General features: G+C 47.6%; 1 protein-coding gene and 1 non-coding gene across 2 annotated transcripts; one reads left to right on the top strand and one right to left on the bottom strand.

Moving 5' to 3' along the window:
• The first annotated feature begins 16694 nt into the window (after window positions 1–16694).
• On the top strand, window positions 16695–64107 carry LOC134015771 (fas-binding factor 1 homolog). Its single transcript, XM_062455312.1, has 28 exons — window positions 16695–16776; window positions 17349–17862; window positions 18467–18494; window positions 18606–18647; window positions 18834–18891; window positions 19020–19080; window positions 22491–22541; window positions 22869–22992; window positions 23659–23733; window positions 26387–26524; window positions 26674–26818; window positions 26979–27118; window positions 27198–27291; window positions 27553–28031; window positions 28834–28880; window positions 29863–29982; window positions 31410–31510; window positions 38441–38647; window positions 39473–39580; window positions 48151–48281; window positions 48554–48660; window positions 54861–54983; window positions 55179–55364; window positions 60515–60691; window positions 60999–61136; window positions 61635–61716; window positions 62004–62128; window positions 62725–64107. Exons 2-28 carry the CDS (start codon window positions 17860–17862, stop codon window positions 62809–62811), a joined length of 3177 nt encoding a protein of 1058 aa, XP_062311296.1. The 5' UTR covers window positions 16695–16776; window positions 17349–17859; the 3' UTR covers window positions 62812–64107.
• On the bottom strand, window positions 63059–63128 carry LOC134015826 (small nucleolar RNA R38). The gene has a single exon (XR_009929266.1). It is a non-coding gene; the product is annotated as a small nucleolar RNA R38 (small nucleolar RNA).
• Window positions 64108–71589: the final 7482 nt, after the last annotated feature.

The following is a 71589-nucleotide window of genomic DNA, read 5'->3' as shown; positions in this document are numbered from 1 at the left end:
AGGAATCTACATTCATCTTATCTTTCTAGCTGAGGTTTCCTACAGAGAATAGATAGTCCTACATTTTTGAGGGATGTTTTGTAAATCATGAATAACTTTGTAGGTATTAGTATTATAGCAATGACACCTCATTTCTTGAATTGTAAATGTTTGGTAAAATATTCATTATGCTTCATATGTCTTTTTATATATAATGCTGTATCAACCATATTAAACAAAACAAACGATCACTCAATCAGTGTTGCTTGATCTCATTTTACCCACCACCCTGCACCCACCATCCTAAATCCACTTTACATTTCTACAAAATACAATCCAGCATTAGTGCTGTGGCTTACTGGTCATTAGTGCTGTGGTCTACTGGTCATTAGTGCTGTGGTCTACTGGTCATTAGTGCTGTGGTCTACTGGTCATTAGTGCTGTGGTCTATTGGGCATTAGTGCTGTGGCCTACTGGGCATTAGTGCTGTGGTCTACTGGTCATTAGTGCTGTGGTCTACTGGTCATTAGTGATGTGGTCTACTGGTCATTAGTGCTGTGGTCTATTGGTCATTAGTGCTGTGGTCTACTGGTCATTAGTGATGTGGTCTACTGGTCATTAGTGCTGTGGTCTATTGGTCATTAGTGCTGTGGTCTACTGGTCATTAGTGCTGTGGTCTACTGGTCATTAGTGCTGTGGTCTACTGGTCATTAGTGCTGTGGTCTACTGGTCATTAGTGATGTGGTCTACTGGTCATTAGTGCTGTGGTCTTCTGGTCATTAGTGCTGTGGTCTACTGGTCATTAGTGCTGTGGTCTACTGGTCATTAGTGCTGTGGTCTACTGGTCATTAGTGCTGTGGTCTTCTGGTCATTAGTGCTGTGGTCTACTGGTCATTAGTGCTGTGGTCTTCTGGTCATTAGTGCTGTGGTCTTCTGGTCATTAGTGCTGTGGTCTACTGGTCATTAGTGCTGTGGTCTACTGGTCTCAGCATGGCACAGCAGGACTCAGCAGTCCCAGGGAAGCACGAGTGTCTCTGTCAACTGGTCACGAGAGAGACGCATGCCACAAGAGCAGCCACACAGGAGACGCATGCCACAAGAGCAGCCACACAGGAGACGCATGCCACAAGAGCAGCCACACAGGAGACGCATGCCACAAGAGCAGCCACACAGGGGAGCAGCCACACAGGGGAGCAGCCACACAGGGGAGCAGCCACACAGGGGAGCAGCCACACAGGGGAGCAGCCACACAGGGGAGCAGCCACACAGGGGAGCAGCCACACAGGGCTCCGTGTTGGACTGCATGGGCTTGTTGTGGGAAGGTTTCTGCAGCATAATGATCAAAGTGAGCTTAGTGTCCGAACCTCACCTGCACTGGCTGATGAAGTGTGCTTGAATTAGCCTGCACACGGCCTCTGCTGCAGCCCCTCCTTCGCCTCAGTCCTAAATCTAGATTGCATCATCGGCCCAAACCCAGAGATGAAGAAGCATATTGACGTGATACACGTCCCAATATAAACCCTTACCTCACACCTCCAGAAACAATAAACCTAATCACTGTATGCCAATTAATCAAATTTAAATAAGGGAGAACCATAACTCTAGCCTTCACTCAGCAAGCCTTTCCTAAAGATGCCTTGGTTAGTTGGACTCCCCTCCTCAGGTATCTGGGCTGAAGTGCACTATTAAGAAAATGTTTGGCTTGTGAGCACCAGCATGGAACCAGAACTTGTTATATAAATCACTGAGCCATATCTCTATCGCAGCAAAAGTAAATAACCTGTTGCACAACTTCAAGGGGTACAATGTAGGGGAGGGCTGGACTTACATACACAAGCACACTCTGACAAACACACATCCTGAGGCTGCCTCAGAGAGAGGAGGTCCTCATCCTGAGGCTCAGAGAGAGGAGGTCCTCATCCTGAGGCTGAGATAGAGGAGGTCCTCATCCTGAGGCTGAGATAGAGGAGGTCCTCATCCTGAGGCTCAGAGAGAAGAGGTCCTCATCCAGAGGCTGAGAGAGAGGAGGTCCTCATCCTGAGGCTCAGAGAGAGGAGGTCCTCATCCTGAGGCTCAGAGAGAGGAGGTCCTCATCCTGAGGCTCAGAGAGACGAGGTCCTCATCTTGAAGCAGCCTCAGAGAGAGGAGGTCCTCATCCTGAGACTGCCTCAGAGAGAGGAGGTCCTCATCCTGAAGGCCGAATTATACTTCTCCGACTCCGTTACAGACAGATGGATGGACGGAGTCGGACGGATTGGTTGAATTTATAGTACTCCGAAGGCTGTGGGTGCTGAAAACAATTCACCGCCAGAAGAGTAGGTGGCGCAACGTTTTTTTGTAAGTCGTCGTCGAGTGTTTATTTACCTAGGTTATCGAGAAGTCGGAGCAAATGTACAAATTAGCCGTTTCATCAATAAAATACGCACATTTTCAGCAACTACACTGCCCATTTCTCGTCACATTTTAATTCAGATGCTGATTTACATGTACTGTTTAGCTGAAATATGAATTGTAAAAACTTACAGCAATGGCGGTCAAAGGATTCTGTTCGTCCTGTTTATCACGGCAACCCCTGACGCAAGCGGTTCTTAATACGGACCAATCACAGCCAAGGGGTATCCGTAAAATGACGGACGGACAGACGGATAGTCAGGAAAATCAGGAGGTCCACGTAGGGGCTCTGAGAGGGCACGGAGAGGGAATTCCTCGTCGGAGAGGGCGTTCCCTGTGTCCGTCTCCGTAAAAACGGAGAAGTATAAATCGGCCTTGAGACTGCCTCAGAGAGAGGAGGTCCTCATCCTGAGGCTCAGAGAGAGGAGGTCCTCATCTTGAAGTAGCCTCAGAGAGAGGAGGTTCTCCCAGCACCAGGGACAGCATCCTAGGCTGTCTCACGCCCAGGCTGTGAGCCTCAGGCCCAGGCTGTGCAACCACCCTTTAAGCCGGTGGAGTCAGACAGGGCCATCACAAGAGGGTCACAAGCACAAGTATCCCTGGCTCACATAATTATCAGTTGACCTGGGTGGGTCAGCTAGGAAGATTTACATTTTTGTTTGAAAATGTTTATTTTGTTAATCAAATACATGAATGCATATTTACCATCCTTTGTCTCCAGTCTCCTGAGTTGTATGTGTGTCAGCCCTATGTGACACAGTGACTTGCCACAACACACACACATTTACATTTGCATTTAGTCATTTAGCAGACGCTCTATCCAGAGCGACAGGTACAGGGACATTCCCCCCGAGGCAAGTAGGGTGAAGTGCCTTGCCCAAGGACACAACGTCATTTTGCACACCGGGAATCGAACCGGCAACCTTCTGATTAACAGCTCAATTCCCTAACCGCTCAGCCATCTGACCCCCCTCACACACTCACACAAACACACACGCATGCACACAGTGTGCTGTGTTTACCTCCTGGCCCTGCCAGTAAAGTCTGGTCCACCAATCCTCCTCCTGATCTCAGCTAATCCTCACAGCTAAGCTCCTACAGAAGTGAGAGAGAGAGCAGGGCAGGAATTGTTCCATTCTGGCAACACACCTCTCCCTGACTGGAACCTGCTCAATGTGAGAGAAGGCTTAGGCTTAGGCGTGCTTGCGTTCCAGGGGCAACAGGGAGGAGGACGGAGGACCATGTGTACCACAATGATGGTTCTCACCACCATCGCTCTGCTGCTGAGGAGGAGGTTCTCCAACAGGGTCAAACCGTGAGTACACTCTTCTCTCTCCCTTTATATTTCTCTCTTTCCCTCTCTCACTCACTCTCTCTGTCTCTCTCTCTCTCTTTCTCTCTCTTTCTTTCTCTGTCTCTCTTCAAAATAAAAAGTAATTATAAGAGTGTGGTTCTAAGATTGTGGAGGTCTAAGATGGTGGAGGTCTAAGAGGGTGGAGGTCTTTAAGAGGGTGGAGGTCTAAGAGGGTGGAGGTCTTTAAGAGGGTGGAGGTCTAAGAGGGTGGAGGTCTTTAAGAGGGTGGAGGTCTAAGATGGTGGAGGTGTAACTTCTCTCACGTTTTAGAGTTAGTGAATTACATTTACATTTAGTCATTTAGCAGACGCTCTTATCCAGAGCGATTTACAGTAAGTATGGGGACATTCCCCCGAGGCAAGTAGGGTGAAGTGCCTTGCCCAAGGACACAACGTCATTTGGCCAGACGGGAATCAAACTGGCAACCTTCTGATTACTAGCCCGCTTCCCTAACCGCTCAGCCACCTGACTCCTGAGATGAATTAGTCATCTCTCAGGTTCCCTGTAGTGAACCCAGACTCTGCTAATCCAAGGGAGTTACCATGGCAACAGAAGGTCAAAGTCAGCATGGCAACAGTAGGTTAAGGTTAGCATGGCAATGGGATGAATGGGTTAAGACTCCACTAAAAAAGATTCTTACATTTTTTGCAAAACTATTTGAAAAAAAATACATTTCCAATAAATCTTAAAATCTGACAGTACTCATCAAGAACTGTGATGTTGTGGTGATCATATGGTGGTCATAGGAGTGGTACAATATTTTTGTCTGTGTGTCCCAGGCACACAGGTACCGCCTGTGAGAAGGACGCGCCCTACATGAAGAGCAATGGAACAGAGGGCCTGAAGGACGCGCCCTACATGAAGAGCAATGGAACAGAGGGCCTGAAATGACCCACATGACAACAGACTCAAACATGCAAGGTAGGAGAACAGGAAGCCTCTGATGAGTAGAAATCACAAAGTTTTATCATCTGCATAGCATCTGGCTGTGGTTAGGGTGTGTCTTGCATTTGGCTGTGGTTAAGGTTAGACAGAAAAAACATGTTGTTCTCAACCAGCATAGATTAGCTCTAATAGGACTATCATAAAACAGGAAGGACTAGTGTTTGGGGGTGGAGGAGGGGGGTAGCAGATGGAAGACGGAAAGAGGGGTGGAATAGAAAAGAGGTGTAAGAAAGAGAGATAGAAAAGAGCAGGAGAAAGTGGAAGCGAGGCCTGATGTGCTCTACATTTAGCCTAGAAGTACTTGAGCCCTCTATCAGCTGGTGTCTCTCTCCCTCTCTCTTGTGTTCTCTCTCTATCAGCTGGTGTCTCTCTCCCTCTCTCTTGTGTTCTCTCTCTATCAGCTGGTGTCTCTCTCCCTCTCTCTTGTGTTCTCTCTCTATCAGCTGGTGTCTCTTTTTCCCTCTCTCTTGTGCTCTCTCTCTATCAGCTGTGTAGGGGTGAGATAAGTACTGAGACAGCGTCACTCTCTCAGTTTGAGGTGGATTTGCTCACACAATAATTCTTAACTCATTCATTCAGAGCCTGTTTATCTCCACAAATGATTCTTCTACTGGGTTCTTGCATGTCAGTTTTATGAACTCTCTCCTTCCCTTTCTCTCCTTTCATCCCTCTATTCCTCTCTCCTTCTCTCCATCCCTCTATTCCTCTCTGCATCCCTCTATTCCCCTCTCCCTCTCTCCATCCCCTCTCCCTCTCTCCATCTCTCCATCCCCTCTCCCTCTCTATCCCTCTATTCCTCTCTGCATCCCTCTATCCCTCTCTCCATCCCCTCTCCCTCTCTCCATCTCTCTATCCCTTTCTCTATCCCTCTATCCATCTCTCTATCCCCCTCTCCCTCTCTCTATTCCTCTCTCCATCTCTCTATACCTTTCTCTATCCCTCTATCCATCTCTCCATCCCTCTCTCAGTCTCTCCATCCCTCTCTCCATCTTTCTCTCCCTATCTCCATTCCTCTATCCCTCTCCCTCTCTCCATCCCTCTCTTCATCCCTCTCTCCATCCCACTATCCCTCTCTATCTTGATCTCCATTCCTCTCTCCATCCCTCACTCCATCCCTCTATCCACCCCTCTCTCCATCCCTCTATCCCTCTCTCTATCCCTCTCTCCATCTCTCTATCCCTCTATTCATCTCTCTATCCCTCTCTCCATCCCTCTATCCCTCTCTATATCCCTCTATCCCTCTCTCTATCCCTCTCTCCCTCTCTATCCCTCTCTCTATCCCTCTCTCTATATCCCTCTCTCCATCTCTCTATCCCTCTCTCTATCCCTCTCTCCCTCTCTCTATCCCTCTCTCTATATCCCTCTCTCCATCTCTCTATCCCTCTCTCTATCCCTCTCTCCATACCTCGATCCCTGGAGGAGTACAATGATCCATTAATCCTTCTGTTCCGGAAGGGGAGCATTCTGTTCCGGAAGGGGAGCATTCTGTTCCGGAAGGGGAGCATTCTGTTCCGGAAGGGAAGCATTCTGTTCCGGAAGGGGAAGGAAGCCCACCTGGCTGCAGATGGATCTACTACAAATCAAATCAAAAATGTATTTGTATAGCCCTTTTTACACGCAAGCATGTCACAGAGGGCTTCACATACGCCCATAGAACTGCCCCTCAACCAACATAAACCCTCAAGGAAGACAAGGAAAAACTCCCAGAAAAACTCACTGCAGGAGAAAAAATTGAAAAAACTTATTGAAAAAACTTTGGGAGGAGCAATTCAGTGAGGGATCCCCTCCTCCAGAGACGGTTGGTGAAAGAGAGGAGCAGAACACAGGCTTAACAAAGTCATACAGCAGGGAAGTGTCAATGGGTTTTGAAACATCAAAATCCATTGTTCAACTTGGTAGATGTAGGAAAGGACCGGGAAACTCGCTGTTGCCCGTCATGGAGACTGGTTTCCGGTTGGCAACCAGAATGTGTGTTCTGTGCCTCAGAACAGCAGCCTCTGTTCTGGTCTTTCAATTTGTTCCTGAACAAATACTGTGCAGAAACATTTATATAAAAATGCATTATTTAAAAGTCAGTACATGATTTTGACAAGTATACAAATTATGTTGAATTTAGATATTGTGCACTTTACTTTAAGACTGTTGTTCTCTAATCTTTCGCATTTCCACAGTGGCCTGAATCTTGTTGTAAACTTAAACAGCAATCAAAAGCAATGTGCTTGAGTGTGTCTGGATGAGAAACCACTTGAGAAACAACAAACAGCGGTTCACACAAATGCTTTAAATGTGATGAACTGAAGATGTTGCCATGCCTACACGGATTGTCTGTGAACACTCTGGGTCACTTCTTCTACGGCATAGATAGCTCACATTTGGCATACATGGGATTGATCCACTGGTGATGATACTATTACTGTATAGATATTTGAAACTATTTGTAAATAGTAATTTGCCCAGATTTGGTAGGAATGTGTAGAAATAAACAAGAATGCAGCAAATTAGAATTTAGTAATTTTGCAATATAAAGAAGGACAGATTATATAATAAAATCATAATAATTTCAGTCTGTTGTTTGTATATTATCATTGGGATCAGTAATTGTAAAAAAAGGGGGTAAACTATGAATTTCTCCAGATAATTTTTATGCTACAATCATTCATCAATATCATCAATAACGTATGACATATTTAAACAGTATGAAGAATTTTTAAACAGTATGAATTAATAGCATTTGATGCAATTATACAAAAAATTAAGGCATAGTGTAGGTAATTAATCAGGTTCTTAACCATTTTTTAAATCTTTTTTTTACTACACTTCCTTAATTTCCTACCTATTCATTTTAGACTGGTAAGACAATCTGATATGTAAAATCATCCTACCATCCATACCTCTTTTTTCCTACCTTTTTCTCCCAAAATATTTTCCTACCTTTTTTTAATGAAAATGTCACTGTTACATGTAAACGCCTTTTCACAAATATAATCTTACTGCAATGTATTTGTGTGTAGCCTACCTCTGAGAGGAGTGGTTTCATATCTGTAGATGCGGATCTGAATCAGTCAATTTTAATCCTGAGCGCTTAATATGGAACGTCTGACACAGCAAGCTTTATCCTCACGATCTACTCCAGCTTAAACAGGAGAGGGACAGACAAGAATCACTCCAGACGTCAGCTGATGATAAAAATTGACATTTTACTTAATGCCAATAGAATAGATGTGTAGGGCATTGGTTAACATCGTCCATTTTAAAGAATATATTGTGCTTATTAAAGTTATGAACTTAGAAGTGTGCCCAGGCTTAAACATTGGGTCTCACACTGAGTGTGGGAAGCAGGCTGTTCTTTGTGTCTCTATCTCTTCATTTTCAGAAACAACCTTGAATCTGGGTGGAGATGGCACCCGAGCAGGTGGGACGCGGAGGCAAGAACAACTCCCTGATGCACGAGAGAACAAGCTCAACCCTTTTTTGATACTTGTGTTTTATATTGCATTGTATAATATATGCTGGGGCAGGGAGAGATAGCCAGTTGGACTTCGTGAACCAGCCCAAACTCTGTTGCGGGTAGGGAAACTTAGACAACTCCAGAGCTCTGTACTTGTTGATTTCCAACTGCTGCATTAAAGCTGATATTATCGGACCTCTGCGACTCCAGACCACTCTTTCTAGAACACAGATTTGTGTCATTGAATACTATCATTACATATTGGAATAGACACATAGATATATGAATCCTTCAACTGGTGACCCCGACGCTGAAAAGAGGAAGTCCAGAGGGTTCCGGCCCGACCTACGGATCGGGGGAGAGACCCATACACCGGTGCGAGGAGACAGACGTAATCGTCAGAGGCCTCAACATAAAAAAAGGTAAGCAGACACCTGTTAATTCAAAGTACTGCTATTCGGAACTGAGAACCAAATTTAGACGATTCATCGTACCTAGTCAAACCAACAGTGGTGGGAAATCAACCGTTTTTGTGTTTTGTCTTTGTCCAAGGGGAGGTTAGAGTCCTCTCCAGGGGTTAGAGTCCCTAAACTCGTTGTCTTTGTCCAAGGGGAGGTTAGAGTCCTCTCCAGGGGTTAGAGTCCCTAAACTCATTGTCTTTGTCCAAGGGGAGGTTAGAGTCCTCTCCAAGGGTTAGAGTCCCTGAACTCGTTGTCTTTGTCCAAGGGGAGGTTAGAGTCCTTTCCAAGGGTTAGAGTCCCTGAACTTGTTGTCTTTGTCTAGAGGGAGGTTAGAGTCCTCTCCAAGGGTTAGAGTCCCTGAACACTGTCTATTTGTGTGGAGTCAGATTGAGTTGAATAAAAATAGAGAGGAGTGTGGTGTGTTTTTTCCTTTGACCAAGAAGTTAAAGAAATCCCGAGGAGAGATGGAGAAAGGTGGGGGCTAAAAGAGTCCGTTACGTTGAGATCTTACAAAGGTTATCCCAGAGGGTATACCCCTGGTTTATAAATTGGTTCTAATACAATTGGAAGAGTTATACTAGAGCAAAATTAAGTGAATAGACGGTAAACGCTAAACAGCTGTGTTGGTCAAAGAATGGTTTGAGGAAATGTATGTGAAAAATTATGAGGAAGCAATTGGAAAGTTACATAAAGGATTGGTTTAGAGAGGATCATGGAAGGTTATGAAATAAAACAAGAACGTTTTGTGGATGTGAAGAGATGATTGGTTTAAACACTGATGTTTTGAAGAGGAAACTATGAATATACTTTGAAGGTATATGGGATAACATTTTAAGTCAAAATAGTAAAATCTAGGGTTTTTAAGAGTTTTGATAAAGGTATTAGATATAATTTGGTTAAAAATGAGAAAGAGAAAATAACTAAATGTACTTTTATTTGGAGTTTAATTGTAATTTGGTTTTAAGTTTTATTTGAGAGTTTTATCAGAGCCTGGCATACTGTTTGGGATAAACAGTTAGGCTGTGATAATGTTGTATTATGAAGAGGGTTATTATAACATTCAGTTCTGAAATAATTTGGGAAGACTCATCAAGTCTGATAAATTGTGGTTGTGATGGTTTGAGCTAATTGGCTCGTTTTGAACTGCAGCAAAACGAGTTATGAAGTTCTACCTATCTGACCTTTATAGAAAATATAGTTGGGAAAAATGTTTGGTTAATAGCTACATTAAGAACATTATTTGGTTTATATTTCATTTAAGAAGCATACGGATTCTGGTTTGGCATAATGAAAATTGCTTTGATCATATCTTTGATAAAAAGAGCTGTGATTTGGTAAAATAGAGAATCTAAAACAATATTGGTCTTAAACTTAACTGTTTTAACCCTTGTGTTATCTTCGGGTCATTCTGACCCATCAGTCATTGTGACCCACCGTCGTATTGCGACAACTTTACCGCATACCAAAACAAAGTGAATAATTTTCTTTTAACCGTTGGGCTGTCTCAGACCCCCCACATTGCGATGGTTAAAAGAAAATTATTTTTATTTGTTTTTGTATTGGGTAAAATTGGGTAAACACAACGATGGTTCGTTATGAACCTTTGGGTCATGTGACCCGAAGGCAGCACAAGGGTTAAAAGACAGAAAAGTTTTTTTGGAGTGAAAGAAATTAGACTACCAGTTGATTTTCTAAAGAAGGGAACAAAGAAACAGATTGTCATTTCTAGGCATGACTAATAGGAGTTGATCAAATGATGATGTATTGTCTTATTAGATGCTGTTACATGTGTTTGCTCAACAATAAGAAAACTGAAGGGTCAATACTGCCTGGTAATTATAGATATGTTTACAGTGGATTGAAATCTTTCCCAGTCCCGTACCAGATGCATTAACAACATTTGAATTGAATTATAGAAGATCATAATTACACAACTTAAACCTAATGCTCACGAGAAAAGAGATGTCTTCTGCTAAATTCTGTTCCAGGTGAAGCAGTAAACCAAAGAGTGGAGGAGTCAAACGAGGAGATTGGGTATTGATTAAAGTTATCAATGAAAGGAGGGATCTTATGAAAACTTTAAAATATCCTGTCTTATTTCTGGTTTTTCTATTTGTTTCGAATTTAGTTTATTTTATTACAATTCTAAAAGCTTGGCTAAAGTTGTATGTATGTGGTGAAGGGGGCCTGTGAGCATGTCCAGGTCTGCCGTGGATACATGGATGTCGAATGTCCACTGTGGAGTGACGGTGGGTTTTCCCCTATAACATCATTAGGGTTTTCCCACTGTGTCCAGTGTGTCCACACCACTTGGCTATAACGCTGCATAGTCTCATCATTATTGTATGTCAACATTGTGTAATCGGTAATGGGATATTTTTTGAATTTGGGTTTGTTGTCACACCCTATAAGGGTGTGAAAGGAGGGATTTATTTGAACTTAAAAAATATCCACTTTAAATCCTCAAATGGGTTCTTGATTTCAATATCTGTGTTTAATCATTGGTATTCGACTGTTTGCATCTCATTTGACTCAGTTACTGCTTGATCATGGGAGATAAGGTGATGCTGGGACTGTAACTCTTTTCTGCTTCAGGACGAGTCAGACCGGCGGGTCTGACTACCTAACCCCTGTTCTAAGGCCTCATTCCCCTGAAGACCCTGCCCCATCTGCCCCTATGCCCCATCAGACCTAGGAGTGGTCTGCCCCCCCCCCTTCCCCTTGAAGACCCTGTCCCACCTGCCCCAATACATCATCAGATGTTCGGGGAAGCCTGTTGTACATTTATGGACAGGACCATTCAAGGTCATCGAGAGAACCTCGCACGCCCTAAGGGTGCTGGGGAAAGGAAGTACGTGGTACCACTGGAGCATGTGTTGTGCTGCTCTAGAATCCAGTCGTACGTTGCAGAAGTTGGTGGAGAAGGGCCAGGAGGGCCAGTGAACCTTTTGCTATTGCTACGAATGTGAGAGTCCGGAAAAGAGGGTTACAACTAGGTCAAGAGTGATACTGCTTGACCACACTAGAATTGTACTGGACTAAGAAGGTTTCCGCTATTTTACTTAAGAGTGTGCTATATCAATATCAACATGATTGTTGCTGTATCCCGTGTATCAGTTGTCAGCACCTGCCTGGTCGTCGGTCAGCCAACGCTGGACCTGGTCGCGAGTCTCCCGGTCCTGTCCTACATCCATAAAGTTGAATAATGGATTTTGGTGTTTTAAAAACCCATCGACACTGTATGACTATGTTTAGCCTGTGTTCTGCTCCTCTCTCCCACCAACCGTCTCTGGAGGAGGGGATCCCTCTCTGAATTGCTCCTCCCAAGGTTTCTTCCATTTTTTTTTCTCCTGTTGAGAGTTTTTTGGGAGTTTTTCCTTGTCTTCCTTGAGGGTTTAGGTTGGTTGAGGGGCAGTTCTATGGGCATATGTGAAGCCCTCTGTGACATGCTTGCGTGTAAAAAGGGCTATACAAATACATTTGATTTGAATTTGATTTGATCAGGTCCCTGTGAAACCGAATCATTGTCTCGGCTGTGGAGAATCCAAAGACGGGGTTCCAAATGCCGTTGCTGGGGCTGGCTGACCAGGACGAGGAGACGGTGGTTGGTCCGGGCTATGTTGATTGATCTCTGGTGTTTTCAGAGATCAAAAGAGGGATTAAAGAATATATTGTGCTTATTAAAGTTATGAACTTAGAAGTGTGCCCAGGCTTAAACATTGGGTCTCACACTGAGTGTGGGAAGCAGGCTGTTCTTTGTGTCTCTATCTCTTCATTTTCAGAAACAACCTTGAATCTGGGTGGAGATGGCACCCGAGCAGGTGGGACGCGGAGGCAAGAACAACTCCCTGATGCACGAGAGAACAAGCTCAACCCTTTTTTGATACTTGTGTTTTCTATTGCATTGTATAATATATGCTGGGGCAGGGAGAGATAGCCAGTTGGACTTCGTGAACCAGCCCAAACTCAGCGGGTAGGGAAACTTAGACAACTGTCACGGCCACAGCCGTGCCCCCCCCAGTTTCAGTTTTTTGTCCTGCCCTAGTGTTTCCCTGTCATTGTCTTCACCTGTCTCGTTAGCGTCATTGTGTCCACCTGTGTGTCGTTTGGGTGTGTATTTAGGTTCCTGTTTTGTGTCCAGTCTTTGTCTTGTCCTTACCATACCTGTCAGTGTGAGTGTGATAAAACCCTTGTTTCTGCCATGCCTGCCGACTCCCCTGCGTTTGGGTCCAACCCCACCTCACGTTGTGACAGAAGGACAAGACCACAAATGGACCCAGCAGAGAATTCCCCGAACCCTTTCCTAGGGACCCGACTTGCTTTTGGTGGACCCCGAAGCCTGCAGCGGAGGGCCCACCCCAAGTCCTGGTTCCTACCCCGGCTCCAGCCCCAGCCTGAACCCCGACTCCAGCCTCGATCCTGCCCTGGGCCCCTGCCTCGATCCTGCCCTGTGCCCCTGCCTAATCCTGAGGTTGTGCCGCCCTGCGCCCGGACGAACAAGGTTGTGCCGCCCAGCACCCAGAGCACCGAGGCTGTTCCTGCCGGGGAGTCTCGGCCGCCTGCCGCCGGTACCCAGCCCCGTTCCTGCCCTGTACTCCAGCCTCGGTCCTGCCCTGGGCCCCTGCCTCATTCTGAGGTTGTGCCGCCCTGCGCCCGGACGAACAAGGTTGTGCCGCCCAGCACCCAGAGCACCGAGGCTGTTTCTGCCGGGGAGTCTCGGCCACCTGCCGCCGGTACCCAGCCCCGTTCCTGCCCTGTACCCCAGCCTCGGTCCTGCCCTGTACCCCAGCCTCGGTCCTGCCCTGTGCCCCAGCCTCGGTCCTGCCCTGTGTCCCAGCCTCGTTCCTGCCCTGTGCCCCTGCCTCGGTCCTGCCCTGTGCCCCTGCCTCATTCTTGCCCTGTGCCCCGGCCTCGTTCTTGCCCTGTACCCCGGCCTCGTTCTTGCCCCGGCCTCGGTCCTGCCCTGTGCCCCTGCCTCATTCTTGCCCTGTACCCCGGCCTCGTTCTTGCCCTGTGCCCCGGCCTCGTTCTTGCCCTGTGCCCCGGCCTCGGTCCTGCCCTGTGCCCCGGCCACCTCCTCCGCCCGAGGACTCCTGGCCGCCGCCTCCTCCGCCCGAGGACTCCTGGCCGCCCCCTCGTCCGCGCTCCCAGGCGCCCCCTCGTCCGCGCTCCCAGGCGCCCCCTCGTCCGCGCTCCCAGGCGCCCCCTCGTCCGCGCTCCCAGGCGCCCCCTCGTCCGCGCTCCCAGGCGCCCCCTCGCGCCCCCTCGTCCGCTCCGGCCGCCGGCCTTCTGCCCTGCCTCCGGGTCGACCCCCGGACCTGCCCCGGCCCTCTGCCATGCCTCCGGGCCGACCTCCGGACCTGCCCCGACCCTCTGCCCTGCCTCCGGGTCGACCCCCGGACCTGCCTCTGCCCTGCCTCTAGGCCGACCTGCTCCGGCCTTGTGGGACGTCCGGTGACGTCCCTTGAGAGGGGGGTACTGTCACGGCCACAGCCGTGCCCCCCCCAGTTTCAGTTTTGTCCTGCCCTAGTGTTTCCCTGTCATTGTCTTCACCTGTCTCGTTAGCGTCATTGTGTCCACCTGTGTGTCGTTTGGGTGTGTATTTAGGTTCCTGTTTTGTGTCCAGTCTTTGTCTTGTCCTTACCATACCTGTCAGTGTGAGTACCCTATCTGTTCCCGTTTTTGAGAAATAAAACCCTTGTTTCTGCCATGCCTGCCGACTCCCCTGCGTTTGGGTCCAACCCCACCTCACGTCGTGACAACTCCAGAGCTCTGTACTTGTTGATTTCCAACTGCTGCATTAAAGCTGATATTATCGGACCTCTGCGACTCCAGACCACTCTTTCTAGAACACAGATTTGTGTCATTGAATACTATCATTACATATTGGAATAGACACATAAATATATGAATCCTTCAATTTGCTACGGCAGTGTATTGCGTATGTTATTTTCACGTTATAACGTGATAAAAAATTATACATTTGGGGGAGCGTGTCTTTGTTTTCGGGGGAGGTGAGCAAGTCTTCCTATTTGGGAACTCGTATTTGGGGGGAGTGTTTTCATTTTGGGGATGTACTCATTTTAGGGTGTGTTTTGCACTTCAGGGCCACCGTACTCCCGTGCCCCTCCAGCTGACCATTGAGAAATGATTCTACCTCCAGAGGGTCGGACTCTGGTCAGACTCATTCTTCCTTCTGTACAGCCCCAGGCATTTCAAAATCCTTAATGTACGCATACTTATTACAGTGTCATTCACCGTGCTCAATAAAAGCAGAATCTTGCCATGTCTCAGCCCAAGCATGAAGTAAAACTTAACCAAGTCTTGTAAATGAGCCATGTTTCTCAATTTGTCCCTTCTCTGCACACCGGATACGAACTATTGAAATGACGTTATAACAAGATAAATATGTTTCTTGTTATAACGTGATAAGTTTGTATCACGTTATAACGTGAAAATAAGTTTGTATCACGTTATCACATAAAAATAACTTGTTATAACATGATAAACATCTTGCATTATATCACGTTATAACGTGATACTGATCCGTTTTTCTTTTTCTGCTGTGGCACCAATTAGTGTTGTTTTTGGCGGCCTGTTTTAATTTTAGTTTAGACTAGTCTTTGTGTCAAGCTGTCATTTTAGTTTTTATTCGTTTTAGTCACGTTCATACTCTTTTTAGTCTAGTCAAGTTTCAGTCGACTAAAAGTCATGGCTTTTTCGTCTTATTTTAGTCAGACTTATTCATTACTATTTTCGTCTAGTTTTAGTCGACGGAAACTGATGACATTTAGTCTAGTTTAAGTCAATGAAAATAGTATTTTAGTCTCTTTTAATTCAAAACAGAAGTAGTCTAAGCAGTAATCTCGGGAGGCATGTTAATGCCAAAACCATTTGTTTAAATGTATGTATTGGTCTAGAATAATGTATTCAAAGTTATGTTGTTAATGTCAAATTCAGTTCAGTGTGATTACTATGTCAATGACAAAACTAGCTACAGTATTTGGACAACAAGGGATGCTTAGTACACATGCAGTCAGTCAGGTAGGAACTAAGGACCCACTTTACACTCTCTCACAAACAAACACACACACACTAGTCACACACATTTGTCTCAGTCGTTTTAAGCTCCAGAGGCTAACGTTTAAAGCTGAAGTCTAAAGCTAACGTTATAATGAGACACATTAACCACAGCCTCATGAGTTGGCTAATAATAATAACGCCCCCCCCCCCCCCCATGTTAATTAACACCCTCTCTCATTTGTAAAGGCTTTGTAGAACAAAAGGCGACTTTAAAAAAATCTAAAACCTAACCCTTTTTAGGGGTGCTCAACCCTAAATTTAATCTCAGCACCACTAAAAATGATAATAATAATTTTAAATAAAATTTATATATTGTTTATTATTTGATGCTGGTAGTTCATGAAGAAAGGGACATTCTTAGTTTTTTCATTCATTCAACATTTTGCATAATAATACATACATGTATTAATTGTTATCCAGTGAAATTAGGGATTTATATTAGCAAGGGGGTTTAGCACTTTTGCAAGGCACTGTATTCATGTCACATTCTCATTGGGGGCAGAGCACCCCTAAAGGTCTGATCCTAGAATTGCCCCTGTGTTAAACACTATTGACTTCTGCTAAAAAAGAAGTTCAACGTAAGTCAGCCTATTAATATAAATAGCCTACAGTATCCTCCAACCAGCGGTGGCGCCAACACCCAGGCTACACGTGAAAAGAGGGTTGAGAGAGTTCCGGTGTTGCACTGAAAGCTGTGACCTATCAGAAACTGACCGCAGCTGCACATCGTCTGCCCGTGCGTGTAAAATATTTTGAAGTTAAACTCCTTTATTAAGCAGTTACAGTGGCGTTACATATTCTGACAACTTACCCAATGTGCTGGTCCATTAAATATTTAGTTCTTTCTTTTCTTTACAGTAGAATATGATTATTTAAAGTTTTAAATGTAGGTGTAGTGTAAGGTTTTAGGTAGGTTATTACAAATGTAACTCGTGCATACAGTCAGAAATAAATACCTGTTTAGAAACATTTCAGAGAAAATGTACCTTAATATATTTTACATTTAGTCATTTTACATTTTATTTACTTTCAGATAATCATATGTTACTACCGCGAATAATCATGCAGTCACAGTTTCTGATGGGTCACAGCTTTCGGTGCAACACCGGTTTCAGGTAGCCTGGTCCTAACCAGACTCTCGTACATTGCATTTGTAGAGAGAGTCTGGCCTCGCTCCAATGACAAGCGTTGACTTCCTTGTAGGCGGGTACTCTGTTGAAGTTTAAAACTATTGGATCTGCCCAGAGCCACTCTGATCTGCCATAACCAATCGCTAGCGTTCGCCTTAGCCAATTCCTTCACTGTAACAGAGCTAGCTGCCGTAACTGGAAAATCAAACTGTTCCCGAACCCCATGGGGAGGAGGGCCACAACATCATGGCCACCAACAAAACTCAGCAAAACTTGTTCTTGCTCCGGCTTTAGCTGTTGGATATTCGGCAGCGTTGCCACAACTGACCGAATGGCTTTGCTCGCATCTTTCTCCGCCGCCATTACGGAACTACAACACAAACTAGCGCACGACATCAACGTCATCGTTCTCAGCCACTCCCTCCGTTCGCTGATTCGCCGGTAGAAAATCAACCTGAAAAATCTGACTTACGTACCTCATGGCCAGACCTATGTACAGAAGCAAAAATAAAATTGAGCGGAAGTACATAGGAGGGCAGAGCCAGGCTAGGTTTCAGGGGCCTGAGGAGAGAATACTGCAGTTGGACCCTCTTGTGAAAAAATATGTTCGTGAATCTCATTATGAACTACTTTACCCATAATTCCCTTCGCGATCTAAACAGACTGAATGTTGAAGAAGCTGCACAGGCGCATGAGGTGGATTTTGATTCGATCGACTATATGTAGAGCTTGATCGCTGCTGAGTCTGGGTAGATGTAGAGCTAAATGGTAGACGACAAGCCGGAGAAGCAGTTAATTAGAGCTACCTATCAATAGTTATAGAAACTTGTACCCGGCGAAACTGTCCGGCTCAAACTGTGAGCACAAATTCAAATGGTTTAGCTGGCTAATAATACGCTTTACTGTTTAATGCTGAACACATACGATAAACGAATAGGCTATGTGATACATTTTGAGCGTCAAGATACCTAAATCTAATTAGCGACAGAGGAGTCATACCCTCAAGCTGTGTGGTTACCCATAGTGATGGTGACGCTGCCTGAAGTATTTAGCTGAGAAAACAACAACATGGTAAGTGCTCGCTGAAGTTCGTTGCATGCTTTCATGGTTTATGTGGACTCCTTTATAACTAGACTCGTACTATGCCCTGTATTAGGCTGTTTAAAACAGCCGGAGCTGGCCTTATATAAATAGTGATTTTAATCTCGACATGCGCCAGACCCTGGACATGATAGTACAGTATCAACAAGTCTACAGAATTCTCCGGGCATCCGCCTGTGGGGGGGGGGGGGGGGAGCTGAGACCAGTTGTACTGTCAGAGGAGCCAGTTACATTAAACATTAGGGTTGTCATATAGTTTTCTTCACTGCACTAACAGGCAATATAATTATTCAGACTCTACATTAATGGGGGGCCACAAGGGGGTCCAAGCAGGGCTGGACTGGGACAAAAAAATGGCCCTGGCATTTTTGCTCAGACCAGCCCACCACAATCGGTCGACGGAGGGGTGGAGACTGTTCAGAGATGTGATTGGGCCAGCCCAGTGTCAGTATGGAAAATGAACCAATGGGCCGCTGTCCCTGCTTCATAGGCCGGTCGTTGGCCAATTTTAAGTTTATAACCCCCCCCCCCCCCCCCCAATGTTAATTAACACCCTCTCTCCTGCCTTTTGCAGACTTCCAGGTTGAAGAAAGGCCCGATAAGTAAGTTGTAATGTACCGGTCAACGTACTGAGTGGTTAAACGTAGCCCGAACCAAGCGTACAGTATCTATCCAATAACGCTCAAGTTAATCTAACATCGTATCCACCTCAGGTTCAATTGATGACATGCTGGGAGATCTCCTTGCAGATGAGGGTCTGTAAATTGTTGCTTGTCCTGTAATGTAGTAAAGCCATGACTGTGATGGAGGAATCCAGTAGTTATTCTGGGATGGCACAATTATCAACATAGTTTTTTACTTGCAAAGTGTGTTAAACTGCTGAATGAGGGTATTTATAACCCCCTGGCTACACCATGACAGTAGCTGCTTGTCTGTTCCAGGATACCAAGTCAGTTCTCGGAGCCCTGGATCCTCTCTATACGCACGCAGGGGGAAATGGTACTACATTTACATTACGAATACATTTCATGATTACTCCCACCTGGCCCTCCTGGCTGCAACACTCCTTAAACAGGTCTGATATTTATATTAGGGATAGGGTCTAACCCATCTTTTATGCTTCCCAGCTCACTACTGGATGACGACTTCTTCAGCAAACTGGCTGAGGAGGTGGCAAATGATGATGTGGTAAGTCGACGGGACATCGTTTAAAGGTGACATGACATGAAAACTTCACTTTAGGAGGTTATTTAACATTAATATGAGTTCCCCTAGCCTGCCTTTGGTCCCCCAGTGGCTCGAATTTTCGATAGGTGTAAACCAAGCCCTGGGTGTTCTTCTCCGCCTTTCAGAAAATGAAAGCTCAATTGCTCTGTTTGAAAACCTCCTCTTTGTTACGTCACAAGGAGGAAGGTTACCTCCCCTCTCTCTACTTTGCCCGCCCAGAGAATCTGGCCCGCCCATAAGAAACTGAGCTACGACCGTGCAAGTGTTTTTATCCTCGAGAGACATCATGGCTTGCAAACGAACGAAGCATTACATTTGCTCAGTTTGGATGTACAAAGGAAAACAAAAATCTTTTTACAGTTCGTTCATCCGAGCCTCTGAAGACCCAGTATCTTAATTTTATTTTCTCTGGAAATGCGCCTACACAACTTCTGTTGTAGGCGCATTTGTTTTGTATGTCTGCGTCAAACACTTCGGCCACGACTGTTTCCTCAACTTGAGCTAATACAAAACTGGCCTTGCTGAAATCAAATTCTGGATCAGTACTAATTCTCCTTCGTCCAGCTACTAACCTCGGACAAGTAAGTTAACTAACGCTATATCATTTTGTAGCTTAACTGTATATGGTTACCTAGCTTGCTACCCTTAGAATGTGGCTGTAACATTAGCTCTGCAGCTAACAGCTGAGTTACTGTCGCTAATGGAAAGGTAGATAGCATCAAGTATGTGTGTGAATACACATGCTGTAACGTGAGTGTTGTACACTTCTTTGTTATTTGGATAACCGTTCTGCTGTTGGTCTTATGGCGCACGCGATATCCGCCTTTCCCCTCATTGAAATGACTGAGTGTGTACCTCTGCAAACCAGGGTTATCAGATGAGAATGGGCAAATTCGAGGCATCTTACAGCAACGGGCTACAGCCATTGCGATACATCCATTGTAAACATTAGCGCATGGTGCCGCCCCTCCGCTCCTCATTAGCATTTAAAGCTACAGACACCAAAACAGCGCATTCTGAGGAAAGCTCCTTGTGGGACTGCTAGTAGTGGCTGTAATTCTGCACCAAGGCTGAATTTCGGGAAAGAGACTTCTGATACAGTATTAGGGGACCACTAAAGGCCGAATTATACTTCTCCGACTCCGTTACGGACAGACGGACGGACGGACGGAGTCGGACGGATTGGTTGAATTTATAGTACTCCGAAGGCTGTGGGTGCTGAAAACAATTCACTGCCAGAAGAGTGGGTGGTGTATTTACCTAGGTTATCGAGAAGTCGGAGCAAATGTACAAATTATCCGTTTCATCAATAAAATACGCACATTTTCAGCAACTACACTGCCCATTTCTCGTCCCATTTTAATTCAGATGCTGATTTACATGTACTGTTTAGCTGAAATATGAATTGTGAAAAGTTACAGCAATGGCGGTCAAAGGATTCGGTTCGTCTTGTTGGTCACGGCCATATCTATGGTCACGGCAACCCCGCCCCTGACGCAAGCGGTTCTTAATACGGACCAATCACAGCCAAGGGGTATCCGTAAAATGACGGACGGACGGATAGTCAGGAAAATCAGGAGGCGCACGTAGAGCTCTCCGAGGGGCTCTGAGAGGGCACGGAGAGGGTGTTCCTTGACGGAGAGGGCGTTACCTGTCTCTGTCTCCGTAAAAACGCAGAAGTATAAATCGGCCTTTAGGCCTATATAAAAGCATCCAAAAACAGCATGTCATGTCACCTTTAAGGGAGGGAAAGGGTAGACAGAGAGCAGTAAGCAGGGTCTTACCCTCTGGTGTCCCAGGGACATGGTCTTACCCTCTGGTGTCCCAGGGACATGGTCTTACCCTCTGGTGTCCCAGGGACATGGTCCTACCCTCTGGTGTCCCAGGGACATGGTCTTACCCTCTGGTGTCCCAGGGACATGGTCCTACCCTCTGGTGTCCCAGGGACATGGTCTTACCCTCTGGTGTCCCAGGGACATGGTCTTACCCTCTGGTGTCCCAGGGACATGGTCTTACCCTCTGGTGTCCCAGGGACATGGTCCTACCCTCTGGTGTCCCAGGGACATGGTCCTACCCTCTGGTGTCCCAGGGACATGGTCCTACCCTCTGGTGTCCCAGGGACATGGTCCTACCCTCTGGTGTCCCAGGGACATGGTCCTACCCTCTGGTGTCCCAGGGACATGGTCCTACCCTCTGGTGTCCCAGGGACATGGTCTTACCCTCTGGTGTCCCAGGGACATGGTCTTACCCTCTGGTGTCCCAGGGACATGGTCCTACCCTCTGGTGTCCCAGGGACATGGTATTACCCTCTGGTGTCCCAGGGACATGGTCCTACCCTCTGGTGTCCCAGGGACATGGTCCTACCCTCTGGTGTCCCAGGGACATGGTATTACCCTCTGGTGTCCCAGGGACATGGTCTTACCCTCTGGTGTCCCAGGGACATGGTCCTACCCTCTGGTGTCCCAGGGACATGGTCTTACCCTCTGGTGTCCCAGGGACATGGTCTTACCCTCTGGTGTCCCAGGGACATGGTCCTACCCTCTGGTGTCCCAGGGACATGGTCCTACCCTCTGGTGTCCCAGGGACATGGTCCTACCCTCTGGTGTCCCAGGGACATGGTCTTACCCTCTGGTGTCCCAGGGACATGGTCCTACCCTCTGGTGTCCCAGGGACATGGTCTTACCCTCTGGTGTCCCAGGGACATGGTCCTACCCTCTGGTGTCCCAGGGACATGGTCCTACCCTCTGGTGTCCCAGGGACATGGTATTACCCTCTGGTGTCCCAGGGACATGGTCCTACCCTCTGGTGTCCCAGGGACATGGTCCTACCCTCTGGTGTCCCAGGGACATGGTCCTACCCTCTGGTGTCCCAGGGACATGGTCCTACCCTCTGGTGTCCCAGGGACATGGTATTACCCTCTGGTGTCCCAGGGACATGGTCCTACCCTCTGGTGTCCCAGGGACATGGTCCTACCCTCTGGTGTCCCAGGGACATGGTCCTACCGTCTGGTGTCCCAGGGACATGGTCCTACCCTCTGGTGTCCCAGGGACATGGTCTTACCGTCTGGTGTCCCAGGGACATGGTCCTACCCTCTGGTGTCCCAGGGACATGGTCTTACCCTCTGGTGTCCCAGGGACATGGTATTACCCTCTGGTGTCCCAGGGACATGGTCCTACCGTCTGGTGTCCCAGGGACATGGTCCTACCCTCTGGTGTCCCAGGGACATGGTCCTACCCTCTGGTGTCCCAGGGACATGGTCCTACCCTCTGGTGTCCCAGGGACATGGTCCTACCCTCTGGTGTCCCAGGGACATGGTCTTACCCTCTGGTGTCCCAGGGACATGGTTTAACCATCTCCTTCTCCTCTTCCAGGACTCTGATGTGTCTGAAGCTGATCCAATGGCTCTGCTGGAGAGTATGAAAGTAATCATGGTAGCACACACACACGAGCATTCACACGCACACACACTGAAGGATGTTCTCACAAAACTGCTGACGTTACAAGACATTTAAGTGTTGGGAGTCAGGTGGCTGAGCGGTTAGGGAATCGGGCTATAAGGTTGCCGGTTCAATTCCCGGCCGTGCAAAATGATGTGTCCTTGGGCAAGGCACTTCACCCTACTTGCCTCGGGGGGAATGTCCCTGTACTTACTGTAAGTCGCTCTGGATAAGAGCTTCTGCTAAATGACTAAATGTAATGTAAATGTAAGTGTGTGTTTTTGGGAAGCTGCAGCTGTGTGTGCTCCTCAGGACATGGATGATATGGACGCTGACCTGTTCAAACCAAAGAAGAAGCCGAGTTCAGCTCCAGCTCAGAGCTGTGGAGGAGCCCAGGCGGAGCCTGCTAAACCAAACACAACCTCCAGGGGGCCAGGTGGGTTCTGAGTCCCATAGGGCCCAGACAGCCCGTCATATGTGTGTGATGAGCACTAGCTGTGTTAATGCTAGCTGTGTTGGTGTTATCTGTGTTAGTGATAAGTACTAGCTGTGTTAATGCTAGTTGTGTTGGTGCTAGCTGTGTTAGCGATGAGTACTAGCTGTGTTGGTGCTAGCAGTGTTGGTGTTAGCTGTGTTAGTGCTAGCTGTTTTGGTGCAAGCTGTGTTAGTGATTAGTATTAGCTGTGTTGGTGCTAGCTGTGTTGGTGCTAGCTGTGTTAATGCTATCTGTGTTAGTGTTAGCTGTGGTAGGGATGAGTGCTAGCTGTGTTGGTGCTAGCTGTGTTAATGCTATCTGTGTTAGTGTTAGCTGTGGTAGGGATGAGTGCTAGCTGTGTTGGTGCTAGCTGTGTTGGTGCTAGCTGTGTTGGTGCTAGCTGTGTTGGTGCTAGCTGTGTTAATGCTATCTGTGTTAGTGTTAGCTGTGGTAGGGATGAGTGCTAGCTGTGTTGGTGCTAGCTGTGTTGGTGCTAGCTGTGTTGGTGCTAGCTGTGTTGGTGCTAGCTGTGTTAATGCTATCTGTGTTAGTGTTACCTGTGGTAGGGATGAGTGCTAGCTGTGTTGGTGCTAGCTGTGTTGATTATCTGAGATTATCTCTTTCAAGAAGAGGCCCTGGGGGTGAAACCTGGTTCTGCCCCAGCATCGACGGCACGGGGCTACAAGAAGTTCAGCTTCACTGGTGAGCATATTCTGATTGACTAACTGTTGTGTGTCTCCCCACTAGGGCTGTCCCAACTCAGTCGACTAGTCGATTGTTTGGTCGATATGCTCTTGATCGACTAAGATTTTTTTTAGTCGAGCTGCCGGTGTTACTATTTTCCCTTTCGTTAATTTGCGTTTTGTTTTTTGCCCACAGCACATAAGCACAATTGTAGCTGTCAGCCTAAACTCTACCATACTTTGTCTACAATTGCTGTTATTAATCCTTTAGGCAAAATGGCAAATAAATCTGTGGTATGGAAGCATTTTATCAAAGTACCGGGTGACTCAAAACATGTTGAATGCACTCTGCCAACAACGGTTTATAATAGTTTGACGTCGAATATGATGTAGCCTACCACTTGAAAACCATAAATTGGCCATCGGATTATTATTTTACAGTGTGTAGCATAAAGGCTCGGCATAAGATTTTTATGTTTCGCGAACAAAAGTTTTAGTCTATGTTTGCTTATGCTGTGGTACTGTAGGTCTAACCATCTGCATTTTATTTTGAACAACAGCCTAGTTCTCTATTTGAGAGACCGCACGCTTTCAGCAATTATGTTGGCTTTGGATGTGCTAAATTGTTAGACTCTTGTTACTAGTCAAATAGCTATAGTTCATACGTGTGTATAATCAAAGACATCAGAATCAGAATTTGGTTTATTCGCCATGTATGTTATACATGATGTTATACATGTTGCAAGATTGCAGGTTTATACCCTATATTGTTATGTAGTTTACAATTTGAATAATCTATGTTAAAGATATCACATCCAAATCGAATCATTATCTTCCCCAACAACAAAATCTTTCTCTGTTCTACCGTTCCCCACTTGTCTTCTACGTAAATTTGCATGCTGCACTTTCAAGCAGTGATCAGCGCGCTCTGATGATTTGCATGTTAAACAAACAATATTATGAATATGTAGTACATTGTAAGAGATAATAAATAATAACCAATCAGGCATTTTTATTATATCGGCATTGGGTAACAACAGGACTCGTGACACAAGGCTTATTATTAGTAGCCTAATAGCAAATTTGATATCTGAATCTGGAATGTCCAGCAGCTACATTGAGTCAGATCAGGAAAAATGTTTGTACCTTTATGTTTGTCTAGTTGTCAATCTCCCTTCTTACATATGTATTTGTTTCAGATTATCTCTTAAAACAGTGAGGTAAAACATCACACAAAATGGTTTGATGAAAAAAATTGTGACATTTATAGAAGAAAAAAAACGTTTCAAATTTATATTAGTCGATTTTCAGAAGTGTTTAGTCGAGTCTTGGTCGACCTAAGAAAATCTCAGTCGGGGACAGCCCTAGTCCCCACCAGTGTTGTATCGTGACGAAGTAGAAATACTACGTTACTGTACTTAAGTCGTTTTTTTGGATATCTGTACTTTACTTTACTACTTATATTTCTGTTTACTTTTACTTCGCTACATTTTGCAAAGAAAACTGATACTTTTACTCCGATACATTTCCCCTGAAACCTTCGTTACTCGTTACAAAATCAAATCATCTTTAGAAAAAAAATGAATCATAAGAGGGATGAGTCCAACGTCGGGGACTGTGGTAGAACACAGACTGCAAGCAGGTTTGGCGAATCAGTGGTCCTAGCGCACGTTAATGCACCCCGCCCCCTTAGTTACTGTTGCTACGTCTTTTGAACTCGTTCATGCACAACACTGTCTGTGTCAGTGATTCTTTTTGGAGTAATATCTCCGCGATATCCTCCAGAACAGATCAAGGCAAAATGGACTGCAATATGCGCAGTGGAAGGATATATCCAAAACATTAAGATCAACAACAAAGGGGACACAACAATAATCGAAGCAAAAGCATACAGGTCTCAAAAAAAAAATTTGAAACCCCACGACCTCTTCATTAAATGCCCCCAGCACAACCTTGTAGAGCTAGACTAGTCATGTTCTTTCACCTCTGGATATATCTGTATATAATATTTCAAGCTAGCTAATAACCTACAAAGATTATTATTATTCTTTATTCCAGCATTTACTTGTACTTTTACTTTCAATACTTAAGTACATTTAATATCAGAAAAATACTTTTGATACTTAAGTACAGTAAAGATCAGATACTTTAAGACTTTTACTCAAGTAGTTTTCTAAAAGGTTACTTTTACTTGAGTCATTTTCCAGCAAGGTATTTTTACTTTTACTCAAGTATGGATTTTGGGTACTTTATACACCATTGGTCCCCACCTCATTCACTGGTGAGCATATTCTGATTGACTGTGTGTCCCCACCGCATCGCACTGATAGTAGAGTGACATTGCGTCTTAAACACTGGAAAAAATGTCTCCTCATTGCTGCAATGCTTAAGAGGATGATGATGGTGATGAAGGTCTTGGCCAGACACCTGACACTAAAGGTACAGAGCCCTCAAGTGGATTTGATGGGTCCTTTACATAAGTTCACACTGCCAGGGGTCAAAGGGCACTTGTAAATACCTTAAACACAGATTAAATAAGTTTAGAACTCTGTGGAGTTTAGAACTGTGTGCAGTCTAGAACAGTCTAACAGTGAAATCCTTGTAGAGATAGATCCTCAGTAACTATCCCACCAGAACTGCTGTCATGGTAACCGTGCTTCTCCTCTCCCCAGACTTGGACGACCCCTTGGCTGACCTACTGGACGACCTGCCGCTGGAGTCTCCAGAGGAGCAGAGCAGAACCAGAGGGGCTGCTGGTCCAGAGGGGGCCCTGCTGTCAGCCCCAAATGCCGCCGCCAGGAAGGAGACTGGTGGGTTTATCACTGGAGAAAAAACAACCTGTCAGTTTGCTGCTACTCTGATGGACTCATGTCCTAGAGGATCTGCATCTTACTCACATTCTACTGTGTTTACAGTCTGAGTAGGATGCAGACTTATCTAGTTGTCCCGTTTTCTGCAGCTCCAGCAAAGCAGCTGTCTAGGAAACGTGAGGAGCTGATGTTTGAGGATGACGAGGATGACTTGATGTTTGCGCTGGGTTTTGGAGAGAGTCCCAAGGAGAGCCCCATGAAGAAGGAGAGGGTCCTCATACCAAGGAAGGAAAGGTAGGCCTCAAGCCAGGCTAGGCTAGGCTAGGTAGGCCAGGCTAGGTAGGCCTCAAGCTAGGCTAGGCTAGGCTTGGTAGGCCAGGCTAGGTTAGGAAGGACCAGAGGTATAAGTTCATTAAAGCTGAAACTGCACATATGAAGATGATGTGTGCTCCAGCAGCGATCCCCAGCAACGTGCACGCACCAGGCTGGACGAGATCCTTGGGCGAGGCACCTCCCCACGCCTGCTAGAGCGCCCCCCTACAGGCGAGAGGAAGGAACAGCAGGACAGGCAGGGGAAGACTCCCAGCTCTAAAGGTACCATCGAGATGACTCTTTAGCATCTTAGCTTAGTATAAATGCAAGCTGTTTGCTGAACAGGGGGATTCTGTTTCAGACCCATTACTGGAGGAGGACTTGATGTTTGGCTCATACCAGCCCACCCTGGCCTCCACCCCCGAGGGCCGCCAGTCACGCAGACAGTCTGTCCGGTAAGCTGGCCCCCCTGCACACAGTAATTCTTAGTGCCAGGGGAATGCTGGAGTTCACCCTCTGTCTACACCACCAAAGCACACGATATCAGTCAGGATAACCCTACCCTTCCATTTATACCTCCACAGCACAGGATATGTCAGGGTAACCCTACCCTTCCATTTATACCACAGCACAGGATATCAGTCAGGATAACCCTACCCTTCCATTTACAACAACACCACAACACCTCCTGTCTGTAAGGTGCTCTTGTCTTCCAGATTCTCCACAGAGGATGTGAGCGCCTCGTCTCCTGAGAAGAAGTGTAAAACGTCCACCACTCCCTCCACCTCTCCGCCCCTTTCCCATGCCGCTGCAGACTGGCTCGGCCTGAAGGTGGAGGACAGCGCTGGGGGAGGAGAGGAGGACCCTGCATCTGCACCTCCCTCATCTGAGAGGAACAACCTGTCTGCTCCCGCAACCGAGCCAACCGTAGAGGTGTCAGGGCCAAACCCCATCATCCCAACCCCCTCTGCTACCTCCTCTAAGCAACCTCAAGCTGAGGCCAGTCACAGGAAGGAGGAAGATGATTGGCTTGCAGGGGCTTTAAACAATAAGAAGTTTCAGGTGACACAGTCAAGAAAGCAGAGAAGCTGGCAGGAGGAGATCCTGGGTCTAGGGGAGCCCTGCCCCCCTCCCCCCGCCCAGCCTGGCCCCCCTTATCCCTTGGCCTCCGACCGAGAGCTCCCATCCAGATCTGGTGAGTGACCCTGATCTACGAACAGCCACTGTGTCTGGTTCATCATGTCTAAAATCTCTACCGGTCCATGTCTGATATCCACAATCAACCCGTCACACTCTCTACACCTCAGATCCCCCCTCTCTACCAGACTCTCTGCTGTTACAATGATTTTCCTAGACTGACACACAGACTCTCTCCACCTGTAGAAACCAACCCATCAGCCACAACCTTGCCCCAGCCCCAACCTCAGCCCCAACCTCAGCCCCAACCTCAGCCCCAACCTCAGCCCCAACCCCAGAATCCCCAGCCTCAGCCCCAGCAGCCTCAGCAGCCCCAGCCTCAGCCCCAACCCCAGCAGCCCCAACCTCAGCCCCAGCAGCCCCAGCCTCAGCAGCTCCAACCTCAGCCCCAACCCCATCATCCTCAGCCTCAGCCCCAGCCCCAAGTTCAGCCCCTGCAGCCCCAACCTCAGCCTCAACCCAAACCCCAGCATCCCCCTCCCTTGCAGGATTCCCGGGACCCTGGATGGCCCAGTCAAGCCCAGCTCCCCCCCTCCTACTCTGGCCAACCGTGGCAGGTTGCTATGATGCCTGGCTGTAAGTGGTGTAGGTACTCAAACAGAGCAGAGCTGTCTACATCAGTCATCACCTCTATGATAACTCCCCTCCATAATCACTTCCATTATCACATCTATCATAATTCCCCTCCATCATCACTTCCATCATCACCTCTATCATAACTCCCTTCTCATCATATCACCTCTAATTTTTATTATATGTTGTCATGATGCTGATTGTCCAGTTTGTGTTTTGCTCCTCAGTTCCTCTGCACAGCCAAGACCAGCGTGCACCTGCAGCCCTAACCCAGGTACGTAGGCTGTGGCACAGTAGAGCTAGCTACGGTAGCACAGTAGCGCTAGCTACGGTACATTTACATTTAGTCATTTAGCAGACGCTCTTATCCAGAGCGACTTACAGTAAGTACAGGGACATTCCCCCGAGGCAAGTAGGGTGAAGTGCCTTGCCCTTTTGTGTCGTTGTGTCCTTGGGCACATGACGTTGTGCCCAAGGACACAACGTCATGTGGCATGGCCGGGAATCGAACCAGCGACCTTCTGGTTACTAGCCCGATTCTCTAACCGCTCAGCCACCTGACTTCCTAGCACAGTAGAGATAGCTACGGTAGCACAGTAGAGCTAGCTATGGTAGCACAGTAGAGCTAGCTCCGGTAGCACAGTAGAGCTAGCTCCGGTAGCACAGTAGAGCTAGCTACGGTAGCACAGTAGAGCTAGCTACGGTAGCACAGTAGAGCTAGCTACGGTAGCACAGTACAGTTAGATATGGTAGCACAGTAGAGCAATAGAGGTAGTGGAGCTAACCCGAATCCTGGCATGAGGAAGCAGCTGTGTTTCACACCAGTTGTCTGTATCAGCTCACCATCTTCTCCTGCAACAGCAGGGTTAGGGTAGACTCACCATCTTCTCCTGCAACAGCAGGGTTAGGGTAGACTCACCATCTTCTCCTGCAACAGCAGGGTTAGGGTAGACTCACCATCTTCTCCTGCAACAGCAGGGTTAGGGTAGACTCACCATCTTCTCCTGCAACAGCAGGGTTAGGGTAGATTCACTATCTTCTACTGCAACAGCAGGGTTAGGTTAGACTCACCATCTTCTCCTGCAACAGCAGGGTTAGGGTAGATTCACCATCTTCTCCTGCAACAGCAGAGTTAGGGTAGACTATATATATAGACCCCAACACTAACCAGAAATGTAGAGTTAGAGTTAGGTAGGTACTTAGATGATCCCTAAGAGACATTGTGGTGTTACATAACTTGCTCTCTGTTTCCTTAGCAGCAGTTCAAACTACTGGGGCTAGGGGGTGCTGTGGATGTGTCAGGACTGCAGCAGCAAGCCAAGAAGAAGGAGGAAGAGCAGGACCTGTGGGCTCGCATCATCCAGCTGGAGGGACAGGTAGCTGGGTCGGGGTGTGAGACAAAGAGCTGGGTCGCAGTGGCGGCTGCTGGTCTTTCAAAGAGGGGAAGCTCATTTTCGGCCTACATCATAAAAACGTTGCATTTATTTGGCTAGTGCACTGGCTAGTTCACCCCTACGACGCCTAGCCTACTGTATGAATGAATGAACGAACAATCTAACGAAACGATATTAAACTCAAAGGAGGAAATGTGGGAATTAGGTTAAACTGAAACAAGGAATGTGGTGTATAATTGTATGAAATGTATGATGAACATTGGCTAGCAATTTCGCCAAGCAAATTCCAATAAATAGGTTGCAGCAGTTTGTCTTTCGACTACACTTGCAAAATCTGCGATGGGACTGAGCTCGAATAGCTTCGGCGACTTTTTATAGAACAAAAGCGCTGTTGATCAAAAGGAGATGCAGTCTTTCGACAGACCCTCCAATCATCACGCAGAAGCCCGGCATCCAGCACACTCCTCCATTCACCCCCAGAGACGCTGAGCGTCCGTGGGCGGGACATAATCGCAGCATTTATCCAATGACCGTATAGTTTCGAAGCACTGAAAAAAACTGTTCAAAGCAGTCCCATTAAGGTCCATGGACGCCAGGCTTCAACAGGGAAATGCACTGTGACGCTACGGGAAAGTATGAGAAGGAAATCAAGTCTACCTGCTTATATGTAGCTGATTCTGAATGAACGTGAGATGAACGTGTTCTAACGCATTTAAAATGTTAACACAATAGTAAATATTTGACCATTATTTTGGGACATTTTAAGGGAAGCCGAGCTTCCCTTGCAGTCATAAAGAAATTATGGGTTGGGGTGTGAGTGTGAGAGATAAGTAGATAGGTGTAAAACAGGTAGATGAGTATGACAGGTGTCTGGGTCAGGGTGTGAGATGGGTAGCTGGGTTGGGGTGTGAGACAGGTAGATGGTGGTGAGACAGGGAGATGGTGGTGAGACAGGTAGATGGGTGTGAGACAGGTAGATGGGTCCAGGAGGAGTACCCCTTTTCTGTTCTGGGCTCTCCTATGGAGATTAGCCACACCACTGACTGTGAATGTGCGTATGGGGGGGTCAAATGGCTGAGCGGTTAGGGAATCAGGCTTTTAATCAGAAGGTTGCTGGTTCGATTCCCGGTGTCAAATGACGTTGTGTCCTTGGGCAAGGCACTTCACCCTACTTGCCTTGGGGGGAATGTCCCTGTACTTACTATAAGTTGCGTCTGCTAAATGACTAAATGTAAATGTAATGTAAATGCATGGTGTCTGTGTGTGTACATGGCATGTACATGGTGTGTGTACATGGCATGTACATGGTGTGTGTACATGGCATGTACATGGTGTGTGTACATGGCATGTACATGGTGTGTGTACATGGTGTGTACATGGTGTGTGTATGGTGTGTGTGTGTGTTGCAGGTGAGAGTCCTGCAGCTGGAGAGGGACCAGACTCAGATGCAGCTGGAGAGCGCCCAGCAGAGACACATACAAGACACTGAGCTGATGGAGAATGCACACAGGTGTGTGTGTTCATGTGTGTTCTCATGGCTGTGTAACTGTGTATGTGTGTGTGTAGGTATCAGGGTTCGTACAAGGTGCTTAAAGTGCTTGAAGTACTTGAATTTGACTTTTTGGATTTAAGTCCTGGAAAACCCTCAAACAGTCATATTAATGACAAGGTACTTGAAAAATGCTTGAATTATTTAAATCCAATTTAAACAATATATATATAAACACAGAGAGGACGCTGGTGTCTGTTGTTTGCCGCTTCTCTGTCTAAACAGTGTTCTTTTTTTCCTTTATTGGAGTGTTTTCTTTTCTTTAATTTTCTTTTTTACTGAGTGATACCAAACTGAAGACTTTTGACTCACCGTACTACCATCTCCCCATCATTGGCTGATTGCTGGTCACTTCCACTGCTAGTGGGTAAATATCTGGACCTCTCCGTAGTTTTTGCAGCGCTAAATTTGCAAGGTACACTCCTGGGACAGACACTCAGCTATCCCGGCGTGTGTCTGGCCTCAACTACTGTGCTATGGACCATTTTTCTCGCTGTGCCTGACAGTCCTACATCACTCTGCTTGGCTAACAACTAGCTCCAGGCTAACCCCTTCGACGACTGGCATGAAGCTTAAGGATTCCATCCCGCAGCTGCTAAATCTCAACAACCACCAGAGGTGAGGGGACCTGTCCATCATGAGGGGGCACAGAGGTGAGGGGACCTGTCCATCATGAGGGGGCACAGAGGTCAGGGGACCTGTCCATCATGAGGGGGCACAGAGGTGAGGGGACCTGTCCATCATGAGGGGGCACAGAGGTGAGGGGACCTGTCCATCATGAGGGGGCACAGAGGTGAGGGGACCTGTCCATCATGAGGGGGCACAGAGGTCAGGGGACCTGTCCATCATGAGGGGGCACAGAGGTGAGGGGACCTGTCCATCATGAGGGGGCACAGAGGTGAGGGGACCTGTCCATCATGAGGGGGCACAGAGGTGAGGGGACCTGTCCATCATGAGGGGGCACCAGAGGTGAGGGGACCTGTCCATCATGAGGGGGCACCAGAGGTGAGGGGACCTGTCCATCATGAGGGGGCACCAGAGGTGAGGGGACCTGTCCATCATGAGGGGGCACAGAGGTGAGGGGACCTGTCCATCATGAGGGGGCACCAGAGGTGAGGGGACCTGTCCATCATGAGGGGGCACAGAGGTGATTACCATTCCAACGTGCATTACAACCATCAAAGAAGTTGGATTTCAACTCCGACCACGTTACGTCCACAGAAGATCTTGTCGAAAGTTTATTTACCATCAGCCTGGCCATTCTGCGTCAGCCATTCCATCCATCTGGACCACTGTCGCACATCTGCCCCGTCATCAGAGCGATGTCACTCTCGGTGTTAGTAACACAGGAAACACACCAAGATCTCTACGCCCTGAACATGACAACCTGGGAAACATCGCAAGATCTCGGCACATCAGGCAGGACAGAAAATGTGGAGTTGATCCCAGTGTACTACGGCCTCTACAGAGATCTATCATCCCATCAACACTTAAAATATAACTTTTTAACACACAATCCCTCGCAAATAAGGCATCTCTCATTCAAGACCACATAATAGACAAGGGATTAGACTTTATGTGCAGAATCATGGCATCAGCCAGAGGTCTACTCAGCACTAAATGAAGTCTGTCCCCCCGGCTACAGTTACCTGGAAAAAGCCCGCAGCACAGGTCATGGTGGTGGCCTGGCTGTTATATACAGAAATAAATTGGAGCTGTCCCCCCTTCCTCTGCCTACATTGTCATCATTTGAATGGTTTGCTTTTAAATGTAAACCCCCTTTCCCCATTACAATACTCCTCATCTACCGGTCCCCTAAACTAAACTCAGCTTTCATCTCAGAAATGCACGACCTTCTCACAACACTTTGCACCACCTCTGCCAACATTATAATTCTCTGAGATATAAATATTCATGTAGACACCCCCTCCTGCCACTTTGCAGCTGAGTTTCTGCAACTACTGGACTGCCTTAACCTCCAACAGCATGTTGATGTCCCCACACACTCTAAGGGGCACACACTAGACCTTGTCATTTCAAACTTCGCCCCCATTAGCAACCTTTTTGTGTATGATCTGGGTGTGTCTGATCACAAGGCCATCTCAATGGACTTACTTTTCCCCCCCCTCCCACACCAAAGAAAAGCGTCAAATATGCTTCAGAGACCTGAAAAAGATCAACCCAGGCACCCTGACCATAGACCTCCAGCATCTCTCCTCTGCCGATTTCTCCTCAGTCAATGAATTGGTTGACTTCTACAATAAATCACTTAGCAGTCTCCTAGATCTTCACGCCCCTCTCAGAACAAAAACTGTCACCTTTTCACGCTCAGCCCCTTGGTACACCTGTGAACTGCGGAAGATGAAAACAGCTGGGCGTGTCCTTGAGCGACGCCTCAGGACTCACTGTCTATAGGCAAGCCTATAGAGTCCACCAAGGTCACTGAGAGAAGCACGGTCACAGTACTACTCCAACATTATCAACAATAGCCCTGGAAACTCCAAACAACTTTTCTCAACTATAAACCACATCCTGAAACCACAAACTCTCTCTCATCTAGAAGCCACAGAAGAAAGGTGCAACAATTTTTATCTCCTTTTTCAGAGAAAAAGTAGACACCCTGTCTATCCCGACTGCCGACCCACAGCTTGGGTTTACCCAACCTCTCTACTGTTTTTCCGGCATCTCACAGCAAGAGGTTTAGAGCATCATCAGAAAGATGAAACCATCCACCTGTGCCCTGGACCCTTTCCCCACAGCCCTGGTAAAATACAATTTCCATGCCATCTACACTGAAAACTGCTGTCATCAGACCACTCCTCAAAAAAGCGACCTTAGACCCAGAAGTTTTTGCCAACTACAGGCCCATCTCCAACCTTCCATTCCTTCCCAAGGTGTTGGAAAAAGTAGTTGCTGCACAACTTCAAGACCATCTACGACCATCTGGTACGCTGCTGCCAAGGACAAGAGCAGGCTGCAACGTATCATCCGCACTGCTGAGAAGTTGATTGGCTGTAATCTGCCTACCCTCGAGGACCTGCACACCTCGAGGAACTGGAGGCGAGCGAGGAAGATTGTGGCCGACTCCTCCCACCCTGGTCACTCCCCTCCGGCAGAAGGCTGCGGTCCATCAGGACCAATACCACACGCCACAAAAACAATTTCTTCCCTTCCGCTGTTGGCCTCTTCAACAAGGCCAAGGGTTCAAACTGACTTTTATGACTTAATGTCCTAATAATACATTGCTTTTTGCACTGCATCACACAATTGTATCTTGCGCCATTTGTATTTTTGGTATATTTTGTATTATTGGAATTTTTGTATTTTTATATTGTAAATTACGGCAACTTATGTTTTATTTTATATTCTATTGTATATTTTACTTTAATTCTAATTCCACTTAGTATTGCTAGTTCCACTTAGTATTGCTAGTTATGTACCCTTAGTATAGTTAGTCCTCATATTTAAATTTAAGATTCCTATATGTTTAATTTATGCACCTTCCTGCCAAAGCAAATTCCTTGTCTGTGCAAACTTTCATGGCGAATAAAACCCATTCTGATTCTGAACTAAACAACCAGTCTGGTTGACTGGTTGCTTGCTTCTTCACCGTTTACATTCCGCCATCGGTCTCTCTGACTCTGTCAGAACTGGTTTTTATCCTACCTCACCGGGAGAACTGAGTATGTCGCCTTGGGAGAGGCGAAATCCCTGACACACAACGTCACCTGTGGTGTCCCTCAAGGCTCAGTGCTTGGCCCCATCCTGTTCATTCTCTACATGCTCCCCCTTGGCCATGTCATCGGCCGGCATGGAACTTCATTCCATTGCTATGCTGATGACACTCAACTGTACCTGAGGACAAACCAAACCTCCTCTGCAGCCTTGCTATCATCCACCCTGACCACCTGCCTGGAGGAGATTAAGGCATGGATGAAGCAACATTTCCTGCAATTAAACAGCTCCAAGACTGAAGACATTTTAGTCGGCACCCGTCACTCTCCACCTGGGAGGAAGGGAGAGAGGGAGGGAGGTGGAGAGACTACGAGACCTGAAGAGGTGGGAGGTAGAGAGGGAGGGAGGTGGAGAGACTACGAGAGGTCCGGTCATCCGTCATCACCAGCATCACTTTTTTTGGCCAGGATATTCCACTTTCACCATCAGTCACCAACCTGGGCATTAAAATGGACTCTCATCTGACCTTTGAGGCTCACATCAAACATCTGTGTAAAACCTCCTTTTTCCCTTACCACCTGAGGACTCCACAGACTGTGGAATGCTCTCCCTGACCACCTGAGGACTCCACAGACTGTGGAATGCTCTCCCTGATCACCTGAGGACACCACAGACTGTGGAATGCTCTCCCTGATCACCTGAAGACTCCACAGACTGTGGAATGCTCTCCCTGATCACCTGAGGACTCCACAGACTGTGGAATGCTCTCCCTGATCACCTGAGGACTCCACAGACTGTGGAATGCTCTCCCTGATCACCTGAGGACTCCACAGACTGTGGAATGCTCTCCCTGATCACCTGAGGACTCCACAGACTGTGGAATGCTCTCCCTGATCACCTGAGGACTCCACAGACTGTGGAATGCTCTCCCTGATCACCTGAAGACTCCACAGACTGGAATGCTCTCCCTGATCACCTGAAGACTCCACAGCCTGTGGAATGCTCTCCCTGATCACCTGAGGACTCCACAGACTGGAATGCTCTCCCTGATCACCTGAGGACACCACAGACTGTGGAATGCTCTCCCTGATCACCTGAAGACTCCACAGACTGTGGAATGCTCTCCCTGATCACCTGAGGACTCCACAGACTGTGGAATGCTCTCCCTGATCACCTGAGGACTCCACAGACTGTGGAATGCTCTCCCTGATCACCTGAGGACTCCACAGACTGTGGAATGCTCTCCCTGATCACCTGAGGACTCCACAGACTGTGGAATGCTCTCCCTGATCACCTGAGGACTCCACAGACTGTGGAATGCTCTCCCTGATCACCTGAAGACTCCACAGACTGGAATGCTCTCCCTGATCACCTGAGGACTCCACAGACTGTGGAATGCTCTCCCTGATCACCTGAGGACACCACAGACTGTGGAATGCTCTCCCTGATCACCTGAGGACACCACAGACTGTGGAATGCTCTCCCTGATCACCTGAAGACTCCACAGCCTGTGGAATGCTCTCCCTGATCACCTGAGGACTCCACAGACTGTGGAATGCTCTCCCTGATCACCTGAGGACACCACAGACTGTGGAATGCTCTCCCTGATCACCTGAGGACTCCACAGACTGTGGAATGCTCTCCCTGACCACCTGAGGACTCCACAGACTGTGGAATGCTCTCCCTGATCACCTGAGGACACCACAGACTGTGGAATGCTCTCCCTGACCACCTGAGGACTCCACAGACTGTGGAATGCTCTCCCTGATCACCTGAGGACACCACAGACTGTGGAATGCTCTCCCTGATCACCTGAAGACTCCACAGACTGTGGAATGCTCTCCCTGATCACCTGAAGACTCCACAGACTGGAATGCTCTCCCTGATCACCTGAGGACTCCACAGCCTGTGGAATGCTCTCCCTGATCACCTGAGGACTCCACAGCCTGTGGAATGCTCTCCCTGATCACCTGAGGACACCACAGACTGTGGAATGCTCTCCCTGATCACCTGAGGACTCCACAGACTGTGGAATGCTCTCCCTGATCACCTGAGGACTCCACAGACTGTGGAATGCTCTCCCTGATCACCTGAGGACACCACAGACTGTGGAATGCTCTCCCTGATCACCTGAGGACTCCACAGACTGTGGAATGCTCTCCCTGATCACCTGAGGACACCACAGACTGTGGAATGCTCTCCCTGATCACCTGAGGACTCCACAGACTGTGGAATGCTCTCCCTGATCACCTGAGGACACCACAGACTGTGGAATGCTCTCCCTGATCACCTGAGGACACCACAGACTGTGGAATGCTCTCCCTGATCACCTGAGGACTCCACAGACTGTGGAATGCTCTCCCTGATCACCTGAGGACACCACAGACTGTGGAATGCTCTCCCTGATCACCTGAGGACTCCACAGACTGTGGAATGCTCTCCCTGACCACCTGAGGACTCCACAGACTGTGGAATGCTCTCCCTGATCACCTGAGGACTCCACAGACTGTGGAATGCTCTCCCTGATCACCTGAGGACTCCACAGACTGTGGAATGCTCTCCCTGATCACCTGAGGACTCCACAGACTGTGGAATGCTCTCCCTGATCACCTGAGGACTCCACAGACTGTGGAATGCTCTCCCTGATCACCTGAGGACACCACAGACTGTGGAATGCTCTCCCTGATCACCTGAGGACACCACAGACTGTGGAATGCTCTCCCTGATCACCTGAGGACACCACAGACTGTGGAATGCTCTCCCTGATCACCTGAGGACTCCACAGACTGTGGAATGCTCTCCCTGATCACCTGAGGACTCCACAGACTGTGGAATGCTCTCCCTGATCACCTGAGGACTCCACAGACTGTGGAATGCTCTCCCTGATCAGTGGAAACATGGCCTAAAAACCCACCTTTTTAACAGAGCCTTTTGTTGATTGACTTTTTTTTCCAGTTTCTTTTCAACTTTTTGGTCGACATGATTGTTTTTATTTAATTTTATTCGCCCTTTCTTGTTTTTAACCTGTAGCACTTTGATATTTTAGTTAATATAAAGTGCATTATAAATATTATTATATTAATGTACAGTACATTTGAAGTGTTCATAAAAAAACAAAAACATAAATACAGTCTTTTCGCTCAAAATCTCTGTACTGTTCTCTGTTCTCATGGCTGTTTGTAACCTTTGTGTGTAACTGTGTGTGTGTGTGTGCAGGGCCAGGGTGCAGCTGCTGGAAGAGTCTGCGGGGCAGCAGGAGGCACAGGCGCGGCAGGAGGCTGAGAACCTGCAGGAACGTCTGTCCGACCTGACCCGGCTGGCCCAGCTGGAGAGGAACCAGCTGCAGGAGCAGCTGCAGCACCGCCTGGCCCACGCACAGCTGGACCGAGACAGGGAGGTGGAGAGACTACGAGACCTGCAGAGGTGGGAGGGAGGGAGAGAGGGAGGGAGGGAGGGAGGTGGAGAGACTACGAGACCTGCAGAGGTGGGAGGGAGGTGGAGAGACTACGAGACCTGCAGAGGTGGGAGGGAGGGAGAGAGGGAGGGAGGGAGGTGGAGAGACTACGAGACCTGCAGAGGTGGGAGGGAGGGAGAGAGACTACGAGACCTGCAGAGGTGGGAGAGAGGGAGGGAGGGAGGTGGAGAGACTACGAGACCTGCAGAGGTGGGAGGAAGGGAGAGAGGGAGGGAGGTGGAGAGACTACGAGACCTGCAGAGGTGGGAGGGAGGTGGAGAGACTACGAGACCTGCAGAGGTGGGAGGTAGAGAGGGAGGGAGGTGGAGAGACTACGAGACCTGCAGAGGTGGGAGGTAGAGAGGGAGGGAGGTGGAGAGACTACGAGACCTGCAGAGGTGGGAGGTAGAGAGAGAGGGAGGGAGGTGGAGAGACTACGAGACCTGCAGAGGTGGGAGGGAGGGAGAGAGGGAGGGAGGTGGAGAGACTACGAGACCTGCAGAGGTGGGAGGTAGAGAGGGAGGGAGGTGGAGAGACTACGAGACCTGCAGAGGTGGGAGGTAGAGAGAGAGGGAGGGAGGGAGGTGGAGAGACTACGAGACCTGCAGAGGTGGGAGGGAGGGAGAGAGGGAGGGAGGTGGAGAGACTACGAGACCTGCAGAGGTGGGAGGTAGAGAGGGAGGGAGGGAGGTGGATTAATACCAGGCAGACTTAGGGTACAGCTGGTTATGTGTGTGATGTTCGTGGTGTGTTTAGGGTTAGGGTTGATTGTGTGTGATGATCCTTGTGTGCAGGACGTCTATTCTAGAGATGAAGAAGGATCATGAGGAGCAGGTCCAGACATTGAAGAGGCTGAAGGACGAGGAGATCGACGCTGTGACTAGCGCCACCTCCCAGACCAGGTCAGCCAACCACCTACGCTACACACTGACGGCTACTTTTCTGTCAGATATGTTTGTGCATGTACAGTGGGGAGAACAAGTATTTGATACACTGCCAATTTTGCAGGTTTTCCCACTTACAAAGCATGTAGAAGTCTGTAAGTTTTATCATAGGTACTCTTCAACTGTGAGTGACGGAATCTAAAACAAAAATCCAGAAAATCACATTGTATGATTTTTAAGTATTTAATTTGCATTTTATTGCATGACATAAGTATTTGATACATCAGAAAAGCAGACCTTAATATTTGGTACAGAAACCTTTGTTTGCAATTACAGAGATCATACGTTTCCTGTAGTTCTTGACCAGGTTTGCACACACTGCAGCAGGGATTTTGGCCCACTCCTACATACATACCTTCTCCAGATCCTTCAGGTTTCAGGGCTGTTGCTGGGCTATATGGACTTTCAGCTCCCTCCAAAGATTTTCTATTGGATTCAGGTCTGGAGACTGGCTAGGCCACTCCAGGACCTTGAGATGCTTCTTACGGAGCCAGTCCTTAGTTGCCCTGGCTGTGTGTTTCGGGTCGTTGTCATGCTGGAAGACCCAGCCACGACCCATCTTCAATGCTCTTACTGAGGGAAGGAGGCCCAGCCACGACCCATCTTCAATGCTCTTACTGAGGGAAGGAGGCCCAGCCACGACTCATCTTCAATGCTCTTACTGAGGGAAGGAGGCCCAGCCACGACTCATCTTTAATGCTCTTACTGAGGGAAGGAGGCCCAGCCACGACTCATCTTCAATGCTCTTACTGAGGGAAGGAGGCCCAGCCACGACTCATCTTCAATGCTCTTACTGAGGGAAGGAGGCCCAGCCACGACCCATCTTCAATGCTCTTACTGAGGGAAGGAGGCCCAGCCACGACTCATCTTCAATGCTCTTACTGAGGGAAGGAGGTTGTTGGCCAAGATCTCGCGATACATGGCCCCATCCATCCTCCCCTCAATACGGTGCAGTGATACATGGCCCCATCCATCCTCCCCTCAATACGGTGCAGTCGTCCTGTCCCCATCCATCCTCCCCTCAATACGGTGCAGTCGTCCTGTCCCCATCCATCCTCCCCTCAATACGGTGCAGTCGTCCTGAAAAGCATCCCCAAAGAATGATGTTTCCACCTCCCATGTTCACGGTTGGGATGGTGTAGAATGATGTTTCCACCTCCATGTTCACGGTTGGGATGGTGTAGAATGATGTTTCCACCTCCATGTTCACGGTTGGGATGGTGTAGAATGATGTTTCCACCTCCATGTTCACGGTTGGGATGGTGTAGAATGATGTTTCCACCTCCATGTTCACGGTTGGGATGGTGTAGAATGATGTTTCCACCTCCATGTTCACGGTTGGGATGGTGTAGAATGATGTTTCCACCTCCATGTTCACGGTTGGGATGGTGTAGAATGATGTTTCCACCTCCATGTTCACGGTTGGGATGGTGTAGAATGATGTTTCCACCTCCATGTTCACGGTTGGGATGGTGTAGAATGATGTTTCCACCTCCATGTTCACGGTTGGGATGGTGTAGAATGATGTTTCCACCTCCATGTTCACGGTTGGGATGGTGTAGAATGATGTTTCCACCTCCATGTTCACGGTTGGGATGGTGTAGAATGATGTTTCCACCTCCATGTTCACGGTTGGGATGGTGTAGAATGATGTTTCCACCTCCATGTTCACGGTTGGGATGGTGTAGAATGATGTTTCCACCTCCATGTTCACGGTTGGGATGGTGTAGAATGATGTTTCCACCTCCATGTTCACGGTTGGGATGGTGTAGAATGATGTTTCCACCTCCATGTTCACGGTTGGGATGGTGTAGAATGATGTTTCCACCTCCATGTTCACGGTTGGGATGGTGTAGAATGATGTTTCCACCTCCATGTTCACGGTTGGGATGGTGTAGAATGATGTTTCCACCTCCATGTTCACGGTTGGGATGGTGTAGAATGATGTTTCCACCTCCATGTTCACGGTTGGGATGGTGTAGAATGATGTTTCCACCTCCATGTTCACGGTTGGGATGGTGTAGAATGATGTTTCCACCTCCATGTTCACGGTTGGGATGGTGTAGAATGATGTTTCCACCTCCATGTTCACGGTTGGGATGGTGTAGAATGATGTTTCCACCTCCATGTTCACGGTTGGGATGGTGTAGAATGATGTTTCCACCTCCATGTTCACGGTTGGGATGGTGTAGAATGATGTTTCCACCTCCATGTTCACGGTTGGGATGGTGTAGAATGATGTTTCCACCTCCATGTTCACGGTTGGGATGGTGTAGAATGATGTTTCCACCTCCATGTTCACGGTTGGGATGGTGTAGAATGATGTTTCCACCTCCATGTTCACGGTTGGGATGGTGTAGAATGATGTTTCCACCTCCATGTTCACGGTTGGGATGGTGTAGAATGATGTTTCCACCTCCATGTTCACGGTTGGGATGGTGTAGAATGATGTTTCCACCTCCATGTTCACGGTTGGGATGGTGTAGAATGATGTTTCCACCTCCATGTTCACGGTTGGGATGGTGTAGAATGATGTTTCCACCTCCATGTTCACGGTTGGGATGGTGTAGAATGATGTTTCCACCTCCATGTTCACGGTTGGGATGGTGTAGAATGATGTTTCCACCTCCATGTTCACGGTTGGGATGGTGTAGAATGATGTTTCCACCTCCATGTTCACGGTTGGGATGGTGTAGAATGATGTTTCCACCTCCATGTTCACGGTTGGGATGGTGTAGAATGATGTTTCCACCTCCATGTTCACGGTTGGGATGGTGTTCTTGGGGTTGTACTCATCCTTCTTCCTCCAAAGTGGATTTTAGACCAAAAAGCTCTATTTTTGTCTCATCAGACCACACGATCTTCTCCCATTACTCCTCTGGATCATCCAGATGGTCATTGGCAAACTTCAGACGGGCCTGGACATGCGCTGGCTTGAGCAGGGGGGACCTTGCGTGCGCTTCAGGCAGTGTTGTGCACGTTCATACCTCTCATGAACTCGTTCAAAGTTCAGTTCATACAAGTAAACATGAATAGTTCACGTTCATAGTTCACCATTTAAATTCTGAACTAGTTCATAGTTCAGTTAATTTCATAGTTTTAAGGTGTGTGTTTACTGTGTGTAAAAATACTGTGTACAAAAAATAATAAGGTGCATCAGATCAGATGTAGTCGCTGAGTTTGCGTCTCAGCTTTCACGCCATTTTTATGAGACCAAGAGCTGTTGTCTTGGAATACGTTGCTTGTTTGGTCTACATGTGTGTGCGATGAATCATGGGCTATGTAGTGCGAAGTCGAGTTAGTTGGTTTAGGTTAGGCTCCATAGCGAGAAGGTTATGGGCACTGAGCAACGACATGGTGCAAGCATTCGATTTAGACAGCGTCTCTACTCAGGAGAAGGAAAACATTCCGTAACGTTTTAGCTAGACATCAGATAATATTTTAACACCCCTAGCCGGGATGCTAATCGAGGAGTCGGGAGTCAACCGGTGGGAGTACTGAGTGTTTATTATCGATACACAGACAGTTGTGGGCCACTGTCTACGCCTTAACTTATAACAGAACAATTCTAATACCGATGCTTAATCGCTCTTGACCTGCTGTTTACTCAACGACATGTATTGTTGCACTCAAAGTAATAAAGAGATTGATGCCCGCCAAAACACGCTTATATATAGGCTACAGCCAAAAGACTCACCCCAGCTATCCCACAACCCCCAGAGCCTCTAATAAGAACCTGAACATTTACAAACACACTTAAATGAATGTCCAATAACACAGGGTCGCCACAATATGAACGTGTTCACCGTTCAAATTCATTATTTATCATTACGTTTCGTTCAGTTCATCGTTCTCATGAAAATGAACGTGTTCAAAAAGAACGCGTTCACGCACAACACTGGCTGCAGGATTTTAATCCATGACGGCGTAGTGTGTTACTAATGGTTTTCTTTGAGACTGTGGTCCCAGCTCTCTTCAGGTCATTGACCAGGTCCTGCCGTGTAGTTCTTGGCTGATCCCTCACCTTCCTCATGATAATTGATGCCCCACGAGGTGAGATCTTGTGTGGAGCCCCAGACCGAGGGAGATTGACCGTCATCTTGAACTTCTTCCATTTTCTAATTATTGCACCAACTGTTGTTGCTTTCTCACCAAGCTGCTTGCCTATTGTCCTGTAGCCCACCCCAGCCTTGTGCAGGTCTACAATTTATGTCCTTAGACAGCTCTCTGGTCTTGGCCATTGTGGAGAGTTTGGAGTCTGTTTGATTGTGGACAGGTGTCTTTTATACAGGTAACTGGTTCAAACTGGTGCAGTTAATACAGGTAATGAGTGGAGAACAGGAGGGCTTCTTAAAGAGAAACTAACAAGTCTGTGAGAGCCGGAATTGTTACTGGTTGGTTGGTGATCAAATACTTATGTCATGCAATAAAATGCAAATGAATTACTTAAAAATCATACAATGTGATTTTCTGGATTTTTGTTTTAGATTCTGTCACTCACAGTTGAAGAGTACCTATGATAAAAATTACAGACTTCTACGTGTCTGTGTGTGTAGGTCTCTAGCAGGGGTGATAGAGTCAAATCAAATTTATTTGTATAGCCCTTTTTACACGCAATCATGTCACAGAGGGCTTCACATACGCCCATAGAACTGCCCCTCAACCAACCTAAACTCTCAAGGAAGACAAGGAAAAACTCCCAGAAAAACTCCCAACAGGAGAAAAAATGGAAGAAACCTTGGGAGGAGCAATTCAGAGAGGGATCCCCTCCTCCAGAGACGGTTGGTGAGAGAGAGGAGCAGAACACAGGCTAAACATAGTCATACAGTGTCAATGGGTTTTGAAACGCCAAAATCCATTGTTCAACTTTATAGATGTAGGACAGGACCGGGAGACTCGTGACCAGGTCCAGCGTTTGCCGACCGACGACCAGGCAGGTGCTAACAGCTCAAACCCCCCACACCACAAGGGATGTGTGTGTGTGTGTGGGGGGGGGGGGGGCAGAGAGAGGAGAGCAGGGATTAGAGAATGCCAGGAGCAGCTAACAGTTAAGGCTTATATATGCTTCTGCGTTTTTCGAAAAACTGACACATGGGAACACCCTCTTCTCCGAGGAACGCCCTCTACGAGCTCTCCGTCAGCCCTCGGAGAGCCCCGGAGAGCTCGACGTGCACCTCCTGAATTTTCTAACTATCCGTCGTGAGCGACGGAGAGCTACGGAGACCCCCTTGGCTGTGATTGGTCAGTATTAAGAATCGCTTGCGTCAGGGGCGGGGTTGGCGGGATAAACAAGACGAACAGAATCCTTTGACCGCCATTGCTGTAAGTTTTCACAATTCATATTTCAGCTAAACAGTACATGTAAATCAGCATCTGAATTAAAATGTGACGAGAAATGGGCAGTGTAGTTGCTGAAAATGTGCGTATTTTATTGATGAAACGGCTAATTTGTAAATTTGCTCCGACTTCTCGATAACCTAGGTAAATAAACACTCCACGACGATTTACAAAAAAACGTTGCGCCACCTACTCTTCTGGCGGTGAATTGTTTTCAGCACCCACAGCCTACGGAGAACCATAAACGCAGTCTATCCGTCCGTATCCGTGCGCCCGCCCATCCGTAAACGGAGACGCAGAAGCATATTGCGGCCTTTACAGTCATAATAGAATGAGATCCCCACCGGTCAAGTGTGGACTGGTGCAGCAATTTAACAGAGCAAAAAAGGGGTATTTGATGCAGCCCCACACACCAAGACAGCGACAGCCCCCCTCGGTTGGAACATGAAATCTGTTCCAGGGGAAAGAACTCTAAAATAAGTTATACTTATACAAATAAGGATGAAAACAACCCGTCCCCCGTTGCCTTCAACTAGTAACAGAAACAATAACAGTAACAATATACAGCAACGGAAACTATAACAGTGACTATATACAGTAACAGATTTACTTTATTTGTAACATCTAGATGTAACATCCAGATGGGGCAATGTGAACATATAAGCTATAATTACAATTTAAAAGTTACATGTGATACACACATAGGCAAACACACCCCAGATTTACATAGAAGTAAATACACACATACCTACCTTTTAACAATCGTAGAATTGACTAAACAATAACATTTTTAACCTAATTTTGAATGTCGAAACAGTATCAGCCTCCTTAATTGAGACAGGTAATTTGTTCCAGAGAAGAGGTGCTCTATATGAGAACGCCCTACCTCCAGCTGTTTTTTTCTTAATTTTGGGAACCACCAGATAGCCGGCATCTTTAGATCTAAGTGACCTTGCGGGGCAATAGGGTGCAAGGAGACCGGAGAGGTACAGTGGTGCCAATCCATGCAGAGATTTGTAGGTTAGTAGTAGAACTTTGAAGTCAGCTCTGGCTTGGATAGGGAGCCAGTGTAAAGAGACAAGAGTAGATGTTATGTGATCAAACTTTCTTGTTCTAGTCAATAGTCTAGCAACAGCATTTTGCACCCGCTGTAAATTTTTTAGGTAGGTAATTGGGAGGCCAGAGAACAACACATTGCAGTAGTCCAATCGGGACGTAACAAATGCATGTATTAGTTTTTCCGCATCATCCTTTTGAGAGGAATTTTCGTATTTTGGCAATATTACGTAGATGGAAAAATGCAGTTCTGGTAATTTGCTTAATATGGTACTCAAACGAAAGGTCTGGGTCCATTGTGACTCTTAAATTTTTTACCAGCTGGCTTTGAGAGACTTTGACGCCGTCTAGGTCTAAGGTCAGATTGGATAAATTATTTCTGTGTTTTTTAGGACCGAAAATTTGAACCTCGGTTTTATCCGAATTAAGAAGAAGGAAATTTGCAGTCTTCCAAGTTCTTAACCCAGAAACACATTTTTCCATAGCATGTGGAAATTCTCCAGACTTTATAGACATATATAGCTGAGTATCATCTGCATAACAGTGAAAATTTACCCCAGAGCTTCTAATTATGTTTCCTAAAGGCAACATATAAGTGAAAATAACAGAGGGCCTAGAACTGAACCCTGCGGTACTCCGTATATTACGGTGGAGCTCCTGGATGAGCAGCCATCATAGTGGACATATTGTTATCTATCAGATAGATACGATCTAAACCACTTAAGTGACGTACCAGAAATCCCAACATAGTTCTCCATATGTTCCAGGAGAATCTCATGATCCACAGTGTCAAAAGCTGCACTTGGGTCTACAAGAACCAGGACAGAGATAGAGCCTGCGTCAGAGGCTAATAATAGATCATTGACTACCTTGGCTAATGCAGTTTCAGTGCTGTGGTGGAGACGAAATCCAGACTGGAGAGGTTCATAAAGCTGATTTGAGGAGAGGTGCTCAGTGAGCTGTTGTGCCACAGCCTTTTCTAAAATTTTGGACAGAAATGGCAAATTTGAAATTGGCCTGTAATTGCTAAGACAACCTGGATCCAGGTTTGTTTTTTTAAGAAGGGGTTTAATAATAGCTTGTTTGAAATTGTTGGGGACTTGGCCAGTTACAATAGATTCATTAATAATACTAAGCATGGGTGGTCCAATAATAGGGAGAAGTTCCCTACGGAGTTTGGCAGGGAGGGGATCGAGAAGGCAGCTAGTGGGTTTCGAGGAGTCTATCAGCTCGATGAACGCTTCCATAGAAATAGGGTTAAAGTGAGTGAGAGCCTCAACATGCAGCATGCTTGGTATAGAGGAAAGTTCAGTGTTGATGGCCACTCCTCCAGGACTAGTCTGTAGTTTGTCCCTTATTGCATAGATTTTTTGGTCAAAGAAATCTAAGAAATCATTGGGAGAGAGATCTGAACTAACACAGACAATCACGTCACTAATCTTGATTTCCCGCGTGAGAACTAGATCCAATGTATGCGAGTGAAGATGGGTAGGTTTGGAAACCACCTGAGTGAGACCTGTGGAATACATTAGAGCAGTAAAGGCCTTACTTAAAGGATCCTTTGGGTCATCCACATGAATGTTAAAATCACCCATAATTAAGATGTTATCAGTATATGTCACAAGATCAGCACTAAAATCTGCAAATTCCTCCAGGAAGAGGGAATACGGGCCGGGGGGCCGGTATAGAGTAACTATACAAAATGGGGGAGGGGGGGGCAGGAGTAGTAGCATTATTCCTTTTTAAAGTAGTTGGTGGTTTCATGCAAATTATTTCAAATGATTTAAAGGTGTTTACAGATTTTAGGCTGAGATAGAGCAGATGTGTGTGTCTGTGTGCAGGTCTCTAGCAGGGGTGATAGAGCAGATGTGTGTGTGTGTGCAGGTCCCTTGCTGGGGTGATGGAGCAGATGTGTGTGTGTGTGTGTGTGTGTGTGTGCAGGTCCCTTGCTGGGGTGATAGAGCAGATGTGTGTGTGTGTGTGTGTGTGCAGGTCCCTTGCTGGGGTGATAGAGCAGATGTGTGTGTGTGTGCAGGTCCCTTGCTGGGGTGATAGAGCAGATGTGTGTGTGTGTGTGTGTGTGTGTGCAGGTCCCTTGCTGGGGTGATAGAGCAGATGTGTGTGTGTGTGTGCAGGTCCCTTGCTGGGGTGATGGAGCAGATGGAGCAGTTCTCGTGCCGCCTGGGGGAGCTGGTGGAGAACAGCAAGGAAAGCACGACCCAGGGTCTCCAGCAGGGGGCGCAACACAGGGATGAGCAGCTACGCAGTACGCACACACACACACATACACAGATGCACAAACACACATACACACATACACAGATGCACACACATACGCACACACACACAGATGCACACATACACATACGCACACATACACACACAGATGCACACACGTATGCACACACATATACACACACACCATACAAAATCGTTATCCTTATTACGTGTGTGTGTGTGCATCTGTGTATATGGTGTGTAACTGTGTGTGTGGTGTGTAACTGTGTGTGTGATGTGTAACTGTGTGTGTGTGTTCAGTGCTGCAGGGCATAACCCTAACCGTGGAGGAGGAGAGGGTTCGTCTGCAGCAGCTCGTCTCCAAGATGGACACTCAGCTAGCTGAGCAGCACAGACAACTGGAGAAGGTGCACACACACACACACACACACATGTGACTGCAGAGTAAGGTTAGTGTATATTAACGTTTGTGTGTGTGTGTGTAGGAGAGCTGGAGGGAGACTGCAGAGCAGCGTGTAATATAATTTTAGGATGTATGTACAATTAATGTGTTTTAAATGTGGTTCATTGATAAGAAACATGCTGGAACATCAACTTCTGTTTTCTGCAGGATTAGGAGATAATTAAGCCGAGTTTGCAGAAAGTTTACATTTATTCAAATCAAATCAAATTTATTTGTATAGCCCTTTTTACACGCAAGCATGTCACAGAGGGCTTCACATATGCCCATAGAACTGCCCCTCAACCAACCTAAACCCTCAAGGAAGACAAGGAAAAACTCCCAAAAAACTCTCAACAGGAGAAAAAAAAAATGGAAGAAACCTTGGGAGGAGCAATTCAGAGAGGGATCCCCTCCTCCAGAGACGGTTGGTGGGAGAGAGGAGCAGAACACAGGCTAAACATAGTCATACAGTGTCGATGGGTTTTTAAAACACCAAAATCCATTATTCAACTTTATAGATGTAGGACAGGACCGGGAGACTCGCGACCAGGTCCAGCGTTGGCTGACCGACGACCAGGCAGGTGCTGACAACTCAAACCCCCCACACCACAAGGGATGTGTGTGGGGGGGGACAGAGAGAGGAGAGCAGGGATTAGAGAATGCCAGGAGCAGCTAACAGTTACAGTCATAATAGAATGAGATCCCCACCGGTCAAGTGTGGACTGGTGTAGCAATTTAACAGAGCAAAAAAGGGGAATTTGATGCAACCCCACACACCAAGACAGCGACAGCCCCCCTCATTTGGAACATGAAATCTGTTCCAGGGGAAGAGAACTCTAAAATAAGTTATACTTAAAGAATAAGGATGGAAACAACCCGTCCCCCGTTGCCTCCAACTAGTAACATACTTACCTTTAACAGTCGTAGAATTGACTAAACAATAACGTTTTTAACCTAATTTTAAACGTCGAAACAGTATCAGACTCCCTAATTGAGACGGGTAGTTTATTCCACAGAAGAGGCGCTCTATATGAGAACGCCCTACCTCCAGCTGTTTTTTTTCTTAATTTTGGGAACCACCAGATAGCCGGCATCTTGAGATCTAAGTGTCCTTGCGGGGCAATAGGGTGCAAGGAGACCGGAGAGGTACAGTGGTGCCAATCCATGCAGAGATTTGTAGGTTAGTAGTAGAACTTTGAAGTCAGCTCTGGCTTGGATAGGGAGCCAGTGTAGAGAGACGAGTAGATGTTATGTGATCAAACTTTCTTGTTCTGGTCAATAGTCTAGCAGCAGCATTTTGCACCCGCTGTAAATTTTTTAGGTGGGTAATTGGGAGGCCAGAGAACAACACATTGCAATAGTCCAATCGGGACGTAACAAATGCATGTATTAGTTTTTCGGCATCATCCTTTGAGAGAAATTTTCGTATTTTGGCAATATTACGTAGATGGAAAAATGCAGTTCTAGTAATTTGCTTAATATGGTACTCAAACGAAAGGTCTGGGTCCATTGTGACTCCTAAATTTTTTACTAGCTGGCTTTGAGAGACTTTGACGCCGTCTAGGTCTAAGGTCAGATTGGAAAAATTATTTCTATATTTTTTAGGACCGAAAATTTGAACCTCGGTTTTATCCGAATTTAGAAGAAGGAAATTTGCAGTCATCCAAGCTCTCAACCTAGAAACACATTTTTCCATAGCATGTGGAAATTCTCCAGACTTTATAGACATATATAGCTGAGTATCATCTGCATAACAGTGAATATTTACCCCAGAGCTTCTAATTAGGTTTCCTAAAGGCAGCATATAGAGAGAAAATAACAGAGGGCCTAGAACTGAACCCTGTGGTACTCCGTATTTTACAGTGGAGATTCCTGGATGAGCAGCCATCATAGTGGACATATTGTGATCTATCGGATAGATACGATCTAAACCACTGAAGTGATGTACCAGAAATCCCAACATAGTTCTCCATACGTTCCAAGAGAATCTCATGATCCACCGTGTCAAAAGCTGTACTTAGGTCTAGAAGAACCAGGACAGAGAAAGAACCCGCGTCAGAGGCTAACAGTAGATCATTGACTACCTTGGCTAATGCAGTTTCAGTGCTGTGGTGGAGACGAAATCCAGACTGGAGAGGTTCATAAAGCTGATTTGAGGAGAGGTGCTCAGTGAGCTGTTGTGCCACAGCCTTCTCTAAAATTTTGGAGATAAATGGCAAATTTGAAATTGGCCTGTAGTTGCTAAGACAACCTGGATCCAGGTTTGGTTTTTTAAGAAGGGGCTTAATAATAGCTTGTTTGAAATCGTTGGGGACTTGGCCAATTACAATAGATTCATTAATAATACTAAGCATGGGTGGTCCAATAATAGGGAGAAGTTCCCTACAGAGTTTGGCAGGGAGAGGATCGAGAAGGCAGCTAGTGGGTTTCGAGGAGTCTATCAGCTCGATGAACGCCTCCATAGAAATAGGGTTAAAGTGAGTGAGAGCCTCAACATGCAGCATGCTTGGTATAGGGGAAAGTTCAGTGTTGATGGCCACTCCTCCAGGACTAGTCTGTAGTTTGTCCCTTATTGCATACATTTTTTGGTCAAAGAAATCTAAGAAATCATTGGGAGAGAAATCTGAACTAACACAGAGTGTACTTTTCTTAGTGAGATTTGCAACAGTGTCAAATAGGAACTTAGTGTTGTGTTTGTTCTTACTAATCAACCTAGAGAAATAATCTGATCTGGACCTAATGAGGACTTGCTTGTACTCCATTAGGCTGTCCTTCCAGGCCAGGCGGAAAACCTCCAATTTAGTGGTACGCCACTTATGTTCTAGTTTTCTAGTGAACCTCTTAAGAGTGCGGGTTTCCTCTGAATACCATGGAGCCAGTTTCTTGTCCTTTATTTTCCTTGGTTTGAGAGGGGCAACAGAGTCTAGGGATAGCTGAAGAACCTAATTCAGATCCCTCGTTTTAGTATTTAATGATTTATTTGGGACGTCAAGGACTTATAGTGCAGCGGGTAGAATATTAGCCAGTTCCAGAGCTGTGTTTGGGGTTATGCAGCGGCTAGTAGAAATATTCTTAGTGCCTCCAAGGCTCTGGCAGAGGTCCATTTTGAAGGTGACCAGACAATGGTCTGATAATATAGGAGACAATGGTCTGATAATATTTATTCATTTAGCAGACGCTTTTATCCAAAGCGACTTCCAAGAGAGAGGATTTGGATAAAAGCGTCTGCTAAAATAAAAAAAGCGTCTGCTAAATGAAAGTTGAGATGTTGTAAAGCTTAGGAACTGTTGGGGGATTTTTATGATAGGGCAGATGGCTCGATGGCTATCTGTTTGACTGCATGCTCTTATGGTTCTTCCCTTTGGGACTTGTTTTTCACAATGTATGTTTCATGTTTGGCTACCCACAATGTTTGGGGCTATCTCGTTGTTATGATCAGTGACCTATGCTCTTTTGTAAAGCTCTCTCTTGGAAGTCGCTTTGGATAAAAGCGTCTGCTAAATGCATAAATATAAATGTAAATCTGTATTAGCTATTTCTGAGGGTGATGACCCCACAAAGATCAGTTGACCATTTTGGATGGTCAACTTCTTTGTTTTATGGAGTTTTATGACGTCCTGACTTAGAGAGAAATGCAGCATGAGGCCAGGCAGAAAACATTACAATAGAAATCATAAAATGCAGTACAAGATGATCAATGTTGGTGAACAAAAACAGAAAACTTAAAAAACAACATTTACAGTAAAAATAAAATAACAAGCAAAAACAAAAACAGACTTAAAACATCATTGTTGTCTGTCCTAAAATAATAACCTAATCTACTCTAATTTCCTTTCTGATTATTGCTGCCTTAAGTTTCCTTTTGAAATCACATGTACAGTGAGGAAAATAAGTATTTGAACACCCTGCTATTTTGCAAGTTCTCCCACTTAGAAATCATGGAGGGGTCTGAAATTGTCATCGTAGGTGCATGTCCACTGTGAGAGACATAATCTAAAAAAAAAATCCAGAAATCACAATGTATGATTTTTTTAAACTATTTATTTGTATGATACAGCTGCAAATAAGTATTTGAACACCTGAGAAAGTCAATGTTAATATTTGGTACAGTAGCCTTTATTTGCAATTACAGAGGTCAAACGTTTCCTGTAGTTTTTTACCAGGTTTGCACACACTGCAGGAGGGATTTTGGCCCACTCCTCCACACAGATCTTCTCTAGATCAGTCAGGTTTCCGGCCTGTCGCTGAGAAACACGGAGTTTGAGCTCCCTCCAAAGATTCTCTATTGGGTTTAGGTCTGGAGACTGGCTAGGCCACGCCAGAACCTTGATATGCTTCTTACGGAGCCACTCCTTGGTTATCCTGGCTGTGTGCTTCGGGTCATTGTCATGTTGGAAGACCCAGCCTCGACCCATCTTTAATGCTCTAACTGAGGGAAGGAGGTTGTTCCCCAAAATCTCGCAATACATGGCCCCGGTCATCCTCTCCTTAATACAGTGCAGTCGCCCTGTCCCATGTGCAGAAAAACACCCCCAAAGCATGATGCTACCACCCCCATGCTTCACAGTAGGGATGGTGTTCTTAGGATGGTACTCATCATTCTTCTTCCTCCAAACACGTTTAGTGGAATTATGACCCCAAAGTTCTATTTTGGTCTCATCTGACCACATGACTTTCTCCCATGACTCCTCTGGATCATCCAAATGGTCATTGGCAAACTTAAGACGTGCCTGGACATGTGCTGGTTTAAGCAGGGGAACCTTCCGTGCCATGCATGATTTCAAACCATGACGTCTCAGTGTATTACCAACAGTAACCTTGGAAACTGTGGTCCCAGCTCTTTTCAGGTCATTGACCAGCTCCTCCCGTGTAGTTCTGGGCTGATTTCTCACCTTCCTTAGGATCATTGAAACCCCACGAGGTGAGATCTTGCATGGAGCCCCAGTCCGAGGGAGATTGACAGTCATGTTTAGCTTCTTCCATTTTCTAATGATTGCTCCAACAGTGGACCTTTTCTCACCAAGCTGCTTGGCAATTTCCCCGTAGCCCTTTCCAGCCTTGTGGAGGTGTACAATTTTGTCTCTAGTGTCTTTGGACAGCTTTTTGGTTTTGGCCATGTTAGTAGTTGGATTCTTACTGATTGTATGGGGTGGACAGGTGGCTTTATGCAGCTAAAGACCTCAAACAGGTGCATCTAATTTAGGATAATAAATGTAGTGGAGGTGGACATTTTAAAGGCAGACTAACAGGTCTTTGAGGGTCAGAATTCTAGCTGATAGACAGGTGTTCAAATACTTATTTGCAGCTGTATCATACAAATAAATAGTGAAAAAATCATACATTGTGATTTCTGGATTTTTTTTTTAGATTATGTCTCTCACAGTGGACATGCACCTACGACCTACATTTCAGACCCCTCCATGATTTCTAAGTGGAAGAACTTGCAAAATAGCAGGGTGTTCAAATACTTATTTTCCTCACTGTATTTCTTGTTAGAGTCAAATATGAGGGGAGCACATTCCAGTATGCAATAGCTCTGTACATTACCGTTTTCTTAAGTGCATTGGTTCTGGGTAGAGGAAGAGTAAAGTGACCACTTAGTGCCTGTCTAGTATTAAAACTATGTCTCTCATTTGCATGTGATAGCTGTAGAGGCAAACTGTTTCAACTATGATTAAATTGTCTTAGGAGTAGGCTTGTAGTGTAACATTTTCTAAGTCTTGTAGTGTGAAATAGTCTTGTAGTGTGAAATGTTTTAAGTCCAGAAAGGGCACTGGAACTCAGCAGAGTTTATTGGTGAGTGTATATAAGACATGGTGTGAGTGTATATAAGACATGGTGTGAGTGTATATAAGACATGGTGTGAGTGTATATAAGACATGGTGTGAGTGTATATAAGACATGGTGTGAGTGTATATAAGACATGGTGTGAGTGTATATAAGACATGGTGTGAGTGTATATAAGACATGGTGTGAGTGTATGTAAGACGTGTTAGGATCCTTATCGATCTGCTGAACGACATTGGCGCTACGTGTCCTCTGGTAGATTGGTCACAGAGTACTCTGTCTTGTACTTTTATATTGAGTCCTGACAATCCAAGTACACAGTGTCTTCAGAATATTTCCTTAACAAGGGTTAGTGTAAATTAAAGTGTATGTATGTAGGAGAGGTGGAGGGTGACTGCCGAACAGGCGAAGGCAGAGGCTGCTCAGCGAGGCCTGGAGGAGGAGAGGCGGAGCCTAACCCAGCATGTCGCCATGGAGAGAGAGGAACTGGAGAGGGCCAAGGTAAACCCTGACCCCATGAGCTTTCCTTGACCACTGATCCCCTTGATCCCTTGACCACATATCCCCTCTGTCCCTGACCCCTGATCCCCTGACCCTCTTCATCATTTATCTCTCACACCCTCTTTCCATTTTCCCTACCCTTCTCTCCATCTCCCCTCTCTTCATCTCCTCTATCTCTCCCCCCCTCCCCCCCAGACGACCCTGCTGGAGCAGCAGCAGGGGGTGATGCAGCAGTGTGCGGAGGAGAGGCGGAGGCTGGCGGCTGAGTGGAGCCGCTTCCACAGCCAGGAGAGAGAGCAACAGACCAGGGCAGAGAGGGAGGCCAGCCGTGCCCTGGAGAGGGAAGCCAACAGGGAGGCAGCCCTTATCAGCATGGCACAGGTACCACCACTGGGGGGGGGGGGAGAGGCAGCCCTTATCAACATGGCACAGGTACCACCACTGGGGGGAGAGGCAGCCCTTATCAGCATGGCACAGGTACCACCACTGGGGGGGGGAGGCAGCCCTTATCAGCATGGCACAGGTACCACCACTGGGGGGGAGGCAGCCCTTATCAGCATGGCACAGGTACCACCACTGGGGGGGGGGAGGCAGCCCTTATCAGCATGGCACAGGTACCACCACTGGGGGGGGAGGCAGCCCTTATCAGCATGGCACAGGTACCACCACTGGGGGGGGGAGGCAGCCCTTATCAACATGGCACAGGTACCACCACTGGGGGGGGGGGAGAGGCAGCCCTTATCAACATGGCACAGGTACCACCACTGGGGGGGGGGAGGCAGCCCTTATCAGCATGGCACAGGTACCACCACTGGGGGGAGAGGCAGCCCTTATCAGCATGGCACAGGTACCACCACTGGGGGGAGAGGCAGCCCTTATCAGCATGGCACAGGTACCACCACTGGGGGGGGGGGAGAGGCAGCCCTTATCAGCATGGCACAGGTACCACCACTGGGGGGGGGGAGGCAGCCCTTATCAGCATGGCACAGGTACCACCACTGGGGGGAGAGGCAGCCCTTATCAGCATGGCACAGGTACCACCACTGGGGGGAGAGGCAGCCCTTATCAGCATGGCACAGGTACCACCACTGGGGGGGGGGGAGAGGCAGCCCTTATCAGCATGGCACAGGTACCACCACTGGGGGGGGGGAGGCAGCCCTTATCAGCATGGCACAGGTACCACCACTGGGGGGAGAGGCAGCCCTTATCAGCATGGCACAGGTACCACCACTGGGGGGGGGGGAGAGGCAGCCCTTATCAGCATGGCACAGGTACCACCACTGGGGGGAGAGGCAGCCCTTATCAGCATGGCACAGGTACCACCACTGGGGGGAGAGGCAGCCCTTATCAGCATGGCACAGGTACCACCACTGGGGGGGGGGAGGCAGCCCTTATCAGCATGGCACAGGTACCACCACTGGGGGGGGGAGGCAGCCCTTATCAGCATGGCACAGGTACCACCACTGGGGGGGGAGGCAGCCCTTATCAGCATGGCACAGGTACCACCACTGGGGGGGGGAGGCAGCCCTTATCAGCATGGCACAGGTACCACCACTGGGGGGGGGAGAGGCAGCCCTTATCAACATGGCACAGGTACCACCACTGGGGGGGGAGGCAGCCCTTATCAGCATGGCACAGGTACCACCACTGGGGGGGAGGCAGCCCTTATCAGCATGGCACAGGTACCACCACTGGGGGGGGGAGAGGCAGCCCTTATCAACATGGCACAGGTACCACCACTGGGGGGGGAGGCAGCCCTTATCAGCATGGCACAGGTACCACCACTGGGGGGGGAGGCAGCCCTTATCAGCATGGCACAGGTACCACCACTGGGGGGGGAGGCAGCCCTTATCAGCATGGCACAGGTACCACCACTGGGGGGGGGGGAGGCAGCCCTTATCAGCATGGCACAGGTACCACCACTGGGGGGGGGGGAGGCAGCCCTTATCAGCATGGCACAGGTACCACCACTGGGGGGGGAGGCAGCCCTTATCAGCATGGCACAGGTACCACCACTGGGGGGGGGGAGGCAGCCCTTATCAGCATGGCACAGGTACCACCACTGGGGGGAGAGGCAGCCCTTATCAGCATGGCACAGGTACCACCACTGGGGGGAGAGGCAGCCCTTATCAGCATGGCACAGGTACCACCACTGGGGGGAGAGGCAGCCCTTATCAGCATGGCACAGGTACCACCACTGGGGGGAGAGGCAGCCCTTATCAGCATGGCACAGGTACCACCACTGGGGGGGGGAGGCAGCCCTTATCAGCATGGCACAGGTACCACCACTGGGGGGGAGGCAGCCCTTATCAGCATGGCACAGGTACCACCACTGGGGGGGAGGCAGCCCTTATCAGCATGGCACAGGTACCACCACTGGGGGGGAGGCAGCCCTTATCAGCATGGCACAGGTACCACCACTGGGGGGGGGAGGCAGCCCTTATCAGCATGGCACAGGTACCACCACTGGGGGGGGGGGAGAGGCAGCCCTTATCAGCATGGCACAGGTACCACCACTGGGGGGGGGGAGGCAGCCCTTATCAGCATGGCACAGGTACCACCACTGGGGGGGGGGGAGAGGCAGCCCTTATCAGCATGGCACAGGTACCACCACTGGGGGGGGGGGAGAGGCAGCTCTTATCAACATGGCACAGGTACCACCACTGGGGGGGGGGAGGCAGCCCTTATCAACATGGCACAGGTACCACCACTGGGGGGGGAGGCAGCTCTTATCAGCATGGCACAGGTACCACCACTGGGGGGGGAGAGGCAGCCCTTATCAACATGGCACAGGTACCACCACTGGGGGGGGAGAGGCAGCCCTTATCAGCATGGCACAGGTACCACCACTGGGGGGGGAGAGGCAGCCCTTATCAGCATGGCACAGGTACCACCACTGGGGGGGAGGCAGCCCTTATCAGCATGGCACAGGTACCACCACTGGGGGGAGAGGCAGCCCTTATCAGCATGGCACAGGTACCACCACTGGGGGGGGAGGCAGCCCTTATCAGCATGGCACAGGTACCACCACTGGGGGGGGGGAGGCAGCCCTTATCAGCATGGCACAGGTACCACCACTGGGGGGAGAGGCAGCCCTTATCAGCATGGCACAGGTACCACCACTGGGGGGAGAGGCAGCCCTTATCAGCATGGCACAGGTACCACCACTGGGGGGGGGAGAGGCAGCCCTTATCAGCATGGCACAGGTACCACCACTGGGGGGGAGGCAGCCCTTATCAGCATGGCACAGGTACCACCACTGGGGGGGAGGCAGCCCTTATCAGCATGGCACAGGTACCACCACTGGGGGAGAGGCAGCCCTTATCAGCATGGCACAGGTACCACCACTGGGGGGGGAGGCAGCCCTTATCAGCATGGCACAGGTACCACCACTGGGGGGGGGAGGCAGCCCTTATCAACATGGCACAGGTACCACCACTGGGGGAGAGGCAGCCCTTATCAGCATGGCACAGGTACCACCACTGGGGGGGGGAGGCAGCCCTTATCAACATGGCACAGGTACCACCACTGGGGGAGAGGCAGCCCTTATCAGCATGGCACAGGTACCACCACTGGGGGGGGAGGCAGCCCTTATCAGCATGGCACAGGTACCACCACTGGGGGGGGGAGGCAGCCCTTATCAGCATGGCACAGGTACCACCACTGGGGGGGGGAGGCAGCCCTTATCAGCATGGCACAGGTACCACCACTGGGGGGGAGGCAGCCCTTATCAGCATGGCACAGGTACCACCACTGGGGGGAGAGGCAGCCCTTATCAGCATGGCACAGGTACCACCACTGGGGGGGGAGGCAGCCCTTATCAGCATGGCACAGGTACCACCACTGGGGGGGGGGAGGCAGCCCTTATCAGCATGGCACAGGTACCACCACTGGGGGGGGGGGAGAGGCAGCCCTTATCAACATGGCACAGGTACCACCACTGGGGGGGGGGGAGGCAGCCCTTATCAGCATGGCACAGGTACCACCACTGGGGGGAGAGGCAGCCCTTATCAACATGGCACAGGTACCACCACTGGGGGGGGGGAGGCAGCCCTTATCAGCATGGCACAGGTACCACCACTGGGGGGGGGGGAGGCAGCCCTTATCAGCATGGCACAGGTACCACCACTGGGGGGGAGGCAGCCCTTATCAGCATGGCACAGGTACCACCACTGGGGGGGGGGAGGCAGCCCTTATCAGCATGGCACAGGTACCACCACTGGGGGGGAGGCAGCCCTTATCAGCATGGCACAGGTACCACCACTGGGGGGGGAGGCAGCCCTTATCAGCATGGCACAGGTACCACCACTGGGGGGGAGAGGCAGCCCTTATCAGCATGGCACAGGTACCACCACTGGGGGGAGAGGCAGCCCTTATCAGCATGGCACAGGTACCACCACTGGGGGGGGAGGCAGCCCTTATCAGCATGGCACAGGTACCACCACTGGGGGGGAGGCAGCCCTTATCAGCATGGCACAGGTACCACCACTGGGGGGGGGGGAGGCAGCCCCTATCAGCATGGCACAGGTACCACCACTGGGGGGGGAGGCAGCCCTTATCAGCATGGCACAGGTACCACCACTGGGGGGGGGAGGCAGCCCTTATCAGCATGGCACAGGTACCACCACTGGGGGGGGAGGCAGCCCTTATCAGCATGGCACAGGTACCACCACTGGGGGGAGAGGCAGCCCTTATCAGCATGGCACAGGTACCACCACTGGGGGGGGGGTCTGTAGGTGGTGTGTGTGGATGTATGTGGTGTGTGTGTGGATGTATGCTGTGTGTGTGTGTGTGTTTATTGATTTTATGTAAAGCACATTGAGCTACAATTCTTGTATGAAATGTGCTATATAAATAAAGTCTTCTTATTATTATATAGTTAACTTGCGATTAATCGCAATTAATCACACATTTTTATCTATTCTAAATGTCCCTTGATTTCTTTTTGTCCCATTATTTTTTTTCTAATTAAGTTGATCGGATTGCTTAGTGCAAATGTTTTTTTAAATTGAAAACAACGATGCAAATCTTATTGGCATCCATTTCGGCGTCTCGCGCTCGCCATCCACTCAAAACGTAAAGTTAGCCTACTACTCTTTAGCCGACTCGCAAGCCCAAACAAGTGTGTGCGGCGTGCCTGTTGTTTTGTTTCCGGTCTAGCCAGATCCGGTGTGGTGTTGTAGTTTTTCTAACGTCAGTAGTTGTTGCAACAGCATGTGAAAAAAACTACAAAGTTTGCTCGGCCAAAAAGAACGTTAATCTCCCAATAAAAAAATTGGCGGCGTTAAAATGGGTTTGCGTTAACGCCGTTAATAACGCATTTAACTGACAGCACTAATTTAAAGACATTGTAGCTTACTAGTTTCTTTGACATCTTCCAATCAGAAATATTTCTGTACTCAAGATTGCAATAAATTATTGAGAACACTATCACAGTTCATGTATGTATCAGAATAATACAGAGTTTCTTAAGCCATGAATGTAAAAGGATGTTACCACCTCTGCGTCATGTTGAACACGGTGTGTTCCAGGAGCAGGCAGAGCTGAAGCTGCGTGCTGGGGAGCTGAAGCAGAGGGAGGAGTCAGTGACCCGGGAGAAGGAGGGGCTAGAGAGACAGAGGGCGGAGCTAGAGAGGGAGAAGGAGCGACTGAGTGGCCTGGCTCTGACTCTGAAGACCCGCGCACAGGAAGTGGAGGCCTTCAGCAAGGTCTGTACTGACACCAAGACCTATACACCAGTCTCCAGAGACTGTGGATTGACAGAAAGACTGTGCTCTATAGACTGTACACTGCCTTATAGACTGCTGTATACTATCTAGACTGGCTTATAGACTGTACAGACTGTCCTATATAGACTGGCCTATAGACTATATTGGCCTAACCCTAACAACTTTAGACTGCTCCTTACAATGCTGCAGGAAGCCTGCTGGCTGTATAGACTACTGTATAGAAGGTGCTGTTTAGATTCCTGTTTAAACTGGGCTGTATTGACTGTAACTGTGCTGTGTGTTGCAGCTGGCATCAGAGAGGCATGAGGAGGGGGCGAGGGCGCTGCAGGAAGCCAGGAGGGTGGAGCAGGAGCACCAGGCCAGGCTGCACTCCATACACGCCCATCTGGATGCACTCAGGCAGCAGGAGCAGCAGCTGCACCAGGTGTGTGTATGTGTGTCAGGTGGCTGAGCGGTTAGGGAATTGGGCTAGTAATCAGAAGGTTGCTGGTTCGATTCCCGGCCGTACAAATTGACGTTGTGTCCTTGGGCAAGGCACTTCACCCTACTTGCCTCGGGGGAATGTCCCTGTACTTACTGTAAGTCGCTCTGGATAAGAACGTCTGCTAAAATGACTAAATGTAAAATGTGTATGGATATGTACGTGTGTATGGATATGTACGTGTGTATGGATATGTACGTGTGTATGGATATGTACGTGTGTATGGATATGTACGTGTGTATGGATATGTACGTGTGTATATAGTCTCCAGTGTGTATGGATATGTACGTGTGTATGGATATGTACGTGTGTATATAGTCTCCAGTGTGTATGGATATGTACGTGTGTATGGATATGTACGTGTGTATATAGTCTCCAGTGTGTATGGATATGTACGTGTGTATTTAGTCTCCAGTTTGAACTGGCTTTCCGCTCCCCTAGGAGAGGGTGAGGATGACTGATCAGCGCAGAGGGATGGAGATGAGACAGGGCCTTCCCGGCCCGCCTCAGCTGAACACTACAGGTGAGGCTCCCCACAGCATCCTAGTGGCTAGGTGTTCATCTCAGATCTCAACAGGTGAGGCTCCCCACAGCATCCTAGTGGCTAGGTGTTCATCTCAGATCTCAACAGGTGAGGCTCCCCACAGCATCCTAGTGGCTAGGTGTTCATCTCAGATCTCAACAGGTGAGGCTCCCCACAGCATCCTAGTGGCTAGGTGTTCATCTCAGATCTCAACAGGTGAGGCTCCCCACAGCATCCTAGTGGCTAGGTGTTCATCTCGGTCTGTTTGTCTTCCCCCTTGTCACCAGACTTCAGCCCCATGTTGCTGGCTCCCCAGATGGCCTCCACCCTGGAACCCGCTGCCCTCCCCTCCAGCCCCGAGGCCACAGAGCTGCAGGCCAGGCTTGCCCTGCTCAGACACACAGCTCAGAAGGTAATTAGCGAGCTAACATCAGGCTCAGAAGGTAGCTAGTTAGCACCTGGTTCAGAATGTAGCTAGACAACACCAGGCCAGGTGAGAACAATACAGCGAACCCCCGACCCTCCAGAGGGGTCCGGGGGCATGCTCCCCCGTAAGAATTTATGAAATGTTAAAGTTGAACGCATCAATCTAGTGCACTTTGAGAGAAAAATTAAGAGGCTAGAAGAATGTAGAAAGCCTTTCCCCACTCTGCCCCAGATGGCTGTGAGGCTTAGGCATTAAGAGTGACAATTTGTTCGATACAGTTGTATAGTACAGGTAAAATGCTGTTGGCCAAGGCCACGACCCCCCCCCCCCCCCCAAAAAAAAAAAAACAACTCATTGGATTTGCACAAATCACACAGGTGACCCATTTGTTTCAAAAAAGTGAGGAGTTTGCATGTCTGTACCAAACTCAGAAGGTAGCTAGGCAACACCAGGCTCAGAAGGTAGCTAATGAAGCCAACACCCCTTCCCCTATCAATGTATTGTCCCCAGTAGTTGACCAATGTTTCCCAGTAGTTTATGCATATTGGAGCTCTAGACGATGACCCCTGTTTCTGTCCTAGGACCATGACTTCCTGCACGACGAGCAGTACTTCCTGAACTCACTGAAGAACAACACCCCATACCACTCTGCCTTCCACACAGACTGACCCAGCTGTCACATTCCATTAACTGACTCATTAAACATAAAATGGGATTTAAATCGTTTTTATTAGAAAAGCTATAGTACAGACTGCATTTCATAGTCAGAATAACAGGTCAGTGGTGGGTGTTTTTTCCATGGTACCAGATGTGGCGAACAGCCTTCCAGGGAGCACCGTGGCCATCCTCTGCACCTGGCAAGCAGAACCCTGGTTAGGACGCACTCAGAGGGAACATCATCTTAGCAGTGATGAATCTAGCCTCAGGTTACCATGACTCCACAAGAAAGTTCAGACAGGGATAACTTGTTTCATCACAGGCTTGTTAATCTAGTCAAAGTCAACCAACAGTAGATACCTGGTCTTGCATGACCCTCAGTCAATGTTGGATACCTGTGGAGAGGCAAACCGATTGAAATACAGATAGTCACTAACCGTAGTTCGTCAGTAACATCACTACGTGATGCACTTAGCATGACGCTAGTGCATCATGCTGACACCAAGCTACAGGCTAGCTTAGGGATGCTAGTGCTACAGGCGGGCGACTCTACAGGCTACCTGGGAGAGGCTAGAGCTAACAGGCTAGAGCTAACAGGCTAGGCTTTGGCATGCTTACCTGATTGCAATCATCTTTCGACATGATCCTGGGGAGGCCAGAGTGCACGCTACAAAACATGGAGACTTAATTAGAGAAAACGCTTACTGTAATGGTTCATATGACTGCAAGTTCACTGCTGCACGCAGTCAGGTTACCATGTACTTCAACAGTGGTTGTTCAGACAGGGATAACAAATTCATCATTCACTTTGCCTTTGAGACAAAGACATGCAGTTAAGTTAAAAAAAAAAAGTTGCAGATTCCTAGCGTATAAAGCTAGCTACACTCGTCACATCGGTAACCTACCTTGGTGTACGCGTAGACTACGGACAGCATGTCGTTTGAATACACGTGTTCGACGTTAATATCCAAAAGGCGGCCCGCTGGCAAAGGCCAACTAGCTAAAGTTAGCTGTAGTACCTGTGAAAGAGCATCCAAACGTGCATTTTGGTAGTTAATGAAATTATAAGCACCAATACTTCGTGGTCATTATTATTACCCATTTCATTAAGTTAGCTATCCAGCTGTTGCTATGCTTTCCGATAGCATGTTGGCCTCCCCTGTCCGTTACTGGCTAGAACTCTTTCTTTGGAAATTGTTGCTAGTTAATGTGGCGTACTCACATTAAATCCCTCTCAGGGCGGCTTGTCAGTAGTTGAAATCGACATGCAGCTTTGTCTTTGCATAATGAGGACAAAAAAAGCACACTACGTTCCGCAAAAACTCCACGGAGACAGAGACAGTGAAGCGGTAGGCACGCGTTTTTATACCGTGGAGCACGTCGATGCACACGTGACTCATGACGTTTTCATTCTGTCACTTGGACTCTAGAGGGTCGTTTTTAAATTGAGGAATTAAGTTTTAAATCTATTTTTCACTTATACTTTCATTAATAACAGGTGTAAGAGTTACAATTGTAAGCGTTCCAACTGTACAAGAGTCAGACCCGGTGCCAAGTGGGTGCCATCACTGTCTCAACCCTCTACCACCCCATCACTGTTACCCAGAGGCAGTTCTAGTGATTTGGGGGCCCTAGCCAGAGACTGGTTGAGGCCCAAAAATAATGTATTTCTTTACCTTCTGACAGTGCCGGTCCGAGCACATTTGGCGCCCTAGGCAAGTCTCCTATCTGTCACTCAGTAGGCTAACTGATTAAGCTACCTAACGTATTTCACGCTGCTGGGCTGAGAAACAATATGGGACAAAACATTTGTGCAAGATAGGGGATTTTGGTTTGTCTCGCACATGAATAATGTAATGGCAGGCAGGATATCATTTGTTTACATGTTGGGGAGAAACATAAATATGAAAAATAACATACTGTACTATATTTAATATTTTTGCCAATTATATTTAGAATTTTCACCGGGGCCCCAGGCATTCTGGGGCCCTAGGTGGCTGCCTAACCCTAACCCTAACCCTGGGGCCCTAGGTGGCTGCCTAACCCTAACCCTAACCCTAACCCTGGGGCCCTAGGTGGCTGCCTAACCCTAACCCTAACCCTAACCCTGGGGCCCTAGGTGGCTGCCTAACCCTAACCCTAACCCTGGGGCCCTAGGTGGCTGCCTAACCCTAACCCTAACCCTGGGGCCCTAGGTGGCTGCCTAACCCTAACCCTAACCCTGGGGCCCTAGGTGGCTGCCTAACCCTAACCCTAACCCTGGGGCCCTAGGTGGCTGCCTAACCCTAACCCTAACCCTAACCCTGGGGCCCTAGGTGGCTGCCTACTTTGCCTAATAGTAGTGTCGCCTCTGCAGTTACCCCTCTAAGTCCCCATCACTGTTACCCCTCTACCACCCCATCACCGTTACCCCTCTACCACCCCATCACTGTTACCCCTCTACCACCCCATCACCGTTACCCCTCTACCACCCCATCACTGTTACCCCTCTACCACCCCATCACTATTACCCCAACCCTCTACCACCCCATCACCGTTACCCCTCTACCACCCCATCACTGTTACCCCTCTACCACCCCATCACTATTACCCCAACCCTCTACCACCCCATCACTCTTACCCCTCTACCACCCCATCACTATTACCCCAACCCTCTACCACCCCATCACCGTTACACCTCTACCACTCCATCACTGTTACCCCTCTACCACCCCATCACTATTACCCCAACCCTCTACCACTCCATCACTGTTACCCCTCTACCACCCCATCACTATTACCCCAACCCTCTACCACCCCATCACTGTTACCCCTCTAAGTCCCTATCACTGTTACCCCTCTAAGTCCCCATCACTGTTACCCCTCTACCACCCCATCACTGTTACCCCTCTAAGTCCCCATCACTGTTACCCCTCTACCACCCCATCACTGTTACCCCTCTAAGTCCCCATCACTGTTACCCCTCTACCACCCCATCACTGTTACCCCTCTACCACCCCATCACTGTTACCCCTCTACCACCCCATCACTGTTACCCCTCTAAGTCCCTATCACTGTTACCCCTCTAAGTCCCCATCACTGTTACCCCTCTACCACCCCATCACTGTTACCCCTCTAAGTCCCCATCACTGTTACCCCTCTACCACTCCATCACTGTTACCCCTCTAAGTCCCCATCACTGTTACCCCTCTACCACCCAATCCCTGTTACCCCAACCCTCTTCCACCCCATCACTGTTACCCCAATGCTCTAGCACCCCCATCACTGTTACTCTAACCATTTACCCACACACACACAAACACTCACACACACACACACTTGTACACACACTTGCATGCACACATGCACACACACATACACACACACAGGCATTCAAATAAAAACACACTCCTATAGATGCACGAATGCACACACTGTAATGGCTGTTTGATGTAACTGTGTGTAAGTCATGAGGTTCATTTCTACATGTTTCTAATACTCATTGGAAGAACATGAAGGGAAGGGAAACCAGGCTTACAGAAGGTTTACAGAAGATCCAACTATTATTATGCTATCCATTATAAAAATAGTAGGAGAATAAGCCTTTAGTCTTTTGGTATAGAATGAAATACGAGTCCGGGGTTCCTCTTTCGGCTGTTGTTGCAGCCAACTGCCGACATTTGCAGCCATGACTGAGACCGAGTCGGTCGGTAAGATGGCGACGCAAAGCTACAGTGACGTCATGTGAATCAAATGCATTAACTCCAGTCAACATATCCAAAACTATCTCCCCCAATCATTTTTGTTCGATTCTAGAACCAGGCTCATACTACTTAGCCTGGCTCTGCCCTCCTACGTACTTCCGCTAAATTTAGTTTTTGCTTCTGTACTGCGTGTGGGCTTGAGGTACGTAAGTCAGACGTCTCCGGTTAACTTTCTACCTGTCCAATCAGCGAACAGAGGGAGTGGCTGGGAACGATGACATTGATGTTGTGCGCTAGTTTGTGTTGTAGTTCCGTAATGGCGGCGGAGAAAGATGCGAGCGAAGCCATTTGGTCTGTTGTGGCAACGCTGCCGAATGTCCAGAAGTTAAAGCCGGAGCAATAACAATCTTTGATCCCCACGGGGTTTGTTTGATTTTCCAGCTAGCTCCTTTAGTCGTGAAGGAGTTGGCTAAGGCGAACGCTAGCAATTGGTTATGGCAGATCCAGAGTGGCTCTGGGCAGATCCAATAGTTCAACAAAACTTCAACAGAGTACCCGCCTTCAAGGAAGTTAACGCTTGTCAATGGAGCGAGCCCAGACTCTCTGTACAAATGAAATGTACGAGAGTCTGGTTAGGACCAGGCTACATACTACTAGCTTTTTCATATAATTTTTTTTCCTGATTTTTGCTAATTTTGAAACCAATCCAAAATGGGTAAACTAGCACCCCATTTATTTGCTTACGTCAAGAAAAGTTGCCTGGAAATGTGCTCGCGGATAAGAACAGGGCACGAGCACAAAAGTGAACATTAGCCGATCGCTGATTTACCTGAGCTGAATGAGCACAAGGAGAAAGGGCTTCATACAGTTGCCTGCCTTAGCTGTAGCCAGTTTTACAAATGTTTGCACATTTAGCATGACGTAGAGTTTATTTCCGTTATTTTAAAGCAGATTTAACAATTTTTGAATGAACGTTATTATGTTCGTGGCATGACAAACGTAATTATAGCCTAATATAATAAGTGATATCGTGGCATGTTAAGGCATGTTAAGCGTGGCATCATAGATTGTTGACTTCTGCAGCAAAGACGAAGATTCGAAGATTAGGTTCGAGAATATTATTGGGGGAGATAGTTTTGGATATGTTGACTAGAGTTGATAAAATAAAATTGACCGGACGAGCCGGGTAGCAAATTGGAAATACAATACTACCAACATCCACCAGGGCCGTTGCCTCAAGCTGAGGAGCGAGGGGTGGGGGTCTGGTATGAAGGCTGCTGGGTTAGAAACCTGTCTTTCTCACTGGTGCTCTGAAGAGGCTCTGCAACAGGGGCATCTAGTGGAGACTAAATGGTAAATCAGAATCAGAATTTGATTTTATTCCCCATGTAGGTTTACACAAACACAGAAATGTACTATGGCCGGAAGGTGCAAACAATACATATACGGATCTTCAATCAAAAAGTATAAAAGTACATTAGTCTAACTAATCCTAAGAACTAACAATCAAAAAAACAATCAACAATTTAAAATGTAAATTATATATATTTTTTGAATATATATATATATATATATATAGTCAGATGGCTGAGCGGCTAGGGAGTTGGGCTATTAATCAGAAGATTGCTGGTTCGATTCCCGGCCGTGCAAATGACGTTGTGTCCTTGGGCAAGGCACTTCACCCTAGCTGCCTCGAGGGAATGTCCCTGTACTTACTGTAAGTCGCTCTGGATAAGAGCTTTGACTAAATGTATCTATAAGAATATGAATGGTAAATGGACTGCATTTATATAGCGTGTTTTCTACCTTAGCGGCACTCAAAGCGCTTTACATTTTCGCCTCTCATTCATCCATTCATACTCACACTCACACAAACCGACGGCGGCAAGCTGCCGTGCAAGGCGCCACTCTGCCCATCGGGTTAGGGTTAGTTTGGGTTAATAGATGTATTGTGTACTAACCCTAGTCGGCCTTCCCATTGGGAGCAACTTGGGGTTCAAATCTTGCTCAAGGATACTTCGGCACATGGCCTGGGAGGAATCGGGGATTGAACCGCCAACCTTGCGATAAACAGACGACCCTCTCTACCCCCTGAGCCACAGCCGCCCCTGCATGACGACTGGTCATGCAGGATAGTTGTAGGATTATTGTCATGGCCAGTTTTTTATTCTGTAAATCCATGCAGTCTCCAAACAGACAAGGTGTTAAGAAGCACATATTCCATCCTCCTCCCTGTCCTCCTCAGAGCTGTGTCACACTCCCTTATGTTTATATAAATATATTTTTAAATATATCTAAACTTCTAAAAATACCAAACTGAATCATAAAACTACTGTGACATTGACTGTCTTATTGTTGTTGAATATGACATTGTTTATGTCCTCCTTTTTGGACCCATCACACCGACTCCACACAAACACTCACTCACACACACATCACATGCAGTCTCACTCTCCACAAACTCACACACCCTTTCACCGTGTCTTGCATCACAGTACATCTCCCGGAATGATAGCCGCTGAGTTGTGGAAACAACTTGACTAATCCATCATGTGACTCATATCTATAATCACCCTGTTATGAAGAACACCCTCATAACCTACCCCACCCTGAAGAGAACATCTCCACAGAAGGAATGCGGTAGGCGAGGGAACGGGTGAAAGGTAGAGAGAGAACAGAAGCCCTTCAAGGTCATCAGGTGAGTACGTGGTATTCGTAGGAGCTTTATTGTGTTTTACCTGCTGTAGTTAGTGTATGTCAAGATCAGGTGCTTAACTGCCCTCCTACGTACTTCCGCTAAATTTAGTTTTTGCTTCTGTACTGCGTGTGGGCTTGAGGTACGTAAGTCAGACGTCTCCGGTTAACTTTCTACCTGTCCAATCAGCGAACAGAGGGAGTGGCTGGGAACGATGACATTGATGTTGTGCGCTAGTTTGTGTTGTAGTTCCGTAATGGCGGCGGAGAAAGATGCGAGCGAAGCCATTTGGTCTGTTGTGGCAACGCTGCCGAATGTCCAGAAGTTAAAGCCGGAGCAATAACAATCTTTGATCCCCACAGGGTTTGTTTGATTTTCCAGCTAGCTCCTTTAGTCGTGAAGGAGTTGGCTAAGGCGAACGCTAGCAATTGGTTATGGCAGATCCAGAGTGGCTCTGGGCAGATCCAATAGTTCAACAAAACTTCAACAGAGTACCCGCCTTCAAGGAAGTTAACGCTTGTCAATGGAGCGAGCCCAGTCTCTCTGTACAAATGAAATGTACGAGAGTCTGGTTAGGACCAGGCTACATACTACTAGCTTTTTCATATAATTTTTTTTCCTGATTTTTGCTAATTTTGAAACCAATCCAAAATGGGTAAACTAGCACCCCATTTATTTGCTTACGTCAAGAAAAGTTGCCTGGAAATGTGCTCGCGGATAAGAACAGGGCACGAGCACAAAAGTGAACATTAGCCGATCGCTGATTTACCTGAGCTGAATGAGCACAAGGAGAAAGGGCTTCATACAGTTGCCTGCCTTAGCTGTAGCCAGTTTTACAAATGTTTGCACATTTAGCATGACGTAGAGTTTATTTCCGTTATTTTAAAGCAGATTTAACAATTTTTGAATGAACGTTATTATGTTCGTGGCATGACAAACGTAATTATAGCCTAATATAATAAGTGATATCGTGGCATGTTAAGGCATGTTAAGCGTGGCATCATAGATTGTTGACTTCTGCAGCAAAGACGAAGATTCGAAGATTAGGTTCGAGAATATTATTGGGGGAGATAGTTTTGGATATGTTGACTAGAGTTGATAAAATAAAATTGACCGGACGAGCCGGGTAGCAAATTGGAAATACAATACTACCAACATCCACCAGGGCCGTTGCCTCAAGCTGAGGAGCGAGGGGTGGGGGTCTGGTATGAAGGCTGCTGGGTTAGAAACCTGTCTTTCTCACTGGTGCTCTGAAGAGGCTCTGCAACAGGGGCATCTAGTGGAGACTAAATGGTAAATCAGAATCAGAATTTGATTTTATTCCCCATGTAGGTTTACACAAACACAGAAATGTACTATGGCCGGAAGGTGCAAACAATACATATACGGATCTTCAATCAAAAAGTATAAAAGTACATTAGTCTAACTAATCCTAAGAACTAACAATCAAAAAAACAATCAACAATTTAAAATGTAAATTATATATATTTTTTGAATATATATATATATATATATATATATATATATATATTCAGATGGCTGAGCGGCTAGGGAGTTGGGCTATTAATCAGAAGATTGCTGGTTCGATTCCCGGCCGTGCAAATGACATTGTGTCCTTGGGCAAGGCACTTCACCCTAGCTGCCTCGAGGGAATGTCCCTGTACTTACTGTAAGTCGCTCTGGATAAGAGCTTTGACTAAATGTATCTATAAGAATATGAATGGTAAATGGACTGCATTTATATAGCGTGTTTTCTACCTTAGCGGCACTCAAAGCGCTTTACATTTTCGCCTCTCATTCATCCATTCATACTCACACTCACACAAACCGACGGCGGCAAGCTGCCGTGCAAGGCGCCACTCTGCCCATCGGGTTAGGGTTAGTTTGGGTTAATAGATGTATTGTGTACTAACCCTAACCGGCCTGCCCATCGGGTTAGGGTTAGTTTGGGTTAATAGATGTACTGTGTACTAACCCTAGTCGGCCTTCCCATCGGGAGCAACTTGGGGTTCAAATCTTGCTCAAGGATACTTCGGCACATGGCCTGGGAGGAATCGGGGATTGAACCGCCAACCTTGCGATAAACAGACGACCCTCTCTACCCCCTGAGCCACAGCCGCCCCTGCATGACGACTGGTCATGCAGGATAGTTGTAGGATTATTGTCATGGCCAGTTTTTTATTCTGTAAATCCATGCAGTCTCCAAACAGACAAGGTGTTAAGAAGCACATATTCCATCCTCCTCCCTGTCCTCCTCAGAGCTGTGTCACACTCCCTTATGTTTATATAAATATATTTTTAAATATATCTAAACTTCTAAAAATACCAAACTGAATCATAAAACTACTGTGACATTGACTGTCTTATTGTTGTTGAATATGACATTGTTTATGTCCTCCTTTTTGGACCCA

The sequence above is a fragment of the Osmerus eperlanus genome, chromosome 2 (assembly GCF_963692335.1).
Source record: "Osmerus eperlanus chromosome 2, fOsmEpe2.1, whole genome shotgun sequence".
Taxonomy (NCBI): domain Eukaryota; kingdom Metazoa; phylum Chordata; class Actinopteri; order Osmeriformes; family Osmeridae; genus Osmerus; species Osmerus eperlanus.
The sequence above is the reverse complement of the archived record's forward strand: the minus strand, read 5'-3'. Positions and strand labels throughout refer to the sequence as shown.

Coding starts and splice junctions, on each gene's coding strand:
- LOC134015771 (XM_062455312.1), top strand. Junction 27,292..27,552: donor TCACGCAGACAGTCTGTCCG/GTAAGCTGGCCC, acceptor CTTGTCTTCCAG/ATTCTCCACAGAGGATGTGA. Junction 61,717..62,003: donor GCCTCAGCTGAACACTACAG/GTGAGGCTCCCC, acceptor CCTTGTCACCAG/ACTTCAGCCCCATGTTGCTG.